Source organism: Saimiri boliviensis, chromosome 9 (genome assembly GCF_048565385.1).
Source record: "Saimiri boliviensis isolate mSaiBol1 chromosome 9, mSaiBol1.pri, whole genome shotgun sequence".
Lineage (NCBI taxonomy): Eukaryota > Metazoa > Chordata > Mammalia > Primates > Cebidae > Saimiri > Saimiri boliviensis.
The window spans coordinates 93,935,278-94,007,059 of NC_133457.1; the positions used below are offsets into that span (position 1 = coordinate 93,935,278).

Here is a 71,782-nt window from a genome sequence, read left to right on the forward strand (position 1 = left end):
AGAAAAACCTTTAGTCCTGTGAAGTGGCTATTTACTACTTCATTCCCAATCCAACCAGGATGGCCTGGCTTCATTGGATCCCTTGCTTTTCGGACGTGGATGTTACTAACCACAGGCCACTGAGCTGACCTCTGATGGAACCAACCTCTCTGCTGAGCTTTTCCAAAACTTGGTCCTTACACCCTTGCTGCTGTGGTATGGAGACCCACCCATTTTAGCTCTTCGTTAAAACTCTCTCAAAGTAGAACTGCAGAACCACAGGACTGGGGATTGAGGGGGCTCCTGGGATATGTGGAGGAGAGGCCCACAATGTCTGCTTAGGCCCTGGACCCCCTGGAAGGACAGACCAGGCTGTCTGGATCCAGGATTCCCAGTCGTGGCTGCACGATTTCAGAGAGCTTCTTCCACTTCCAAGTGCTGGTTTCTCAGGTGTAGAATGGGAAGGCCAGTCTAAGGCCACCAGGCAGCTTCCTCAAGCACAGGGACATGGAGGTGGCCAAGGATCCTTCTCTCACACCACCCACCAGCTGGGATGGGGGCTGCAGCATGGGCTGGCCTCCTCCTCCCAAACAGGGCACAAACAAAACACAAAACACTCTTTTTGTAAAATCACATATGGCTTCTTTGACCCCATCAAATAACTTTATTCACACAAACGTCCCTTAATTTACAAAGCCTCAGTCATTCATACACATTAGGGGGATCCACAGTGTTCAAGGAACTTAAATATAATGTATCATACCAACCCAAGTAAACCAAGTACAAAAAATATTCATATAAAGTTGTTCACACGTAGGTCCTAGATTACCAGCTTCTGTGCAAAAAAAGGAAATGAAGAAAAATAGATTCATTAACTAGTATTTGAAACTAACTTTGTGCCTGGCTTAAAACCTCCCTCATGCTCATGCCTATCCCACACCAATGTTTCAGAAGTCACTGAAATGTACTCCCTGGCTCTGATGAAAAGAAGCCCCTGGCACAAAAGATTCCAGTGCCCCTGAAGAGGCTCCCTTCCTCCTGTGGCCTGTCCTAGAGAACCACCAGGGTGGCCTCCTTGCTGATGCCCTCTGCAACCTTAGGCAGGCGACGGCAGCGGACTCCTCTCTCGGTGATGGCTGTAGATGCTAACACTGGCCAATTCTTTGCCACACCTAGTGGTTACCCTCTGAGGGCATTTCTCCAGACAGAAGCCCTCAAAGCCCAAGTAGGGCAGGATCAGAGATGCACCTGTGTTGTCTCGAAGGCTGTGCCACAGCCCAGTATGAGAGGCTGGCAGAGCCAGTTATCTCTGGATTTCTGCCTCCAAAACCCAGTGGCCTAAAGAGCTAAAAAATGCCAGCTTAGCTTTTCCAAGGTTGCCAGGGCCGAGAAGACTCCCAGGAGCTATGTCCTACAGGCCTAGGAGGGAAAACCAGTCGAGGGGAGGGACACTCTGAGACCCACCTAGCCTAAGAGCCACCAATGGCCCCAGATGTGGGAAGGAGGGGCGCATGGGCAGGATGGAGAGCGGGAGCTGCACTTGGTGGGCAGGACTGAAAGGAGCCATACGGATCCAGGGAAGGGCAGAAAGTTAGGGTCCCTCCTTAGGGGGTGGCAAGCTGACTTCTGCTTTTCTAAGTTTCCAAAAGATACCCCAAGGCTAAATCCCAGACATTCATGTATTAAGATGTCTTCTAAGAAGGTAAACAGCCAACGGCATAAAAAGAAAGAAAATTCCCACAGTGCCAGCTCTTTTCCTTCTCTTAGAAAAAGATTCAAGCAAAAACAATCATCTTATTGCTCCAAACACTGGTTTTCTAGGCTAGAAGACAACTGATATGTTAAGGAGCTGAGATCCTGGAGGAAGGGAATGTGGAGGCGGGGAATGTGCAGGGCGAGGAGGCCGTGAGGAAGGTGGGGAGTGGTCCTAGCACCACAGGGTCGGGAGCAGAGGGAGCGGAGGGTGTTCGCCCCTGCCCTGGGCATCTCTGCCCTCATTCGCTCTGGGGCCTCCCCCGGCAGTGCCACCAAGGAGGCCAGGCCCTGTCCAGAGTCAAATCTCCACCCAGTGCTGGGTGTGTTTGTCCTCTGGCTGTAAACAGGGTGTTTCTTAAGTAAACATTTAATATACTCCCTCAGAAAGGCTGCCATAGGGGCAAACTATGTCCAGGTGGGAGGAAAAAAAGTTCTCATTCTCCTGACCCAATGCCTCTGGGATGAGACGAGGCTAAGGCCTGCAACCTTAGTCCCCAGTGCCCAGAAAGGGTTCAGATGGGGCCAGTCTCGAATGAACAGACTGAAGCATCCTCCTGGCTAGAGGTAAGAGGCAGTGTGCGCACCTGTCCAAAGCACAGTTTTTCTGTCCTGGGCTGTAGCCGCAAGTGAGTGCCCTGGTGATGGTGGGGAGCTGCAGACCTGGCTAGAGCCCTCAGAAGGAGGGTGTGGGAGGTGAGGGGGTGATCCCTCCCCGATGGCTCACTGGGAATGAGAGCTGGTGAAAGAGCAAGTGACAGAGGACACAGACAGGGAGAAAGAAGCCACGCACTTCCAGCTGAGCCAGGAGCCTGGTCAGGAGAGGACAATGGAATAAGGCACTACAATCTGTCCTGCTGATTCTTCTGATGGGAAACCCAAGCTCAGATCCCTAACAGCCGAGGTCAAGAGCCCCCTCCAGTGGGCTATCCTTGCCACAGAGCCAAGGAGAACGAATGACTGCCGTTTTAAGGTTTGAAAACTCCTAGAACTTGGGCAGGTCCTATAAACTTGGTGGTGCTGAGATGATGCACCAGAGAGCTGCCAGCAGCCTGAGACCCAGTGAAGAGGCAGGAGGGGGGACGTGACAGTGAGAAGTTGATCCACACGGGGACAGTGGAGTGGCACTGAGACTACAGGTGCTACTCGGGGCTGAGCCACAGCCAGTTCTCACCATGGCAGGGCCCACATCTACTGAGAACTGTGTGCCTGAGGTGGGCAAGTGTTTGAGAAAGCAGGGGAGGGAGGGGGGGGCAGGCACTTGGGGCTAAAGAGCTGGCCTGCATTTGCACTACGGAAAGAGGTCGTGCCACTAAGCAAGAACTGGCTGGGAGTCCTGGAAGGTAAGGGGGCATGGAGGCTGGCGACTCCTACCAGGCTGCCCACTTGTCACCTACAGGGGATACTCTGAGAGCAAGAAAAATAACAATGGGGAAGCACGATGGCTCCAAGAACTTATTTAGTTGGAGCTCCGAGACCTGGGTAGGGAAGAAAAAGAAAGCAAGGGGCTCGTTAGGCTGGAGCTCATTAGGGATGTTACAGCATGGGCTGCAGCCAGGGAGAGGGGGGTGCTGGGTTTGGGGACTGTTTTTCCCATTTGCTCATGTACAGAGACAGCTGCCCCCAAGGGAGGGCAGGGTGGCGGGCAGAGAAGGTAGGTGCACTGCAATTAGGGGATGCCACTGTTCCCAACCTCTTGGCTACAACTCAGTGCACTCAGGAGACTGCCTGAGAAGTCGGAGACAGGAGAGACAGGCAGTCACAATGGGTTTCAGCCCGGGAAAGGAAGGGCCTGGTTATCACCATGGGATCCTGCTAACAGCAGCCAACTCTCCGTCCACAAGAAGGAAGAAAGCTTGGTGTTGAGGGGGTTGAGAGAAGGCTGAAAGAATGTGTGCAAACATATTGCCAAGCCTGGCCTGATGCACTGCTCTCTCCCAAATTCTCAGGGCCAAAAGATTGCTGCTTAGCAAGTAAAAGCCCCTGCCTTGGTCACACAGAAACTGAAATGCCCTCCAACCCTCTCCCCTATCCATCCAATGCTGGTTAAGGTAAAACAAAATACAAAAACGAACACAAAGGGATTCCCTTGCTCCTCCCCAGGGACCCTATACTACTTGGCCATAATGGGGTGAAAAGTCTTCGGAGTGGCCAGTCCCGTCCAGTCCAGAGGGACAACACGGGGCCCCTTCTTGCAGCGGGAGAACAGATGGGTTCAGAGAAGCAGCCCAGGGGCGGGGAGGCTTCCCTAGGGAGGTGTGAGAGGGTTGCTGGAGAGAGTGCAAGCATGGCTGCGACAGGCAGCGGCGGCGGTGGCAGTGGCAGCTGCAGGTGGTGAGCCCACAAATGGGACCGTAACGCTGCAGCGGGTCTACCCAGCCCCACACTTCCTGCTCTGGGCAGGTCTGCTATTTTCACATCAGATATGTCTACGCTGAGGACAGGCACCTAACAGTCTCTGGGGGTGAGGGGAATGGCGCTTGATACGACACCATGGACCCCAGCACACAGGGCACGCCCTGCACTGTGAGGACACCACAATGGCAGCCAGTTCAGGACACCCTGTTATCATGACAAAGTCGCAACCAGATCTAATGGCCTCAGGCCGTCTCTGTGACACGTGGACACTACGGGACACATCTAGGGAGATGGCGATCCAGGAGGCAGTTAGGTGAGGGGTGCTGACCTCACAGCAGTGACAGAAGCCTGCTGAAGACCCAGCTGTGTCCCAGAGTTTGGCACAACAGTTTTTCCCAACAGAAAGGCAGGTTTACAGAGTGGGGGGATGGCCGCTCGACCACCAGCAAGTGCGAGACGGTCACTCTCCACCCTTCCCTCCCAGTTCCCTGCAACACAGGGTGGAAGAGAAATGGATTCCCACCGCTCTAAGTCCTGGTGTGGCCTGGGGCTCCCAATAGCTTAAAGAGAACAAAGCCCAGAGTTGAGACCTTTTTAGTTCTGGCCAAACCCTGGTCTTCCTCTTCCAGGTGGTTCTTCGCTTTTGATTCTCTCTCAGGCCCAAGGCTAGCAAGGGCTAGCCCACCAAGGAGTCCAGGAGTTCCTGCATCTGGTAGGGAGGTGTGGCCCAGAGGCCTCCTTATGTCCTCATGCCCCGTTCCAGGAGAAATCCCCAGATTCCCTGTGGGGAGGCAGGCCTTCCCTGGGGAAGTGAGGTGTCATAAGTAGAACTGAGAGAAACATAAAGAAGGAAGACAGAGGGAAAGTGAAGGACAAAACTGAAAATAGCTCCCTAACCCCTTATACAAATTAAAAGTGAAATTTATGCATATGCCTTATCCATACTGAATTTCTTCAAAGAAACTGGTGCCTGTCCACACCACAGCATTGCTTCCTGTTCTTCTGAAGTCTCAATGGTTTAAATTAAAAAGAAAAGACCAAAAAAAAGAAGGAGAAGAAAAATTAAGCAAAACTAAAAGGAAAAGGGGGTAAGCCAAACAAAAGCTTCACATTGCCGGAGATCCAGCTGTCAGGAGAGCGCCAACCGGCCAAGCCACCACCTGTACCCTCTGCCGTCCTCTGTAGGAGACGTGGTGAGACTGTGGGTCCCGAGGGATCGACCTGGAAGACAGAAGGCATGTAAGGAGTAGATATTGGTCAGCAGGCCTGGGCACCAGCTCCCAACCCAGAGGAATGCTGAAGCTGTGTGTGCTGGGGATTGCGGGGGAGCACTCTAAATAGACGGGGTAAATCTAGTCTCAACCTCCCAGGTGTAGACACACATGCTTATTTTTCAGATGGGAAACTGAGGCTCAGGCTAAGTAAATTATGCAAGGTCACAATAACTAAGGGGCAGACACTGGCTGGGAACCCAAGCATGCTGGCTCCAGCTGCCAAACCGATCGTGAATCCTGACTTCCCCGTACTATCAGGAAAAGACACAGCAGGGCCCACCCTGGATTTTCTGTCCCCATGGACCTTGCCAGCATTGGTTCCACCCATACTTTCTTCCCCACTCTCTGTGGCTAACTGTGCAGTTTGTTAGAAACACCACAGCAACCCTCTCTCGGTTTAGTTATCTTATTTTAAAGAGAAGAATGAAACTCAGGCCTCTGAGAACCTGAAGCAGGCTATCTGCTAAGGTCTTAAGAAAGGCCAGAGTCCCACAGCCAGGAGCACTGCTAGACTGGGCCTGCACTGTCTGCTGCCGTGCAGTGGGGGGATTTAAGTCCTCTGTTCCCTGGTCTCATCACCTGTACCTGCGTCACAGACTATTATGAAGATTAGATGAACATTAAATGAATGTAAAACCGAGAAGAGGGCCTGATCCTATTAGTATTCGCTATTATTTGAAAACTGCCTTAGTCCCAGTCCTCAGGAATAAGACAAGCCCGTCCTTCAGGGGCTTTTTCTATTGGAGGCCTAGAATCCAAGGGCCCACAGAGATTAGTCTTGGGCAGCCCCCGCTCTGAGCTATCGGATCAGTGCTAAGTATAGTGCTGTCCTGGGCAGGGCGGGCCATCTAGGGCAACAGTGCTCCAGTCTCATTGCACATGGAATCATCGAGGCTTTTGGAGACAGGGTCTTGCTCTGTCGCCCAGGCTGGAGTGCAGTGCCTTGATCACAGCTCACTGCAGCCTTGAAGTCCTGCGCTCAAGTGATCCTCCTACCTCAGCTGGGTAGCCGTGACTACAGGGCACACACGACCATGCCAGGCCAATTTTTGCACTTTTAGTAGAGACGGTTTTTTGTCAGGTTGTCCAGGCCAGTCTTGAACTCCTGGGCTCAAGTGATCCGCCCGCCGTGGCGCATCTAAGGAGGTTCTAAAGTGCCTGTTCTCAGCCTGAATGACCAAAGCAGACAAGTCTTTCACTGTGTGTGAACAATCCCCTAGCAGCTTCCTTTCTTTGTGAGGAAGAGCCAGCACTGTGGCTGCCATGACTTGCCACCTGCGCAGTCTGACAACACCAGCTCATTGTCCTCAGCTCCTGGCGAGTGACCTGGGTAGTCCTCTCAAGAGGCAGCAGGACAGGACAGTATCGGATAATGTACTTCCTGTTGGCCTCAGTTTCTTCCTCTGAACACTGGGGGCTCTTTGTTGAGGTCTGAGGGGGATGACTATCAGGTTCTTGGCCCACAGAAGGTATAAGCATACTCAATGAGTCCTCCCCTTCCTAGCCAACTGTCCCCAGCCGGAGACTATAAATGTGTTAAATCTGAAACAGGCCGTGGTTCTCAGCCACGCAACCACCAAAAGTGCTTCTGCTGGTGAGGGTACCACGAGAAGGGTCCTCCCCACACTGCTGGAGGAAGGGAAGTCTGGTGCTATTTTTAGGGCTTCAAAGGTGTTTAGATTGGTGGCTCCCTAAAATTCCACTCTTGAAAGTCAAGCTTAACAGATAAACCTAAATATGAAAAGAACTTTATGGATAAAGAAGTTCGCTGAAGTATTATTTAAATTATAAGGCACTAACTCACTAGTCCAAAAATAAAGATTAAGCAAATGATCCTTTACCTTACTGATATACTACAGAGAAAATGAGATTGTTGCGTGGCATTTTGAAGATGATGGCAAAACCATTTCCCTTGGGTAGGTGGAAGAGAGTAGGGTACAAAATGGTGTAGCACACAGCATGACCATAACTACGAAAAACACAAACACTCCAGGGTAGGAACATCTGACAAGAAATACAACAAAATGTTGTGCTTGTTGTGACCGGATTTTCTTCTTCCCCTACTTCTGATTTTTATTATTCAACACACACCAATGTCTCATTTTACTTTTTAATAGGAAAAATGGGTACTTTAATGAACAAGAAAAGCTGGCAGCTCCAACAGAAAGGTCCAGATGTGGGGTCTTGTCTTGACTCTTCCACGCCCAGTGGACAAGGGAGAGCTTCTACACTGCCAAACGGGAGGTTAGACTGTGCGATTCCCTGCTCCACTGCCCAGGGAGCGGGTGACCCAGCGTCTATTTGGAAGGAAGTGGGTGTGGCTTATCTGGAAAGAAAACATAGGATTTCTCAGGCCCAGCCTTTTACTCTGCTGCTTCTGTTCCTCAGCCTGTTAATTCCTCTCGAAAAAAATCCACTTGAAGGTCTTGTATCCAGTTTTTGACACGGAAAAAGAAAATCATCATAAACATATTCCCTGATGATTCAGCAGCCATCTCCAACTCCAGCTCTATTTAGCATGCCTACTGCTTTCTCTTTGTGCTTTCCGTAGACACAGCAGATCAACCCGAAGATGGGGGAAGAGGGTATTTAGGGTGGGCCCTCACCATCGAGGCATTAAGACCTTGTGAAATACGACGAGAAATTATACGGTCACGTGTGATGTGCTAAAATAATCTTTGGGACCAGTTATGACTTTCCAGCATTCTTTTCTTCCCTCCCTGCATAGGGCCCTAGCTGAGGACAAACTCCTGAAAAGGATGCCCATCAGCAGGAAGGTAGCACATGGCAGCTGAAAAGCAGTGTTGGCAAAGAGGCGGCTTCAGAAGCCAGAGGTTCCTTTTTACATAAAAACTAGCAGAACATCGTGTGATGACTGCAGAAGGTCAGACCAACAGCACAGCACTCTGCAAGAACTCCTGAGACACCAGCTTGTAATGACCGCTGTAATCACTGGGTCCTATGCCAGGAAGTGAGGCTGACATTTCCCAAAGGCTCCTCCACCCTCCCTCTAGCTCTGGCACTGGCTCCGGCCCTCCTGTTGGAAGCCTCAGAACAGCCCACAGGTCTGAGTCTGGTTCTCTCTTGTGAGCGCAAGGAAGGAAAATAAGAGAGCTCTCTATTGCGGAGAGGATCTTGGCTGGTGGTTCTTTTCCCATCTGCCATCGGAGAAGGAGCACTTTTCCCAGGGAGCCAACAGCACAGTAAGCTCGCCGAAGGTAATGGAAGCACTTTCTGCAGCTATGAAGAGGAATAGCTCAGACCACACGGTTGTGGGTTTGAGCAGCAGACCTATAAAGGGTATAGGTTCCAGCCCCAGTGGGTCCCGGGGGAGGCCCTAGGCTTGTGGCACTTCATCCTAGCAAATGCCACATCTCAGCTCTCTGATCGCTCAGGCTGTGCCTGACTGCCTGGCTATCAGCTTCGACTGAGGGTTTTCTCATCCCGCTCTGTGGAAGCCCTACCCCTGACCACAGAGCCCACCCCCTGAGGGCAAAAATCACACCTGCTAAGCATAATGAAAAAAGGGGATGTAATGAACCTGCCATGATTCCTGTGAGGATGGATTTGGCCAGTTTTAACAAGAAAACAGGCCCAGAGAGATGGAGCAACTTGCCCCACACCAGAGTTGCTGAGCAGAGTAGAACCAGCACTTAATCCCAAGTTTTCCAGCTTCACCGCCCAAAGTCTCTGCACTATGTCAGTCTTCGTTCAGTGCTTTCAAAGCTGGCTCAGCAATGGTTCCGATAGCTTGCATCTCAGATGATCTTGGGGGTGGCAGGTGTCAATGATCTGGGAAAATCTGCTATGAATCCTTACCTTTCTCATTTCAGCTCTTGGGCCAAGTTCTCTCAGTGCATCCCACCTTCGTATTTCTCTATAACTGGCATAACAGCAACCACTTATGGAGCAGTTTGTATGTGCCAGGCAAGTTCTAAGTGCTTTGGAGGTAACAACCTAGTAAAGCAGCACTGCTTTCCAATCACGGTTAAAGGATCAAGTCTTTTACATCCATTGCCTTACTTCACCCCAGTAACCCTAAGAGATAGGGGTTACTGCCCCCCTAGTCTTAGAGATGAGAAACTGAAGCTCAGAGAGAACAGCCCCGCAGCCAGTAAGTGATAAAGAAAAGGGTTTAACTCAGGGCAGTCTCATTCCAAAGCCCTTGCTTTTGACATGTAACTATGTAATGTAAAATCCCTTCCTAGAGAAGACAAGACGAGCTTAAGTGGAGTTTAAAACCCATCTAATCCCTTCATTTATAAATAGCCTCACTCAGAAAAAGGCTCATGGAAGGCTTACGTGCCTGTGTACAGGTCTAGTGCTTGGGGAACAGAGGGGGACATGGTGCCAACTAGGCAGTGAATGGTCTGCCAGTCAGGCAGGTGTCTGGTCTGTTTAAGGAGACCGAGAAACTGAAGCACTCTCATTAAGGCCATCAGCAGCTTGGAGAACAGAAGCCTGGGAGATCTGAGGGGAACATGCAGAGGAGGATGGTGCTAAGGACAAGGATGGCTCATGTGTTCACCTCCTTCCCTACTCCTCAGCCTGCAGGCCCAGAATACCTTGGGATTATCTCTTACTCTAAAAGGATGGCCTTCCTACTTTGTTGATGTCAAAATGTCATTACCTTTTTATTTCTTTTCTAAGAGACAGGGTCTCACTCTGTCACCCAAGCTGGAGTACAGTGGTGTAATCATAGCTCACTGCAGCATTAAATTCCTGGGTTCAAGCAACCCTCCTGCCTCAGCCTCCTGAGCAGCTGGGATCATAGGCACATGCCACTACACCTGGCTAAATTTTTTTTTTTTTTTTTTTTTTTTGAGACAGGGTCTAGCTCTGTCACCCAGGCTGGAGTGCAGTGGCACGATCTCTGCTCACTGCAACCTATGCCTCCTAGGTTCAAGTGATTTTCCTGCCTCAGCCTCTCAAGTAGCTGGGAGATGGGGTTCTTGCTATGTGGCCAAGGCTAGTCTTGAACGCTTGGCTTTGTTCATGCAATCCTCCTGCCTTGGCCTCCCAAAGTGCTGTGGTTATTATAGGCATGAGCCACCATGCCTGGTCTAAGCATAATTTCTTTGATGGAATGATGTGAAAGTAAGTAGGAATGGTTTTAAAAATTGCTTCCCTCCCAGACCTGCCTCCCCAGCTTTTAAAATTACACTGTCTTAGGAAATGTGGAAGTCTGCTAACCACAAGGTTTATCCTCACTTCAGTGCTCTCTCAGGGAAGTGCACAGGCTCTATGGCAGACAGTCCTGGTTCAAACACAAGCTCTGCCACTTACTATTTCCATGATCTGAGTCTCCTTCTCTTAAACTAGAAAATGGGCAGGCAACTCTTTTCCCTTTGGGGGCCTGCTGTGAAGAGTGAAGAATTCTTCAAGTAAATTGCCTGTCATGGCACCTGACACAGGATGGGCACTCAGTAAGATCGATCTTGCTGTCATTCACATCATTCATTTTGGTTGTTAGGGTATCACAGACTAAGACTTCAAACCCAAAGCCCAGTTTCCTCTTTCTATCCTGCCTCTCAGATCTGGTTAATAGAAAAGAAAGCCATCTCATTGGCACATTCATAGACTAAGGCACAGTATGAACTCAAAGTGGGGTATTATTGGGTGGGAAGCCAAGAATTCACTCTTACTTAAATTCACCCACAGTCCTGTGTAGTGGTATTATCACTGTAGCTAATGATACCTATGACATGCTAGCAGCTGTGCAAGATTATGCAACACCTCATCTGTGCAAAGGACCATGTAGGAATTATCCTCATTTTACAGATGAGTAAACTGAGGCTCAGGTCATTAATTTTCAGCATACCATGCTGTGGAGCAAGCAGGCTCACAGGAGCACAGAGGAAAAGTCATCTGTCAGGGTCACAGAGGGCAGTCCTCCTCTTCTCTAAGCAGGGTTAGCTTCCAAATGAGTCATTCTTTACTTTTTAATACACTAAAGCATCTGGCTTTTCACACTCAGACATTAACGTGCCAGCCCCAGAGGGTTCGGTGGCCCCAGCACGAATGTCTCTTCCCATCAGTCAGAGGCAGCGAGGCCAGGAAGTCACGCTTCCTGATGCATCATTCCTCTAAGGTTGAGCTCCCAACCATGGTACCTAAAGTAGGTCAAAAACAGGGATGTCTGTGCTGTGAACATGCCTGTTGTCAGGGTCGAAGGATGGGAATACAGACAAATGGATAACACTGTTTTCAATCTTCCGGTATACAGAAGGGGCATGATGTTAGGAAAAAGAGGAGCAAGAGGGCAGAGATCAATATATACAACAGAAGCTTTGCAGTGCTCCATGACAACCCAGAAGACCACAGGTCCACGCCTTACAATATCTGAGCCCTGACTAGGAGACCAAACCAAGGCAGCTCCCCGACAGGCAGACATCCAGGAGCAGGCCCCAAATGCAGAGAAGCATGGCTCGCAGATGGTGTTCTCTCAAGCCATAGGCTTTGGAGTAGGAAAATTCAACATTTACGGCCCAGCTCTGACCTTCACCAAGTCAGGGTCCCCTGAGCCTCAGTTTGCTCAGCCTAAAATGAGGAAATGTCTTCTCTGCTGGGTACGAAGACCAGTAATAGTCTACACAGTAGGTAGAGTGAGATGCACAGGAGGTACCTTAATAAGCTACGACAGCGGCTGCAAATCACATCCAAGAAACACAAAACCAAACCCTGTTCCTGGGGCAAAAATTCCAAACAAGATGCCTTGGCCTCAAGTTGATCTTCTCTTGAGGTGACAGCCTCCCTCCTGCTTTGGGTCTTCAGCTCCTGCTTGTCTAGCTACCCCAACTCCCACCCACTATCTGTCACTCAGATCTCACTCACCCTTTGGGTTCCCCTCCACATGCCTTCCCCAGAAAACACTCCAAGAGGGCCCAGTCTCTACGGTCACTCTTCTGTCCCCTGCCTAGTGAACAGGCATGGATGTCTTCAGACTCCACTAGCCATGTCATGTGCTCCAACCTTACTATCTTAGACCCTGAGCTTCCTGAAGAACAGGGAGAGTCTGCTGCTTCTCTTAAGCCTCTCAGGTGACCAAGCAGCAGTGCTGGGTTTTTAGGAAGAGCTCAAATACCAGTTGATTATTAGAAACTGGGAATTAGTACACAGCAGTAAAACTTCACAGAATCATTCATTCCACGATAGGGTTTTAACATAAACACATGGTTATAAAAAAAATCTCTGCCTTTGGTTGAGTTCCTGCGTCACTGCCAAGTGCTCTGCACATGTTCCCACTGAAAATCCCGGCAAGCCAGGTGCGGACAGTGATGCTCAGAGAGCTGGACCACTTATCCAAACTCCAGCAGCTGGTAAGGGACAGAGCTGGGAATGTGTCCAAGTCGGAAGCCCATGCTATTTTTCTACCATGCTATAGGGTGCTGTTCCCCTCTTTCCCACCTTCAGAGCTGGGTGGGAGAAATGAGGTATGCAGGGATTATAGATTTTCCTGACATTACAGAGCCTATCAGTTACACAACCGGGGGGCTCCTGTTGACTTCTGAACAGGGGCCATCTTTCCAGGGGAAGAAGATGACCAACTTCAGCAAATACATCTGTTTTATGTGAAGGGGGTCCTTGAGATCCAAGTGTGGCTATTTGGAGCAGGCCTGACCTCAGAATGTGTCCCCCCAGTCCAAGTTAGTTACAATAAAAGGTTAATGAGAAGAACAGACTTCGGACTGGAACACTGTGGTTTAGTCCAAAACCGTGGACTTCCCAAGATGTCTTTTTTTTTTTTTTTTTTTTTGAGATAGGGCCTTGCTTTGTCACTCAGGCTGGAGTGCAAAGGCATGATCCTGGCTCACTACAGCCTTGAGTTCCCCGGCTTAAGGGATCCTCCCACCTCAGTCTTCTCAGTAGGGACCACAGGTGCATGCCACCATGCCCGGTTAAGTCTTGCTCTGTCACCCAAGCTGGAGTGCAGTGGTGCAATCTCAGCTCAATGCAATCTCTGCTTCCCGGATTCAAGTGATTTTCATGAGTAGCCGGGACTACAGGCACGCAACACCACAGCTGGCTCATCTTTTTTTTGAGACGGAGTCTCACTCTGTCGCCCAGGCTGGAGTGCGATGACATGATCTTGGCTAACTGCAACTTCCACCTCCCAGGTTCAAGTGATTGACCTGCCTCAGCCTCGTGAGTAGCTGGAATTACAGGCGTGTGCCACGACGCCCAGCTAATTTTTGTATTTTTGGTAGAGATGGGGTTTCACCATGTTGGCCAGGCTAGTCTTGAATTCCTTAACTCAGGTGATTTGCCTGCTGTGAAAGTGCTGGGATTATAGGCGTGAGCCACTGCACCTGGCCCCAGGCATTTTTTTTCTGGTAGAATAACACATCATTCAGAGTCTGAGAAAGGCACATGGCACAAAGAATACTGAGAACCAAGAGGACCTTTGTAGTAGGTGCCTTATTTATTAAGGCAAAAACTCACCGGACGGCGGCACAGGAGAGCTCTAAGCAGGGCGCCCCCAGCACAGGTGAGCAGTACAACTTGTGTGGCTGGGGCTGAGGGAAATTAGTGTTTGGGGGGAGGCAGACTTTAGTCCAATGCACCAGAGCCCTTTCTAATAGGGCAACAGTGAGGGCCCCCTCCTCCTTGAAAGTTTCAAGCAGAACCTGAGACTCCCTCTTTGTCTTTTTTTTTTTTTTTTGAGATGGAGTCTCGCTCTGTCGCCTGGGCTGGAGTGCAGTGTCACCATCTCAGCTCACTGCAACCTCTGCCTCCCGGGTTCAAGCGATTCTCCTGCCTCAACCTTCTCAAAATAGCTGGGATTGCAGGCGCACGCTACTGTGTCTGGCCTGAGACTCCCCTTTAAAGTGGATGAATGTTATCAGGAGGAGACAGGCTCTATGCTGCGTCCCTGAAGCTCAACCCATGTCCCACTTATACAAGGAAGACACACGCACTCTCACGGCAACAAGTGGCAAGCCCAGAGTACAGCAGGATATGATTTACTGAGGCAAACGGTCTGAGCAAAGCTTAAAGCCGAGACAGCCGGCTGCTGCAAAGAGATGTCAGCTGTATCTTATGTGTGCCAGACAGTCAGCCAGGGCAATGGAGCAGGCAGTTACTGTGAAAGCTCTCAGACATGAAAACTTGCTTAATATTGTTTTAAACGATTTGATTCCTTGGAGTACACTGCCAAAAGTGCTAGTATTAAAAAGTTCGCCAAATGCACACAGAAAAACAGTAGGCAAGACTGCAGACTCTGAGATTTGGAGGTCTCCGTGGTGACCAGTAGGCAGGGCTGCACATTGAGTCATCTTGTCTGCGTCTGAGAATCCAGGCTCACTTAAACCACGTCTTTCTGGCCTTGGGAAATCAAGAGGCAACTGCGTTGGTAGCTCCCCTAAGCACTTCAGCTACTACACAGGCACCGGGTAGAACTCAACACCAACTAAGGGGAACAAACTACTGTCTCTATAAACAGCCCAGGCAATTAGCAGTTAGCTACATGGACACCCTAATTCCCTTCCTCAACTTATTAACTGTGGGGTTGAGAATAAAATCTGCCAACTGCCTCATTTGGTCCCCAGAGAGACAGGTTCAGCTGTGGCTGCTGTGATTAGCAAAGAGCGGGCCAAGGAAAAGGCTGAGGTCCTCAGGGCCCTTGCCAGGAGGAAGATGCCAAGGTGCTGTTACTAGCTAAAGGGAAGAGGTCACTCTTCCATATGGGGACAAAACAATTTGTGGTTATAAAAAGAAAGATTCCAACAAGGTCGTACCCACAGAGAGATCCATATGGACTTTTGGTTACAACAAGTTAAAGCCCACTAAGCCAAGGGGAACTCACTGGAGGCACTTGCTAAGGGGCCTGGAGATCTCTTTGGGGGAAAGAATGCTATCACAAATTGTTAGCGAGAACCAAAGTGAAAACGTATGATTAACCTACAAGGATTTGGCAAAAAACAAAACAGCAGGAGGAGGGCAGTATGTAGAGCCACCACTGACTGAACTCTCATTAGGAGCTAGGAACTGCGCTGGACACAGCCTACAGCGAGCAACACTTACTGTGCTGACCAGACGAGGAAAGGGGGCCCAGGGAAGGTAGATCACTTGCCCAAAGCCACCCAGCAAGTAAGTAGGAGAGCTGCAGTTTAAACCCTGATTGACCAGTCTAACAGCTTCAATAGCAAGTCTCTTGACGTCCTGACACCAGGGAAGCGCAGGCTTCTCACCATCCTCTTCAGATGTTGCCCTTTCTGCCTTCCGGTGCTCTGGAAGGTGCCTGTGCAGTCTCACACTTTCTGGAGACATGTATCGCCAGTGTGGCATCTCATCGTCCTCCCCGGGGGGACTGACAGTTCTTCCCTCATTGTTACTGACTCACCTGCCTAAAATACAGCTTTCTCACCACCACCCACTCTCCCTCGCCTTTTTTTGTAGGATGAAGTTCCTCCTCAGGCTGGCATTCAAGGCTCTTGGCAACCTAGCCCTATTTAGCTTTCTACTCTGGCCTGTGTGTGAACCCACCCAGGGATACGTACTCTTCACAAGCTCCTGTGTTCTGTCTTTGGATGTGCTATGTCCCCTGCTTAAAATATCCTCGTCTGCTCTCCTTTCCTCAAGGCCCATCTTAAGTCATGTGTCCTCTACTTTGCCATCACTTACTTCTTCAGCAAAAGCCAGCTCCCGCTCTGAGCTCCTGGTGGCCCCGAGACAGGGCGGTGCCACGTGGACTTGCTCCGATGACCTCTCTGGGGTAGCTCGATGGAAAAGAGCGGGAGCACTGGAGCTCTGGCTCTTGAGCTGGCACGAGTTAGCCTCGTGGCCAGTGCAAATCACTTCCTTTCTCTGGAGTGAGAGTTGGGGGAAAAAACAATACCCAGGACACAGATGAGGATTTCACAACATAAAAAAGAGTGGGGAGTGCCGACCCAGCCTGCACCGGCCCAGGCTCATGTGTGGGATTTAGTTTTTAAGCAAAAAAGTTTAAAAAGTAAAAAAATAGCAATTTTTTTTTAAAACAGGAGGAAGCTTATAGAATAAGGTTATAAAGAAAAAGGGGCCAGCCATGGTGGCTCAGGCTTGTAAGCCCAGCACTTTGGGAGACTGAGGCAAGAGGATAGCTTGAGCCCGAAAGGTCGAGGCTACAGTGAGCCAAGATCGTGCCACTGTGCCACTGTACTCCAGCCTGGGTGACAGAGTGCAACCTTGTCTCGTGTTTGTGTTTTAAGCTAAATGTTAATGAATCAAGAAATTAAAAAAAATTTTAAGTTTAGAAAGCAAAAAAGTTACAGTAAGCTAAGGTTAATCTATTTTTTAAAAAAGAAATTCTACAGTGGTGTACAGTAATGTCCTAGGCCTTCACACTGATTCACTACTCACTCACTGGCTCACCCAGAGCAACTTCTAGTCCTGCAAGCTCTATTCACAGTAAGTGCCCTATACAGGTATACCATTTTTCATACAAAGAAAAAAACCACAAACTTTAATTTTGTAGAGATGGGGGTCTCCCTATGTGGTGCAGGCTGGTCTCAAACTTCTGAGCTCAACTGATCTTCTCGTCTCAGCCTCCCATAGTGCTGGGAATACAGGTATAAGCTAGCAAGCCCAGCCATTTTTTATCTTTTATGCCATATGTTTTACTGTACCTTTTCTATGTTTACATGTTTAGACACACAAACACCATTGTGTTACAACTGCCTATAGTAATCAATACCACAGCATGCTATGAGGTTTGCAGCCTAGGAGCAATAGGCTCTATCTACCATATTTATCCAAGGTGTGTAGGAGGCTATACCATCTAGGATTGTATAAGAACACTACATGATGTGTGCACAAAAACAAAATCGTTCCACAATGGATTTCTCAGAATATGTCCCTGTCATTAAGTGACACATGACTATATAGTGAATGCAGGATGATCAGCAAGCTCCTAATTCTCAGTGACCATTTGCTGAATTTGTGTAAAGACCAAGGGTCCCCAGGGTTCCAGGGAAAAGGGTCTGGTGAACAGGCAGATGGGGCAGCCTCTACCCATGCCCTATATTGTCATTCAAACTACAGTTACACCAGGATGGCCAAGGGAGTGACTCCAAAGCCCCTTCCCCACTGGCTGAATGGCCATGTAAGGCTGGAGGGCCGCCCCTCTGCTCCTGGCGCTTGCACTTCGAAAGCTGAAGAATACTGAAACCAGGGACTACGGACCTTCTTCCCCCACCTCCTTCCCCTGTATGTCTTTCCCTAACCCAAAATAGAAAGTATTCCCCAATTTACAAATTAAAGTGGTTCTCAAAATCAATTTTACAGCCAGCAATCATGACTCTGATGTTATATAACTAGTAAAAATAAATAAATAAAGAGAGTGAGATGCCCACACTGGAGAGCTGCCCCGTGACAGGATCACCAGGCTGCCCATGTGACAGGACCCACACAGGTTTTCAGCTCTAAAAAGCAAAACAGTACAAAAACAACGAAACACCATGTTCTTGAGACACAATTATGGCAGGGTGCAGATGCAAATAAGGACAGAAGAGCAACATATCATCACCTAATGAGAAGCTGATTAACAAGAAGAGAACAAAATGCAGCAAGAGTCAGCCATGAGTCCAAGAGGCCATTCTGTGCCTGTGAGGGTGCTCTTTGTTCAGCACCAAAACAGATCCAACAGTCCTCTGAGAGGACCCAGATAAAAGATAAATGGGCTTGCACCAAAATCTTACAAAAAAAAAAAAAAAAAAGAAAAAGAAAAGAAATGGGTGCCACTTACCACAAACACCCATGCAGAAGAGAGAATACAGTTTTACGTCCGTACACCCAAGACACATTTACTTCTCTCTCTACTCCCCACAAACCCTTTCCTGCTGCAACGTTCACTCTCTCTTACATGGCACTGTCCCTACCATGCAGTCACTCAAGTCACAGATGATGGAGTCACCCCTGAGCCACTCTGTCCTACCTTCCTAATTCAGTCCATCTGAGAGCTCTTTTGAATCTCCAGAATTCACTCCCACTTCACCATCTCCCCTAACCTGGACAGCTACAGCCCTACCTGGGCTCCCTACTTCTACAGTTCTACTGGCCGCACAGCAGCCAGTGACCTCCTCCTGGCCTCCCAGGCCTTGACCACCGCATCCAGCCAACTCCCTCTTCCTTTTGCTTGGCAGAGGCCTCATCCTTCAGGTCTCAGCTTCAATGCCACCTCCTTAGAGAGCCCTTCTCTGATCTCCTTGGGCAGGTCTCCATTTTCTGCTATTTTCTTCATTTACACACAGATGAAACTATACCTCTGTACTCCCACATGACATGTCTCTCCAACTCAGTGCCTCAAGGGTGGGGACCATGTCTGTTTTCTTCACCCGTGCATTATTAACAGAGGCACCCACCACAGTGCCTGAAACACAGTTAACCAAAAAATTAACAGGACCTCTGGGAATGCATGTTTTCCTTTTTATTGGTGGGGAAGGGGAAAGCACAAGAGCCTGCACACATTCTGACAGGCTAATTCTCGCTCTGCCACCAGTGTGCCCGAGAACTGGCATGAAAGGGCAGCAAGACCCAATGCTTGTGTGGTAGCTGCTGCACACCTGGCAGGCATGTACCAGCTTTCATTCACGTTCCATTTGATCCCTACGACAATCCCTCCAGGTATTAGCAAGCCCCTTTTATGGAGCAGACTCAGAGGCTCAGAGATGCCCAGGGTTTATGTGGACTGAGGCTGGGAATTCTTCTCCACTCCACAGCCCAAACCTGGCTTTCAGTGGGTGCTCGAAATATGTCTGTGGAACAGATACAGAAGTTTGCTAGTCACGATTCAAAGTCATGTTTAAGATTCCACTTAGAGGCCAGACATGGTGGCTCATGCCTATAATCCCAGCACTTTGGGAGGTAGAGGTGGGCAGATCATGAGGTCAGGAGATAGAGACCACCCTGGCCAACGTGGTAAAATCCCGTCTCTACTAAAAATGCAAAAATTAGCTGGGTGTCGTGGCACACACCTGTAATCCCAGCTACTCAGAGGCTGAGGCAGGAGAACGGTTTGAACCCAGGAGGCGGAGACTTCAGTGAGCCAAGATCGCACCACTATACTCCAGCCTGATAACACAGCAAGACTCCATCTCAAAAAAAAAAAAAAAAAGCTTCCACTTAGAGACCTCAGTTCTACCTGTGCTTCGGGATGCTTCCCTATTCCCTATGCCCTGTTCCTTCTCAATTTCTCCTTTCTCTAGGGGTGATCTCCTTACCATTCAGACTTCACAGAGATCCTGCGGTTGCCCTAACGGTACTCATCTTAAGTCACCTTAAGACATTCATCACTATTATGGCTCCGAAGTTCTCTTCCCCAGGGAAGTCCATGGAGAAGTAAAAGGAGCAGGAGTCAGTTGTCCCCGGGTGCCAGAACCATATCCACCATGGAAGTAGGAACATGCCAGGGCAGATGGAATGGGAGAAAGGGTACAAAAGTGCTCCTTCGGGTACCCTGGTTCTCTAGAGGAGTGACTTGCCCAAGTGCTAGGTAATTATAAAATTACTTACGGAATTATAGAAGCCAGGACCTTACAGGCCCTCCTGATTCTTAGGCTAAGGTCCAAGCTCTTTGAAGATAAATGAGTAAAAGGTGAGGGCAATGGACTGCATGTGGTAGCTGATTACACATTCACCCTCTTCCGCCAGAGCAGTTCTGAAGCTTGTGTGTTCATCAGCACCACCTGGAGGGCTGATACAATTACCACTCCCCAGTTTCCAACTCAGTAGGTTTGAGGTGGAGCCAGAAATATGCGTTTCTAGCAAGTTCCCAGGTGATGCTGCTGGTCTGGGAACCATATCCTGAGAACCACTGGTGCTAGGGTTTCTCACTGACACTGTGTGCTTGGGGGTGGGACTGAGTGAGACAAGGGCTTGAAGATATCTTCACTAATGCTCCTTACTCACGACATCCTGTTTCTGCTGCAGATAAAATAAAAGCAATCTTTTAACCATGGTTACACTTCACCCAGGTTCATAGAATTAGGCTGAAGATTCACATCTGGGTCACCCTATGGCATCCCAACTCAGTTCTAAGAGCAGGAGGGAGTCTGGCATTATCACGACAGCTCTTGTCCTGCTTACAGGACTCCAAAGCAGCAGGATGGAGCTATGTGCTCTGAAGGCTTTTCCTGCTGTACTTGTTGGGACCCTAGCCCTAAGATGCTCAGGCCAGAAGAGGGAGAAGGACCTCTGGACCATGTCAGTGGTGACATCTGGATTTCACTTTAGGCACTTGCTGTACTCCAAAACACATATTTTTTTAAAAGTTAAAGTTTGCCTGTTTGTCTGGGGTGTGGTATCATTTATTTCTGCTGCTCTATGCAAACCAAGGGTTCCTTCCAAACATCATCGGATCCAAGATGCAATCTGGTTACTAACAACAGAGTCTTTACTTCTGACTTCCAGTTCTCTTTATGTCTGGTGCAAGGCTGTGCTGTGCTGGTAATGCCCATACAATGTGCCAAGATCTGATGACACTATACTCCCAACTCCATGCCTTAGATTTGCCCTAGGCATGCCTAGCTTTCTGAGAGGGCATGTCTTAAGCACATCCAAAAAAAGTAGAAAAGAAAAAACAAAGGGGTGCAGCACATGGCTATTAAGGGTTTTCTTTCCCCGCAAAAGATGGAAGTAAATGCAGAATGAGTCATCTGGTTCACATCATCTTTGTGATTTTTCCCATTAAAATAGATAATCAATACTACAACCCAACGCCATATACCAAAGCCAGCCTGCCTTCCATTACTGCTACACTACCATGCCTCTGAGTTCAGGAAAAAAAAAAAAAAAAAAAAAAAAAAAGTGACTATTCATAAGGTTACTTCCCTAGGCCCCACATCAAGACGCTTTTGCAGCCTGGGAAAATGAAAGCATTTTCATCTTCCTCACTATGGCCTATGGAGTGCCAGGGTGGCCCTAATCCATTCCTCCCATGTCCCTAGACATCACTTTCTTTAATAAAGAAGCAAAATAAGTCCTGACCTGTGTACGATGCAGGCTGAGTTATGGCTTTCCCCTGGCACCTCTAACTGAAAGTGAAATTCCTTTAAAGTTGGGAAATCACTGCAGTGTTTTATGGTACTGATTTATTTTAAACTTGGTTGGCAGTTTTAAGGCCTGCTATGCCTCTGAATCCTAGAAACGCTGGAGATCTCCAATTCCTCTGATTTTGTAATACCACGGCAGACTCACTAGCGGAAATGAAAAGAGGGGTGAACACAGCTGCCCTAGTTATCAAGACAGAACCTTGACCACAAGGTCCTTGACCACAATGTATCCCCAGTTAGGTACTTCACCACCTGAACAGTACGTTTTCCTCCCACAGCTAAGAGTACTGTAATCAAACAAAACCCGAGTACGTACCCCGAGATGTGGCCCCTTCACATCTCACCTGGCTTACAAGGTACCCCTAAACCTACCTTCTAGAACCAGCCTGAAATATCAGGCTGTCTTCCTACTGAGCCATACATAACCCACTACAACCAAGTGTCTGTGTCTTATCTGCATTATTACACTAGGTTCCTAGGAGACCATATTCAGGTCTAAACAATCAATGCCTCCACTGGGCAAGTGCCTACCGTATGCCAGAAGGGCTCTTGCCTACCAAATCTGATTTGGCTCTAGAATCTTTCAACACAGGGCTATGGGCAGCCACAACAATCAGAGTAGGCATGAGTGATGGAATCCCTTGTTTAAGTCAGGATTCAGTAAGCGAGCTAGATGATTTCTTAGAAAGAAACAGAGCAACCACTACCATTCTGCTGGGTCCTCATCAACCTTAAATCCCTGGGTTCACTCAGAATGGGCTTCTGCCAGGGCACCAGGAACACAGACACGTACGATGCCTTTGGCTCCTATTGGAGCCCTTTCCTTGTAACTGGTGCCAGACGCTGGCCCACTGACAGCACTCCCTCAGTGCTGGTGCTTTCCTAGCTGCTGGGGAGTGGAAGTGTGCTTTGGATCTCCTACTTTCCAACCTTTTGGCAATTGTGACCTGGCTGCATATGTGGCTCCTGCCTTACTCTGCTGCCAGACTTTGGTTATTTGGCTACCTCACACTATCCCAGCCTTGCCTCCTCTGCCACTGTTTGGGGCAGTATCACTGTGACCCAGGAGAAATCCACGTGCAGGCTGACCTCACCTGAAGGGAAGGCTGGTGGCCTGGCTGCAGTGTGCCAGTGCTAAAGCCAGCTGTCAGAGTGCAAAGGACACCCTTGGCAGCCCAGGATGCTTTACTGTGTGATGCTATTGGAGGGGAATCCACCATCTGCTTCAGAATAGAAACCCATTAAAAGTGGCTTTAAGAGGCTGCAGAATATAGCATGAAGTAGTAGAATTTCTAGCCAGATACACCTTGTCTCAAATCCTGGCTCTCAAAACCTTAGGGAAGGGATTCTCCGCTTCCTTATGTACAGAAAAGAAAGCACATCAAAGAATAGCTAAGCAGATGATGTATGATAATGATATGGTGAAATGCTTAATTCAGGGCTCAGAATAAAAAGGGAGGGTCTCTGCCCTGCGTAAGTCAAGGGGTCCCTCAAAGCAGGTTTTGATAACCAGGAGTTATTATTGTTGGTGAGAGTGTCTTTGAGTCCCTGGGGTAAGAGGAAATGGGAATTGGAAGCACCCCTGAACCATGAGGCAGCTTTGCACACAGCTGGACAATTACAAGAGCCACTTTGATTTGCCAAAAGGGATGCTATCTAGGTTAGGTGGAGCCAAGGATGCCACGGAGGAAGAACATGTGAGCAGCAAGGGGGCCTTGACGTCAACAGCCCCGGGCCAGGCCTGTCCCCTCATGGATGCTTTCATGTCCTGCAGAGCTGCAAGGGACAGATTATCCCTGGGGGGGCCATCAGTCCCATTACATAACTGACAGCTCAGCTTCCTGCTGTTGATGCGGCAGAAACAATCTAGAGATGGCAACAGCAGGCCATGGGAGAGCTTGTAGGGACTTACAAAAAATAAAATAAAATAACAGCCTTCCCACCTGGGGAGGAAAATTCTTCAGAAAATACCAGCAGAGAGACCAGGCACCAAGGGACACCTCTCTTTGTATACAGGTACCCAGAGCCACCAGGGTCTTCACAGTTGAAGACTGAGCTTCCATATCCTGAGAGAAAAGAGAAACAAACACTCCGACTCTTCACTCACAGTCCACACCCCATGCCTTCTGAAGCTGTTTAGTGCTAGTGAGAGGCGGTGTGGAAATGCCATGACTGCCCACTATATGAGCAGGGACTCGAAGAGGCTCAGGGGTTCTGGATCTGCCTGGATCAAAGAACTGATCATCAAGAGACACCACTACCCCATGATCTCTCTGTTCTTAATAAAACCTCCGTTCTTACCCACTTTAGGGCACAGCCTAGCATTTCCCTTCTCCCATTCTCCCTTTGGGATATTCAAGGCTCCTCCAAAGCCTAAGGAGGGATCAGCTTCTGGGGTGCAAAACCAAACCACTGACTTCGGCCCCTTGGCAGTCACACCTTCCCATGAAGGAAGAACCTTCCTTGCTTCTACTTTCCTTTGGGTTATCTGGCTGCTTACTGCCACACTCTGAACCTTTTCAGAGAGGACAGGAATGCTCCTACGAAGCGTTTCGTACCATGCATCTCATAATGTGCTGGGCTTGGTGGGCAGGAAATTCCATGTAGTTTGATGCTCAGTTATTTGTTGAATGCAATTAGGAAAACATTTTAAATTTAAAGATGATTCAATGAGCCAATACACCAAACTGGCTTAAGTCATGGACTGAGTCCTGGGTTCACAGCTAGGCTTTGCCCCTTAGCTCTGTAACCTTCAGGAATTTACTTGAAAATAAAGGAAGTATCGGTCATAAAGCACTCAGCTCAGGGATGACTATGAATTGTTGTTCTGGTCATCTTTGTCATTGCTGCCCTTTCTTCACAGTCCAACCCCTTAGGCTGCCACGTTCCTTGGCCTGTGAGGCAGGAGCTAGTTCCTGGCCATCTGATAGCTGGGCCAGGAAGTCACACTCAGAGTGGACCTATTTAGTACGGGGCAGGGGTCCCAACTTCTCCCCTAAAACCATTTTTAAGTTTATCTTCCAGAAACTCTGTTTTGAATACTTTGCTGTTTAAAACAAACCATGTTAATTAAGCATTTCTTTTCCATTTTTTAGCATCACTGCTGATTAACTTGATGGCTACAGCGTAACAAGTTTGGGTATAACTCTAACCCAAAGAAAGCAAATTGGTCACTGAACTGGGCTTCCATGGCTTCAGCAGGCAAATATGCTCATGCCTGTCAGATAAGCGGAAAGGACTTGTGAATTCCTATCTTAGGATTAGGGTTGTACTAGAAGTCTGGGGACTCCCAGGTTACAGCCTGAGATCTTGCAAACAGAAGGTCAAAGGGCCAACACAGGTCATCCAGTACGTTAGCCAAAAGCCACATCTTTGGACCCCAGGCCAAGGATAAATAGATCATCTACTACTTCAACAAGAAATTAGGCCTGATTCCCTTCTCTGATGTTAGGCAGCTACCAAGATAGCATATGGAACAAGGAATATTTTCTGTGACCCCTCAGGTCACACCAACATCTGACTTCCTTCAGCAGGCCTTAGCTGCCCACTCCAAAAAGACGTCATTTGAGGGCTTTGGCTTCAAAAGGCCCTAGTAACGGAGGTTTGTATATCAGACAGCAGACTTGGCCATGAATGCAGATTCCCTCATCCCACAACACTCTCCCTGGTAACAATGTGGGCGGAGGCACCTGGAACATCAGTTTGGCTGGCTTCCTGCTTGGGGTAAAAGGCTGTGGCTAGCTGGTAGGAACCATTAGGAATTATTAAATACCTTTCAAATGTGACAAATAAGACCAATCACTGAGTGAGCTTTAAAAACAGATACACTTTTCTGGAACAAGTGATTGGACAGGGTGGCCTTGACTACAGCTTTGTTTCAAAGGAAAAACTATTTGGCAATCCACAAAAGTGAGGCACCAAAGACGACTATCTTCAGAGGGAAATGGAAGGCAATTGTCCACCTAGGCCACAGTGTGCATCTAAACAATTCCACCTTATTGTCAAGTTCAGACTGTTTACATAGGGCATTTTCACAACCTCTTGTGATTCCCCCAACAACCTCAATAAGATATATAGGATCAACTCCATTTGTAGATAATAAAATTGAGGCCCTGATAGGTGGAATAATTTGCCTAAGGCCACACAGTCAGGAAAACACAGAAATGAGACTCAATCCCTGCACTGTCACTAGACAACACTTCTTTCAGGGGAATCCCAGGTTTCCAACCCCAAGTGCATTTCCTTTTGTTTTTGCAAAAAACTAAAACTAGTTGACCCTGACTTAAAAATGACTCTGAAATCTACAATCCTAAAACACCGAGGTGTTTTTTCATCATGGTGGTATAGGGGTTAAGTGTGTTTACTGATGCAACTAGAGGGGTTTTTTTTTGTTTGTTTTTCCTCTAAAGACAGGGTCCCTCTCTGTCACCAGGCTAGAGGGCAGTGGTGTGATCTTGGTTCACTGCAACCTCTGCCTCCCTGGTTCAAGCGATTCCTGGGCCTCAGCCTCCCGAGTACTAAACCTATGGCACATGCCACCACATCTAGCTAATTTTTGTATTTTTAGCAGAGACCAAGTTTCACCATGTTGCCCAGGTTGGTTCCAAACTCCTGAGCTCAAACGATCTGCCCGCCCTCGGCTTCCCAAAGTGCTAGGATTACAAGGCATGAGCCACCACACCTGGCCTATTTTAATTTTCAATATTACAAACATTCACAGGTATACCCCAAAACAAAAGCTCTTTGGAGTCCATAAATTCAAGAACACAAAGAGGCTTTCAGACCAAAAACTTTGAGAACCCCTGATGTATTCCGTCACTGTCTCCAATTCCTCTCCTCTTCTATCAAATCCACCCTAGTTACAGGTTCCCCCATTACTCCACCACAGTTGTTCATGAATACTGACGCTTTCCCATTTACCAAATCCAATGGCCAATTCCTCTCACTCGATCAACTAGCATATGATGCCACAGCAGGCTCCCCCCTCATCTTGCTGTCCTTTCCCGTCTCTGGCTCCTTTCTTTCTTCCCACCCTCAGCGTGGCACCACCTGGAGCTCGGTCCTCTGACCTCTTGTCTACACCCACTCCAGGACTGTGGCAATCAATACATTTGTATCTCTAGGCTGGACTCCTCCCTTGAACTCCAGACTCATCCAACTGCCTACTCTACATCTGTAGCTGGATTCTAAACGGGCACACCAAACTTTCAGATAACTAAAACCTAACTTTCTCCTGCCAAACCTATTCCTCCCAATGACTTTCCCATCTTATTTCATGGCAACTCTATTCTTCCAATCACTTAGGCTGAAACCTTGGAGTGATGCTTAATTCCTTTCTCTCATACCTCACATATGATCTAGCTGGAAATCCTGCTGGCTCTGACTTCAAAAAACACCCAAAATCCAATAATCACTTCTCTGCTGCATTGTTTCAAGCCATCATCATCTCTCACCTGGATTACAACGACAGTCTCCCATCTTATCCCCCACTGTTTATTTCAAGATGCAAAGTGATCTTTTCAAAAGTGCAGCTACCAGACAGTTGAAAACATACCCATGGCTTTCCACCACATCCAAAAACACAAGCCAAAATCTCCACAGAGGCTTATGGGGTCTACTCTCCTCGGCTCCTAGTTATCTATCTCTTCCTATACATCCCTTGTTCACTCTAGCCAACTTTCAGGACCTTCACAGTGGCCATTAGCTCTGCCTGAGATGCTCTTTCCCCAGAAATCCTTGGGACTCTCTCCCTCAAACTCCTCCTTACGTTTAGTCAAAGGTCACTGTCTCTGGGAGACCCACTCTGACCTCTTTTATTTAAAAGTGCAACCCCACTCCTCCCTGCCTCCTAACCTTCAGATCTCCCCTACCCTGCTCTACACTCTTCCCACCCTACCCTCTTCCCGCATCCAGCACTGGGCACTTTCTTGTACATTACCTATGGTTACTGCCTGTCTTCCCAACAGAACGTTAAGCTCCACACTGCAAAAATGTGTCTGTTTTGTTCACTGATATATTATCCGTGTCTAAAATGGTACTTGGAAATAGTTTCCAAAGAACATGTTGAACAAATAAATGAAATTAGCTTGTCCATCTACAAAACTTGGCAGGTGAAAGGCAGGTCGGACTCAATGTTCTTCCCAACTCAAGCAAGCCTCAGGGTCTCTGACCAGCTAGATATGGCTCATCCACTCATCCACACAACTGATTTGAAGCTTCTGGCAACACAGGGTTTGGTTCTAGTCACAGACCTGGGCCCAGGCCCACAGTTCTAAGTGCCCATCTAAGACAGGGCAGGATAGGCTACAGTCAAATTGGCACCACCAGTACTGTAAAGATTAGCTGAAAAGGCTGCAAAATGAATTAACAACACAGCCTGGGACGCTCACAAGTAACCATATTCCTAATCTTTTCTCCTCCTCTCAAGGTCACCTGTTTTTCCTAGATGAAGGAATCACTCCTGTTTAACCAAAACTTTGCCCTGAAAAACAGCACAAATCTCAAGTGTGGATATCCAAATGGAAGCCCTGATCTCAATTAGTTATGACAGCCCCATAATCCTAAACCAAATGCAGGTCCCTCTTCTAATGACAATCTTCCTCCGCCAGAGCAAATCTGAATTTTAAGAGATCTTTCAAAAGCAGAAAGAATGAGGTGGAAATGGGAAGTGACAGCACAAAATACATTTAAAACACTGTCTAGCCGACCCTTTTGGCTTCTAATATAGCCTTACGCTAAATTTAGCTTTGGGGAATGCTGTACTCCTACCCAGTGGGTGGTAGGACCAATTGGCCCAGCACCTGGAATACACGTTTGTGGAATGAAAGAATTCAACCTAAGTGACTGGCTCCAGAAATACATTCACTGAGAACACTATACAAGAAACCAAGCTCAACTTTGTATGAGCCGACTCCACCTAGAAACCAGAGGATAATGAGGGGAAAGGAAGGGAACTCACCCAAGTGAGGGAAAGCTCCGTGCCTTACGGCTCTGAGGCTCCTTGTGACGACTAAGATCAGCACTGACTCCATCACCTCATCAAGGCTTCAGCACAATATAAGAGCAGCTTACTTCCAGCTTTTGATATTAAGGGAGAAGGGGATGGGGTAGGGATGCTTGAATAAGATATACCCATCCTTAACTTAGGAGGATCTGGGGTAAGTTACTTAATCCTTTGCAAGATTGTAAAGGTGAAACAAAATGGTACATAAGAAACTACCTAGCATATATGCCAGTCAATTTTTTCATCTTATTTCTCTTACACACATATCAAACTTCAGTCCAACTGAACTATCCTGCTGTTCCTATAAATACACCTTTGGGTTTTCCAGCTCAATTTCTGTCTACACTGTTCCCTGTCCTCTCTCATTTCCACATCTCTACGTTTCTCATTAACCCAAATTGGTCTACTCTCTCAAATGTGCCAGGTTCCCTCTGGTTTCAGGTCCTTTGCAGAGGTTAGTCCGTATGTCTGGGATGTTCCCTCACCCACAATTCCCTCCTCTTGACTCTGTGCATCAATACCTGAAAGGCCAATTTCTCCGACTCCCTCTTCACTTTAAACAACTATACAATTATGATTCGAAGAATGTCCTAGTGACTCAGTACAGAAATACCACCAATTGAAAATACATACTACACATGAAACCAAGTTCAACTTGGAGTTTCTCTCCCTAATTAAGGTGCAGAATTCATGAAGATGGGGAAAGTTTCTGATTTTGTTCATCATGTCACCCCAGAGCCTAGCACAGTACAGTCATGGGTCGCTTAATCATGGGCTGCTTGATTTCTGAGAAATGAGTCATTAGGAGACTGCTGTATAATGTCAAGTGTACTCACACAAACCTAGGTGGTGTAGCCTGCTATACACTGAGATGACATGTATGGTCCACTGTTCCTGGGCTACAATTCTGTACAGCATGCTTCTGTACTGAATACTATAGGCAGCTGTAACACAATGGGAAGTTTCTGTGTGTCTAAACACAGAAAAGGTAACACACTGTGCCACAATATGCACTATAACATTACCACAGCTACATCACTAGGTAACAGGAATTTTTCAGTTCCATTATAATCTCATGGGACCACGTGACACATGCCATTCCTTCTTGACCAAAATGTTGTTCATACGGAGCATGACTATACTTGACAAAGGAAAGCTCACAATAAATTTTTTAAATAAGCAAAGATTTCTATATAAGTATTCACTAACACATTCTTTATAGTATCTAAAACGGAAAAAATCTGTTTTCTAGAGGAGAATGGTTAAATTATGGCACATATAATGGGAATGTCACACAGTCACTGAAAACCATACTTTTAAAGTGTGACATGGAGGAATGCTCCAATTTGTAATGAGTAAAAAGAAAAAGACCTCGACCGACTAGAGCAAGATCTAAACTAGGTAGAACGAGATGTGTGAGTAGGTGGGATACTACAATTAGACACAGTGTTTATTCTCTGAAAAACTGTCTACCTCTTGTGCACCTTTTCTACTGTGAGCATTTATAATGATGAGAAAAAGCATTTCTAAAAAAAAAGGAGATACAGCTTAAATGCAATCTCAGAAGACTTCTTTAAGCTTTCCAACTTGCACTCAGATAATTTCACATTTCTCCTCATCGAGATATGGGCAGGGAGGGCTGATCTTTGATAAGCAGCACTTGGTTTTCTTTAAACTTGTATTCCCCCCGCAACTCCACAGGGCCTACCCCGGGGTCCAGGATGAAGAACCTAGTCCAGGAAGCGTGCACACAGAACATAAAGAGAGGCTGGGCATGGTAGCTCACACTTGTAATTCCAGCACTTTGGGAAGCTGAGACTGGCAGATTACTTGAGGTCAGAAGTTCGAGACCAACCTGGCCAGCAAGGTGAAACCCGTCTCTACTAAAAATATAAAAATTAGCTGGGCATGATGGCGCACACCTGTAATCCCAGCTACCCAGGTGGCTGAGGCACGAGAATCATTTGAATCCGGAAGGCAGAGGTTGCAGTGAGCTGAGATTGTGCCACTGCGCTCCAGCCTGGGCAACAGAGAGAGATCATGTCTTCAAAAAACAAAAAACAACAACAAAGAGCACTCACCTTGTTTAAAATCACCCAAAATGCTTAGCCCTGAATTTTAAGCAGCACATGTGACCTGGTCCATTCTGGTTTCAAGTTCAAAGGCATCAGGCCGGTCCTGTGGGTTAGCAGCTAACATATCTTTCAAGAGCTGCTTGATCCCCTCAGACATGGAAGTCCTGCGTTTCTGGGGGATGTGCAACTCCATCTTTGGGTTTTCTAGCAGCGCCTCACCAACAGGGACGATCTCAGTCCCCTGTTTAATGTAGGTCCCCAGGAGCTCCTTCTTGGTCTCAGAGTCAATAAAAGTGATTCTTTCTATCATTGCCCAGATGATAATGCCCAGGGCGAAGATGTCCGCCTTGGCTGTGTAGTGTCCCTCCCAGACTTCAGGAGCCATGTAGAAGTCTGAGCCGCAGGCTGAGGACAGCCAGTACTTATTCACATTCACATTTTTGTTGTCTTGATTGCCCTCTTTGCCTCGGGGTGCCAGACCAGCGCAGACCTTGCTTAGTCCAAAGTCGGCCACCTTGAGGATGGGGGTGCCAGACCGCTCTGTGATGAGGATGTTGTCCGGCTTTAGGTCCCTGTGCACAATATGGTTTTTGTGCAAGAAGGCAATGGCGCTTGTGAGCTGTAGCATGAAACTTTTGTTGGTGGCTGGGTCTGGCCTCCGGGACAAGACATACTGATTCAGGTCTCCACCTTCACAGAACTCCATGACAAACCAGAGATAGCAGGGCTCCTCAGCATAACCCAGGATCCTTTCCCCTAAATCAAAGAAGACAGGAAGGAACTTGAGTGAGATGGACACAGTCATGCTTCTTTTGAACTAAAGGATGCAGTGTATTCGAGAGTTGACACTGGTGACAAACAACTGCTCCCAGAGGACCTGCACAACTGGCACTGAGTCCCTTACTACTCACAGATAGTGCCACACCACCCACCCCTCCCAGGACTGCTGGGCAGACGGGACAAGGGAAAGCAGGCAAGAAGGCTGTCACGGGTCTGCTGTTTCTAGTATCATTGTTACTCCACACTGAACAAAAGACCGTCCCTCTCTTTTTTCCTGACTTGTTTAAGGATTCTTGTAAGTATACCTAGAACGGAACTACAATTTCCTTTATTTCAGAGGCACACTCCAATCCATCAATATCTTCCGCAAGCCCAACATATGCCTAGCACAGGTTAGGTACATAACATGCTCCCATCTCTATGAAGTTTAGTTTCAAAGAGATGACAGGTATCCACAGCAGCAACCATCAAAGCTGTACATCTGCATAAGGATCAACTCCTACAAACAGAGAAGGGGGTCAGGAGCCACCAGATCTGGAAGCACGTGTCAAAGTGGGCAGGACTGAACTTACCCTGTAAAAGGCAGGCAACAGATAAGTGGGGGAGCAGGAAGGTAATTCTAGGCTGAAAGATAGAATGGATGATGAACACAGGACAAAAACACCAGAAAGGTGTAAACAGGAAGTCTTGTTGGAACAGTGGAGTCTGAAGTAGATGTACAAGATAGAATTAAATTGTGTGGGCTTGAAACTCCAGGAAAGCTGGTGACCAACATCTCCAAGCAAATCTCAATATTCTTCATAAAGCAACTGACGGTTCAGTGAACCTTTACGTGGAAGTTATTCGAAGACTACAATTGTCCCTGAAGCTTAAGTCTAAGAAGGGAGATGTTTTATCTTACTGATGAGGAGAGGCTGGGCCTGCAAACATGCTGGCTTGCTCTGGGTAGTCAGTCACAAGGTCAACTGTAACTGAGCCAGGACCTGAAGAGAAGTCCTCTCTCTGGCCCCAGTATGGAGTATCCAACCTACCAAAAGTGACTGTACTTCCTCAGACAGCTTCTGGTGAAGGGCTCCTTTTACTAGTCATTGACTCTATTATAAAGAAAACCAGTGATCTGGGTGAGACTCTGCTAACCCAAACAGCCCTGAAATTAACAGGCACACAGTCTACAAAAGCCAGTGGTCTGAGAGTTCTAGGTTCAGCCAAGATGATGGGATGTTCAAAACAAAAGCTTTAGGTATTTGATCACAATGGGATAGACCTCACTTCCCTTGTAATTATGTAATTTATTTGCTTCTGTTACTCACAATCAAAGTAATACAGGTAGAACCAGTTTAGGGCAGATGTTTTTTGTTCTTTTCAAATCAGTTGTTTCCCCTCTCATAATCCTCTATCTAGGTCATGGGCAGGGGCCCTCTATGTAAAAACACTGCAAAATGAAGCATCAATCCGAAGCCCAAGTCAATCCAGATGCCAGCGTAAAGACAGAGAAAAAGGAGAGTGAGAAATGTGCACTAGAGGTAGGACCAGAAAGGAAAAGATGAAAAAGCCATCCAATTCCATTTGCAAAGGCCACATCAGAAAACAATGAAATTTCTGGTGGGAGAATAAAGGAGGAGGAATGATGATTATTTTATATACAAAGTTAGTAACTATGGCAACTCAAGGAAAAAGAAATCAAGTCTGCAAAACAGACTATAATCTAAGTCCAGGTTATGAGAATCAAGGGAAAGAAAAAAGGGTAAAAAAAAAGAACTCAAGGTTTGTGAGTGGTTGAGGGAGATGGGACCCCTGCACTGAGGAGCTGCTCTGAGGAAGGAGCTGGACTGGAGATGCTGCAGCAGTGGCTGTTTGTTGAGAGGCAAATTCTGGACAGGAAGAAGTATTCTCAGAATCACACCCAGCATCAGTGGGTATGACAGAATGGAAAACTGGGAGCACAGCTATTTGTCCCAGATAACAAACGTGTTATTATTATTTTTACAAGTTATGGTCTCGCTGTCACCCAGGCCGGAGTGCTGGTGCAACCATAGCTCACCGTAGCCTCCAACTCCTGGGCTCAAGTGGTCCTCCCGCCTTGGCTTCCCAAAGTCCTTTCAAAATAAGTACGTTTGAGGCCAGGTGCAGTGGCCTCAGGAGTCCCAGCTTCTCAATAGCACCTGGCCTCAAAAGTACTTCTTTGGCCAGGTGTGGTGGCTCATGCCTGTTATCCCAGCACTGTGCGAGGTCAGGAGATCGAGACCATCATGGCCAACATGGTGAAACCCTGTCTCTAATAAACACACAAAAAAATAGCCGGGCATGGCAGCACGTGCCTGTAGTCCCAGCTACTAGGGAGGCCGAGACAAGAGAATTGCTTGAACTTGGGAGGCGGAGGTTCCAGTGAGCAGAGATCGTGCCACTGCACTCCGGCCTGGCGACAGAGCAAGATTCTGTCTCAAAAGTAATTCTTTGCACAGGAAGAGCCCCTGGACTTACTTCATGAGAAGCTGCAGCGTCTGCTTTCACACACAAACTCCTAGCTGCCCGGGAGAAAACAGACATGTCAGAATTCTAGTCCTGTACTCCAAGCAGACTGTCTAATGGGGTCTCAGCTACCTACGACCAGATGGAAGGAGAGGACGTGGACGATGCCAGGCACTTGGAGGCACTTGGTGAAGTAACGGAAAAAACACAGACCAGGAAACAAGGAGTTTGGGTTTAGACCCCAACTCTGCCTACTGCTTCACTGGGTGGATTCTTTGTTCCACAGAAAATACAGGGAGATAGAGGTGTGATGAAAAGACAGGCAGGGCCCTGGGCAAGTCTCTGATCCTCTCTGAGCTTCAGTCTTTTCGGTGTTTCAGTCTTTAGATCTATCAAATGACAGAATGACACCTATACCACATGAGTACTGTGAATTAAGTCAGGTATGAACTACATTTTGCAGAATGTACGATCTTTTTGGGGAAATGACCCACTGACCAGCACTAGCATCATCATTTCCACCCAACCATAACCAAATACTTGGAAGTCACCGATTTCAATAATCCCAGTGCCATAGGACATACAAGTAAGTTTTTACATGTTAGGCAAAAGATGAAATTTAGAGAATGAAAAGAGATGATTCTATCTAAGACATCATACTTCCTAGGCTGTAACAGCTGAAACCCATGTTCTAGGTAGACCGGGCTACTCCCATTTAAAGTCACCCCTCCACCTAGGCCCTTTGCCCCCACAATCTCTGCAGGTACAACTGAAATGTGCACCTTAAGGCTAGCTGCAATGCCAATCTTATACTCTCTTGATTTCCCAGTAACCTCCCTCTTCTGACCAGCCAAGGCACTAGTTTCATGTTTTTATTAATTATACCAGCATAGCCAGTTAGCAATCTATGGTTTAACTTTTCCACTTAACCCTAAGAAATACTGGCACATTCTGCAGATGTTTTGAGGTCTGGGGACTACATTTCTTACTCAGTCTTCCAGACTCCCCAGATTCACCTGCAGTCATTTTCCAGGATGACTGTGCATTGAAGAAGGAAAAGTAATCAAACTTTAGGGGATTACAGAACACTCGTTCCACAAAGACACTAATTCCCAAAGAACCAAAGTGTCACTGTGGCCCACCAGTCAGAACAGGACTGATGCAGGGCAGGTGATCCATGGAGTTTTAGCTCAGGTCTAACTCACAGTGGGCCCCCAACCCCACCCACAACCGCAGGTATTTCCCCAGTTTCAGGACATATAACTGGAATAGACACAAGCAGCCACCACTAAAATCCCCACATGAAATTCAGTTTTTTTGAACTGTCAGAAACAACATTTACTAATTCCCTTGTCTAGTATAATCTGACAGTTGTATGAGATTAATAAGAGTCACAAATTTAGCTGTCTTCCCGGAGAGGGAGGAAACAGGCAGGTTGTTTGGAGACAGTAAAAGGATCTGAGGTAAATTAGCCTTTGAAAGCCTACTGGGTTCCATGTACTATTTTAAAAGTTTATCACGTGAACGGTTCTCAATTTACTAGACATCATTTTACAGGTGGGCAACTAAGGCTGCGAAAGGCTTCAGAGCCTGCCCAAGGGCCCTGCCATGAGTAACCGGGGAGGACAGGCGAGAGCTCCCATAGCAAGCCCTCCCCACAGACCATGCTGTCTCCCAGTTCACAGAGGGCTAAAAAGTGCACTTCCAAGAGAGGCAGGCCTGCCTGTGGGTCAGTTTTACTACCTTTCCCTCAGGTCTGACAGTCAGGTGACCAAAATACAAATTTTGTATCTCAAAACATATCCTATGCCACAGTTCACAGGAAGAGAAAATGCTTAAAAAAGTAAACCCAAGAACAAAACTAAGCAGGTATCTCGCATCTCATTAGCCATGGAAATTGATCGGTTGTGCTGAAATTCCCAATAAAACATGGCTGGCTTCACTGAGAAATGGGAGGCCAGCAGGCTCAGCATAAGGACAAGGCAGTAGGAACTCTGGAAAGACAGGCACTTCCTGGAAAGAAATACAAAATGCCCTGGATTTTACAAGCCTATTCTTAAGCATGCGCCAGAAGTTAGATTTCCAGGTTTCAGTCAACGCCACTTAAACAATTTCTGAGCCCATAGTGCTCTGAGACAGTGGTGTGGTGAGATGAGGGGGACTCCTGCCCTTACAGAGGCTTCTGGTTAGAAGCAGAATGATTACAGCTGTGAGAACTAGGAAGCGGGCCCAGATCTGCTGGAGGAGTTGGGGGAGAAGCTGGGATGAGAAGAAGGCAGGCTGAGAATAGCAGCAAGAGCCCCTGCAGCTGCGTCTTCCAGGATGAGGGGAGTGGGCACAGGAGCACGGGGGTGTGTGCCAGGAACACAAGTAGTCTGGGTAATAACAGAAGGGTTCCAATGGATGTGTTGAAACGAGGCTGGAGCTATTCTTAAGGCGGATTTAGACTCTAAGAAATGGGAAGTGACTAAAAGTTCTTGATATATTTTATTTATTTACTTATTCTGAAACAGTCTAGCTCTGTTGCCCAGGCCGGAGTGCAGTCAATCACAGCTCACTGCTGCCTCTACCTTCTGAGCTCAACAGAGCCTCCTGCCTCAGCCTCTGGAGTAGCGGAGATACAGGCATGCGCCACCATGCCCAGCTATTTTTTTCCCCATTATCTGTAGAGATCGGGTCTCCTTATATTGCCCAGGCTGGTCTTGAACTCCTGGGCTCAGGCATTCCTTCCACCTCAGCCTCCTTAAATACTGAGATTATAAGCATGAGATACCACACCTAGCCACTGACGTATTGTATTTCAGAGATACGTTGCTTACAGAATCTACAAGTCGCCAATTTTAAGCCATACCATTTAGGTAAGCCATATAGGCTGCTGAAAACACTATGGACACACCAATGACTAAGTCCACTTCTGATTTCAGAGATGTTAACGTGTGAGGGTGTATCTTGGACAATGAAACAAGTTCCGTATGGAGGCATGAGGGGTTGGTGATGGAAGATATAGTGGCAGAATGACTTATCAAGAGTCTCTGAAACCTGGCGAAGTGAGGGCTGGCAAGGGAGGAGGTAAGAAGACGATGTGAAAGGTCTTAAAAGTTCAGGATAAATAAAATTTGTAACTTGTTACAGAAGACGGAAAGGAGGAATTCAGAGAGTGCTCTGCCCAGTCTTCTGTTACTCTAAACTGCTATCTATTCAGATGATAATTACACTTCCTCTCACAGGTGAGGAGACTGAGGAACAAAAGATCAAGTAACTTGCCTAGTTGAGGGCTGGACCTCTAGTTTCTATAGCCTAGATTCTCAGCAGAAGCACCTCGACTGCCTTAGTGCCAGCGGCACCCAGATGTGCTAGCTCCCACAGTGGACTATGACGCATGCCCCAAAGAGCTTAACGTTCATCCAGTCCATCGTGATGGTTCAACCACACAACATGCAGATTTGTCTTTCTGCAGAGGACTAATTAGGACTAGGATGACAGCAATTCAGCAATACTTACATAAGTCTTTAAAATGCTCAATCCATTTGAAAGAAAAATCCCACTTGAATTTATTTCAAAAGTGCCAGAAAGACACAAAGCGAACAAGCTCCCCGCCGCAACCCACCCAACAACAAAACACACACCAAACACCAGAAATACCCAGAACTGGTATTCCATACAGAATAAGTGAAAGTGAAGGACTGGAAAACTGTCAAGAATGAGAATGAGGAACAGTTAACTACGGCATTGCCAACTGGCTGAAAGTTAAAGGACCGTATTATACTTCAACAAAAGTTTACTTAAAAAGCCAAAAAAGAAAGTCACATAGCATATAATAAGTAAGTTTTAATGTGAGGCGGGGGGAAAGGCAAAGTATAAAAATTACAATGTCTAAGAAAAAGGATTAGAGAGAACCCAGAAAAATGGAGTTTGAATAAATAATTACTGTAGCCATCCCTGTTTAATTAGGAGTTGTACATTAAAATACTTTAGTTAAAGAGCTGGCTCAGCTAAAGATCTGTTCTGAGAAGCTGAAGACATGGACCCATCCTGGCACATCTTCCCAAAACAATACAAGCATATGGACCAAGTGTTGGTCCCATTCACAATGACTTTGGGCTGTGATGTCATTATAAAGAGGCCGGGTACCATAGCAACACCACAGGGTGTGTCCAAAGTACTTCCTAAGATTAACAGACTTGTTACGATGGCTGCCCAGGCAAAAACAGTGTCCAAAACAGGACAAGGAAGAACCCACTGGCAGGACAGGGGCTGTAAAGTCAGTCAGGCCTGGGGTCAACATTTCCTCTACTACCCGTCCCCGACCTCCCAATTACATAGCTATATGCTCCTAGGCAAACTTCTTAAGACATCAAGAATCTGTTTAATTTTCTATAAATTGAGAAGAAACACGCACATCACTGTACTGCTATAAGGCTTCATTGTGACATACAAAGCACCTTGAATGGTGCCTGGACACCAGAGCAGACTGCTACTGCGTGTGAATTATGCCAATGTCTCTGGACACCACTGGCAGCTGTCCAAAACAGTCATAAGGCAGCCTGTCAAGAACATGGACACTGGAAAGAGCATCTGGATGTAAACCTAGGCCCTGACCTTTCTCTAGTGTTAGCTGGACAAGTTACCTGACCTTGATGGATATTAATTTTCTTGTAAGAACAGGTTACAGAAACACCAACTTTACGGTGGAGATGATTACATGAAAAAGGAATATGAAAATACTATGAAACGCTAGCTATTACTACTTGGAACATTATAGGGGTTGGTTAAAATGTAGAATCCACCAGCCAGGCAGACAGTTGGAGTACCCCTAATCCATGGCTCAAGTATCTCTCTCCATATGCATGGGCCTTGCCACACACCTAAGCCTCAGCTCTTGTCAGGGTTACTGACTTACCCTTTTACAACTCATCCTTCCTTTCCCCAGATTTAGCCCACATTCCTGGCAGCTGATTCCCCCAGAGAACCTCTCACAGGCTGCAGTGAAGTAACATCTGTTATACTGTAACCATCTCTTCCATTAGATGAGGCACTCACGGTGGAATGAGATGAAGTCTCTGGGTTCCCCACAGTATACCACACACACACTTAGGTGGACATTAAGAGCATGAAATAAATCAAGATAAACGCCATGAGCTGGAGAGGTGTAAAAGAGAAAGAACACAGATAGTAGTAGTAGAGTACGTAGAATACGGAAGTTAAAGACAACTAGGTCAGGATCCAGAATTTATAAGTCACTAAGAGGGTTCCTAGCCCTAAAGATACCAGCAACGGCCAAATTTGAGGTGAAAATGAGCAACTACTTCAAGTTCTACTTAGGAAGCACTCCCCAAGAGTTTACAGGGCCGGGCGCGGTGGCTCAAGCCTGTAATCCCAGCACTTTGGGAGGCCGAGGCGGGTGGATCACGAGGTCGAGAGATCGAGACCATCCTGGTCAACATGGTGAAACCCCGTCTCCACTAAAAAATACAAAAAACTAGCTGGGCGTGGTGGCGCGTGCCTGTAATCCCAGCGACTCAGGAGGCTGAGACAGGAGAATTGCCTGAGCCCAGGAGGCGGAGGTTGCGGTGAGCCGAGATCGCGCCATTGCACTCCAGCCTGGGTAACAAGAGCGAAACTCCGTCTCAAAAAAAAAAAAAAAAAAAAAAAAGAGTTTACAATATAAAAAGCCTTACCCAATGCAACCCCCAATTAACCAAAGCTCTCAGTTAAGGAAGGCTTGCTTCTATCTCCTGGGAGTACCTAAAATCCCCAATGCATATAAAAAGCTGTTGGTCAGGAGCAAAGAGGGAAGTCTGTGTGGTTGCCCCAAATCATTCAAGAGTAGACCAGAGAGAGCAGGTGGGGTCCCTGGCAGCTGAGACACAGAAGGAACCAACAGAAATCAGCAGTGGCACAAACACTGATCAATCTACAACTAAAAACAAGGAGGAGTGATTGGCTTTTGTTTTTTTTGAGACAGAGTTGCTCTGTCACCCAGGCTGGAGTACACTGATTCGATCTTGGCTCATCGCCTCCTAGGTTCAAGCCATTCTCCTGCTTCAGTCTCCTGAGTAGCTGAGACTACAGGTAGGTGCCTGTCACCATGCCTGGCTAATTTTTTGTATTTTAGTAAGACAAGGTTTCACCACTTTGGCCAGGCTGGTCTCGAACTCCTGAACTCAGGTGATCTGCCCACCTCGGCCTCCCAAAGTGCTGTGATTATAGGCATGAGCCACCGTGTCCGGCCTGAGCCATCAGTTTCTGAGTAAAATATGACTATGCCCATTTTACAACCAAGAAAAACAGAAAAACCTAGAACTTAAGTCACCTGTCCCAGGAGTATCCCACAGCAGTTAAGGAAGCATACTCAAGTTTGAATGTCTAGGCTTGAATCCTGACTTTACTTGCCTAGCTGTTTTACACTGGGCAATTTCATTAACCTCGGGGCTTCAGTTGTCTCAACTGTACAATGAAGATAATCACAGTACTGACTTCACCTGATACATAGCAACTTGCAAGTTTCAGCTCTTATTTACAGGGTGAAATTGGGACTAAAACCTTCTGACTCGGAGTCTAGCATTCTATTGTATCCCATTAACTTACGTTTCCCCAATGCCAGCCAGCTCTCTGCCTCTTGACCTGGGGGCTCTGTAAACTCTGAGGCCCAAGCCACAGAAGAGGATTCAGAGTTGCTTTCTAAGGGCCAGGGAAGGAATGGCCTTGCTCTGCTCTGAGCTTTTGTAGCCACTTGACAACCTGTCTACTGCTAAGACCCTGGTCTCTCCTATACTATTATAGTTCCCCCTCAGCTACTTCCTTTCCCTGCTTCCCCAATGCCCACAACTAAACTCCCAGAGAACTGTTACCATTTGCTAGGATGCTACCACTTGTGACCCTGCATTATGTTCCTGTGGGCATGAGTCCTCTCTCTGCATGCCTCACGGAGAAAACTCTGTGTAGCCTCTTCTAATATAGTAGTAGCCTGGCTCGAAGCCACCTAGTGTGCAGGCAAGATCACCTTCCAAGGCCTTGGTTCCCAGTCACCTAGAGGCATGAATATCAATCAATTGGTAAAGCAGAATTGGTAAAGAACAATTAGTATTTATCAAGTTGAGTATAAGCTAGGCGCCAGCTCTTCCAAACTTCTAACTATTCTGTTGTATGAGTCTTGAGTTTGTCCGGGGTTTGTGTGTGTATCCTCACTTGCTATTTGTTACAAGAAGCAATGTGTGCCTTAAGGCAACAGAATTTCTGAGATTGACAGGGACTCTGGCTTGCCTGCTAAGTAATCTTGAACTTTGTTTTAGGCGCATACAGCACGGGCCCTCTAGCAATGGAAAACAAGGGGTAAAAGCAAACTGTTGTTGCCTTCACTCCTCTCTTTATAAGACATAGGTACCCACCCATCAAACAAATAATTTACAGGATTGTTAATACGGTTTTTAAAAGCTGGGAGGCCGGTTTGAGTGCTGTCACTAACTCACTGCGGATAAAGTTTTGTCCCTTTTCTGGGTTTGTTTTTTTCCTGTGAATCAGACAGCCAGGTCACACATCTAAGACCTCTTTCTATTCCTCCAAAACTTCTGCTGTCTGAATTTTTCTGGGCAGGACTTGTTTGGTCTGTGCACAGAACGGAAGGAGACAATGCATTTAAGTTTATCAAACCAAACAAACGGAGTAAGACCAAGAACGGCATTTCAAGGCATTTCTCTTTTTGATACTAGATTATTTTACTGTCCAAATAGTGAAACAGATTCACTTTGTTTCTTGTCTATCCACAATCCTAGGCACCCTACTTTCAAGCCCATCTTCTCCCAATCCTCTTAGTTCTGCACAAAGCCCTTGCTAATGAGTTGACTGGTCATTTCCTCCAGTGATCCTGAATAGCATTTAAGTCTTCTTCTAGTTCTCAAACTTTTCAAATCTAAGTTCCTTTGGGGGAAGGAGTGGTGTGTTTTGCTTTGCCTTTTCTTTCCCTAAAAATAGCACAGCAGGGACCCAGCATTTGGTTTAGTTGAGACTTTAAGACAGATTCCCACTTTTTGGCCTGTTTCAAAATCATTCTGAGTTGCAGGAGGCAGGGCCATGGGCGGCTGCAAAGGACTTTTCTGTCTAATGAGGCAGAACCAGGTTATCTCTAGGATTCCTTCCAGTTCTAACATTACTGGATGGTATCTGCATGCTGTAAACCCAGGGCCCCAGGACAGATCAAGATCGCTTTGGAATCTCAAGTAAGGAAAATTTAACTTGGAGTAATTTCGGTCTTTCCTATTTTAATATTAACAAGCAAAAACGATTACCGATTTACTACTTGAAAAATCAACGCATGGCAAGTGTCATTTTCATAAGCAGAAACAATGCACATTTTCTTCACTACTCTGTCTCTGAGCCCTGAACACCAGTGGTTCAAATATTTTGAAAACGCCAAACAACCGAAAGGGGCATATCCAGTACGCCGCCAAAGCAAATGATTTCCTTCTTCTAGGTCTCAGTTTTAGTACAAACAGAGGACGAACACGCCAGTGTTTCTGTCAACTTGGTGTGCCTGACAAGACAGAAAATAACGTGTGTTCGTGGTGAAACAAGTTTGGGAAACTTGAAGGGGGTGAGGGTAGAAGAGTACAGAACATGGTGCAAACTGATCTGAGGCAGCGAATTCCTCCCCATGTGAGCACTTGCTGACATTAGTCGTTTGTACAGTGACCCTATGTACCTAATGTCATAGGTACACACCCACTATCTTACAGTAAAGGAACGCTCCTCATAGGGTTTGAACAATTTGCTCCATGTTTTGTGTGGTCAGTCCTGGGATGAAACAGAGGGTCTAACCCCAAAGTCCATGGTACCAACCACTATGCAAGGCTGCCATGAGTCACTGTGGAATTCTGACAAATCCTTCGGGTGAGGAAAGTCTACACAGTATTTATATGTTGAGAGAGTAAGCAAGAGCATCAAACTGAGGTTGAAGGTTCGAGACGGGCATCAATGAACTGAGGACACAAGAAGTAAACATTTGGCAAAGGAAATTCCCACATCAAGCAATCTTACGGTAGGAAGTCCAGACCGTTCATTGGCAGTAGAGAAGACAGTCTGAGAATGGAAGGACTTGGAAATAAGTGATGCACTCCTAGAATATAAGTAAGAAAAGAATCCCCCGGGGAGCCTTTTTTTTTTTTGGAAACAGGTCTTGCTCTGTAGCCCAGGTTGTAGTGCCGCTGCAGGATCATGGCTCACTGTAGCCTCAACCTCCCAGATTCAAGCGATCCTCCTGCCTCTGCCTCTTGAGTAGCTGGGACTATAAGCCTGTGCCACCATGTCTGGCTAGTTTTTTTTTTTTTATTTTTTGTGGAGACCAGGGTCTCCCTTTGTTGCCCAGGCTGGTCTCAAACTCCTGGGCTCAAGCCATCCTCCTGCCTCCCAAAGTGCTGGGATTAGTTGTGAGCCACTGTGCCCTGCTGGACGTCTTTTCAAAACAAAATCACTCACGCTGCGGAGAGGGTGGGCTTCTCAGAATGGATGGGGCAGGGATGGACATAAAGGTAGACATCTGTTTAAAGGAATCTAGGTGCTACTGATTCATGCTTCCAATTCCACTGTCAAACAACTGACTTGCAACGGGACAAAAAGTATTCTCTTGGGAAAGGCTTGTGGGATCTTTCAGTTGGGCAAAAGCTCCAAAGAAGATTTTAGGAGACCACTCCCTCCAAACTCACTCCAAATCCTACCCATTCTTAAAAGTTCATCCTCAGGGTAGGGAGAACAGCATTACACCTTTGAAAGGACCCAGGCCTTGAATCAAGACAGATCTGGGTTCCCCATCACTAAAGCTCTGAGAAACCTAAGGAAACAGGAGCACAGTCTAACTTCCCTTTCAAGAGGATTAACCCTGATCAAGTTATTTGTTCACTTCTAAGCCTAGTTTCTCTATTTATAGAAAGAGGACAGAATTTACTTTTGAAGTTATTACCTAAAAATTACTTCAGCGCTAAGACCACAGCTGGGACTCAGATTAGTCAACTTTCTTCCCCTGGATCCTCCTGCCTCAGAGACTCCTCAAACTTCCCACTGCCCCTTTCCTCTCCCTGCAGACATCTAGCTAATAGTAGTAGTATGAACAAGGCTTGTGGGTACTGAGTAGTTAGAATGAACACGTTCCCTAAATGCAGTGAAAACCGAGAAATTAAGGCGATTAGTTCTTTCAGGACTGGAAGACCTCTTGCCTCAATGAACCCCATTTTCCTTCTAAGTAAAACCATTTCCCAGCCAGCCTCTGAGGTTAAGAAAAAGATTAAGATTGTAAAACAAAGGGAATAGATGTTGGATGCTTTGTTATGTGATGGCTCTCAGGCCACCTGTGAGGGCTGTCAGCCTGCATGCCTCGGAGGACCAAGCTAGAAAACCGCCAGTTTGGTTGGCTGCCTGGGATGAAGGGCTGGGGGCCTCAGAGGAAAAGGCAGACTAGGAGGCCACAAGAGTTTGGGGGTGGGAGCTGGAGGGTGTTAGGAAACTTGGAACCAGAGAGGGAGAGGGTGTGGGTGGGTCCAGTGAAGTTTTTTCTTTTTGTTCGTTTTGGGGGGGGGGGAGAGAGAGACCCTAGAGGGTGACTGGGCTCCGCAGTTCTGCTACTAACTGAACCCAACCCCTCTTCCACTCCCTGACCGATCTAAAAAGGTAGCAGACATTTAATAACCATAGCTCACAATTATTGAGCACCCATTAAGTTAATGGTTAGCACTTAAGCTCTTGTTATTAAAATACCAGCCAACGTTAGGCCCAGAAACTGATCCTGAGACCTGAAAAGAGGGCCGAGTTCCTGCGCCTAGGAAAGGAGGGTGTGTCCGGGCACAGGGTGACAGGAACCAGGTCTGAGGCCTAGGGGGGCCGGGAACAATGTGGGCCAAACCGTCCGGAGAGCAGAGGATCCAGGCCTTGCAAGTGTGCAAAGGCCCGCGGTGCTCCTACCTTTCAGTGAGGTCTCCACCAGGCGCAGGTAAAGCTGCGAGCTCTTATTGCCGTGACTCATGCGCTGGGCTAGCCCGTTGCGCTGCAGGACGCACTCCTCAAACTGCACGACGTTTTGATGCCGCCGCTTGAGGCTGGTGAGGGCCCAGAATTCAGCCAGCGCTAGCTCCACGTTCTCGGGGGCGTCGCAGCGGATCTTCTTGACCGCCACTCGGGCCCCGCTGCGCCCTGCCACTGCCTCGTAAACCACGCCGTAGCTGCCGCGCCCGATCTCCGCCAACAGACTGTAGCGCGGCCGCGCGGACCCGCCGCCGCCCTCCGGCCGTCGCCGCGCTAGGTAGGCCTCGGTCGCCACCGGATCCATGGCCTGGGCCGCCGCCACCGGCCTCAGCTTCGTGCTGGGCGCCCGCGGCACTGGGCTTCGCCTTTTCCGCTCCGGGCTTTGTGTACCTCTACGGGCGCCGTCCTTCCCCGTTTCCATGGCTGCGGGCGGCGGGGGGAGCAGCAACGGCGCTGCCCGGGCCCCCCCTGCCTCATCCCTCCGTCCGGCCCCGGGACGCGGAGGAGCGGGACCTTGGATTGTGACCTGCGGGCCAAAGAATCGGTTAAACGACCAGGCCGAGACGGGGAGGCCAGGAGAGTAGGCCGCGGAGCGTCCCACCTCCTCCTCCCCCGGCCGCCGCGGCCCCTTTAAGACGGAAGCCACCGCCGCTGATTGAACGGGGGAGGAGAGGGGAAAGCGGGAAAGACGGAACCACTGGGCCGCGGCTCAGAGGGAGAACCGGAAAGAAAAGCACAAACTCTCCTCTTTCTGTGAGTTCGTCGTGTAACGATAAGAAAAAGAAGACCCAGCAAGCTTAACGCCTTCTGAAAACCGCCTTAAGGTGCGATTAGGCCAGCGGAAAACTTTTTCTTTGCCCGGGCCCCACCGTGACGCCCCTCCCCGCGCCCCGCCTTGTGTTCGCCCGGGTGTAAACAGTCCATTGAATTAAGCCCTAGCGGAGCCCCGCGGACCGACCCAAGTCCCCGAGGGCGGCGGGTAGAAGAGATAGGCTAAAAAGTTCGGTTTCTCGGAGCGCTACCGGCCGAGGAACCCGACTGCCCTCCTCGAGCGCGGAGGCAGTGGCAGTAACTCCAGCCTCGGTGCTGGCCCTTCAGTCCTCGAACGGCACCCTTACCTGGCCCGCGCACCTCCACTTCCGGGCAGTCCGTTTCACCCCCGGAGCCCCTGCCTGGGGATGGTCCGCTCCGCGCCGGGGCTGCCTCCGGGACCGAGCTGCGCGGGAGGCGGTGACCCGAGTCCGACGTGCGGCCGGTGCTTCTGCTGCTGCCGCGGCGCTCGCTGGGGAGGCCTGGGCTCCTAGGCTCCCTTGGCTTTCCACGTGTTCGCGCCAGCTGAGCCCTTTACATAACCTCTTTATATAAGCTGCACCTCCCGCCGGCGCCCGGGCCAGCGGAGACTCCTGGTGGCCCATCCCCTGGGAGGCCAGCCGAGTGAGTCCTGCGCCGCCCGGGTCTGCCAAGGTCGACGGAGCAGCCGCAGCCGAGCGCACCAGCACGCCTCGCCGGGGCCCAATCACCGGCGAGAACACCCAGCCAACAAAAAATAGGCGCCAAATTCCCGTGATCCGCGGCGGCCTCCCGGTCTCCGCAGCGGCCCGCGCACCACGACCCCTTCTTCTCGCCTGCCCTGCGTGAAGACCAACCGTCCGCAGTAGGCGCCTAATAAATACTGATAGGGTGATTGTCTTGGTCGTTTGATTCATAGCTCGGGTCTGAGAACGTTAGGGAGTGGGTTGGAATCCTGACCAACCCTCTTACCGCCCAATGATCTTATGCAAATCATTGCCACACCCTGAGCATCCTTTATCTGATGATTCTCTGAAAAATAGATTAAATGGGTCTTAATTCTCAAGAATGATAGAACCAAATGAAATACATAGGTAGAGGCTAATTGGGTGTGGGGCTGAGTTAATACTCAAAGCTCCATTTAGGCACCGATTTTTGAGTATTTTGTTCTGTACTTTGTATTACAATGTAGGCCTAGTGGGTGCCCAGTGTTTGTTAACTTGATCTACCGGTATCTATTGAACACCTGTAATGTGCTAGGCACTGTTCTAAGTCGCTGGGGAAAGAGCAGTAGACAAGGCAGTTTCAGGCTTGGTTGAGGTTCTGTGTCACTGCAGGAGACGAACCACGTGGGTGGCCTTGGGCAAGTTGATCAACCTTGTGTTTTTTTTCTCACCTGTAAGAAGATTCACAGAGATTATACAGATAAAGCACTTGGGACAGCCTTACACACAGTAATGTTAAGTATTAAAGGATAATTTTTGCCGGGCGCGGTGGCTCAAGCCTGTAATCCCAGCACTTTGGGAGGCCGAGGCGGGTGGATCACGAGGTCGAGAGATCGAGACCATCCTGGTCAACATGGTGAAACCCCGTCTCTACTAAAAATACAAAAAATTAGCTGGGCATGATGGTGCGTGCCTGTAATCCCAGCTACTCAGGAGGCTGAGGCAGGAGAATTGCCTGAACCCAGGAGGCGGAGGTTGCGGTGAGCCGAGATCGCGCCATTGCACTCCAGCCTGGGTAACAAGAGCAAAACTCCGTCTCAAAAAAAAAAAAAAAAAAAGGATAATTTTTGCTAGTGATAAGTGTGATGGAGAAAAAGAATGCGCTGAAGAGTGCTCGTTGGGGACAGGCTGTTTCTGATAGCGTGGTCGCTGAAAGCCTCTAATTTTTTTTGTGATTAAATTTCAAATTTACACACAAATTTCAACAATCATAAAGATCATATACTTTTTCACCAGAATAGCAAATTACTATATTTTGCTGCATTTCCATCTCTCTCTCTCTCTCTCTCTCTCTCGCTCTCTCTCTCTCTCTCTCTCTCTCACACACACACACACACACACACACACATATTGTGTGTGGATATCCATATGGTTTATACCTGAAAAGACAGGGAATCAGTATATGGTATATATTCACGCGCACAGGCGCGCGCGCACACACACACACACACACACACACACACACACACTTATATAATGTATGTATTCTTTTTTTACGACATCATTTTAGAGTTTCCAACAAGCTTCTTTATTCCAAATATTTATGTGTGTTTTCTTTTAAAAAGGCATTATCTTGCATAATCTCAGTACAGTGACCAAAAGTCAGGAATTTTAACAATGATACAATTGTTTTATTTAATACACTCCATGTATATTTAAATTTTGCTGATTGTTTCAATCATGTTCTTTATAGCTATTCCCCAGGAACCAGTTCAGGATCACACGTTGCACTGAGTTGTCATGCCTCTTTAGTTTCCTTTAATCTGGAAGGGCAGTTATCCAGCCTTCGTCTTTCATGACCTTGACATTTTGGAAGAGTACTGGTGAGTTATGTTATAGAATGTCCCTAAATTTTGATTCTGATGTTTTCTTACGATCACATTCAGAGTATGCATCCCCCCCTCCCCCAACACCTACCCATCCCTTGCTATTCTGAGAGGGTGAGGGTTTGCATTTTCTGGCAGAAATATTATTGAAAAGAGTTGCCTCCGCAGGGCCTTTCATCAGGAGGCACATGACGTTGCATTTGTCCCAGTGTTCATGGTGTTAACTTCTGTCATCTGGTTGAGGTTGTGTAGGGGGAGGTACACTCCACCATAAAGTGACGATTTTTCCTTTTGTAACTATTAAGTATCTTGTGGGAAGATATTTTGAGGCTATTTAAATATCCTGTTCTTCATCAGACTCTTACCCACTGGTTTTAGAATCCATGCTGATTCTTGCTTGAAACAATTATTACAGTTGCAAAATGGTGATCAGAAGGTCTTTTTAAACATGACTATTAACCATCTCTTCATTAACCATTCTTACCCTCTCCCATCCTCCGATTCCCCCTCCACCCTTCCCAGCCTCTGGTAACCATCATTCAACTGTCTCTCTCCATGGGTTCAATTGTTCTGATTTTTAGATCCCACAAATAGAACATGCAGTGTTTTTCTTTCTGTGCTTGGCTTATTTCACTTAACATAATGATCTCTAGTTCCATCCATGTTATTGCAAAAGACTGAATCTCATTATTTATTTATTTATTTATTTAGAAACGGAGTTTCGCTCTTGTTACCCAGGCTGGAGTGCAATGGCGTGATCTCGGCTCACCGCAACCTTCCCCTCCTGGGTTCAGGCAATTCTCATGCCTCAGCCTCCTGAGTAGCTGGGATTACAGGCACGCACCACCATGCCCAGCTAATTTTTTGTATTTTTTTTTTTAGTAGAGACGGGGTTTCACCATGTTGACCAGGAGGTCTCGATCTCTTGACCTCGTGATCCACCCGCCTCAGCCTCCCAAAGTGCTGGCATTACAGGCTTAAGCCACCGCACCCGGCCTTGAATCTCATTCTTTTTAATGGCGGAATAGTACTCCGTTGTGTATAAGAACCACATTTTCTTTATCCACTCATCTGTTGAGGGACACTTAGGTTGCTTCCAAATCTTGGCCATTGTGAACAGAGCTGCAACAAACACTGGAAAATTGAAATACTGATTTCCTTTCTTTTGGGTATATACCCAGCGGTGGGATGGCTGGATTATATGGTAGCTCTATTTTTAAGTGTTTTTTTTTTTTTGAGGAACTTTCCAACTGTTCTCCATATAGTGGTTGTACTAATTTACATTCCCACTGACAGTATGTGTTCTCCACATCCTTGCCAGAATTTGGATTGCCCGTCTTTTGGATATAAGCCATTTGAACTGGGATGAGATAATATCTCATTGTAGTTTTGATTTGCATTTCTCTGATAATTAACAGTGTCGAGCACCTTTTCATATTTCTGTTTGTCACTCGTATGTCTCTCTTTTTTTTTTTTTTGAGAAATGTCCATTCAAATGTTTTGCCCATTTTTAATTGGATTATTAAATTTTTTTCCTATAGAGTTGTTTGAGCTTTTGATGTATTCTGTTAATTCCTTGTCACATGGATAGTTTCAAATGTTTTCTCCCGTTCTGTGGGTTGTCTCTTTACTTCGTAGATCGTTTCCTTTGCTGAGCAGGTTTTTTAACTTGATGTGATCTCATTTTTCCATTTTTGCTTCGGTTCCCTGTGCTTATAGAGTATTAACTCAAGAACTCCTTGCCCAGACTGATGTCTTGGAGAGTTTCCCCAAAGTTTTCTTGTAGCAATTTCACAGTTGAAGGTCTTGGATTTAATTCTTTGATCCATTTTCAGCTGATTTTTGCATATGGCAAGAGAGAGGGTTCCAATGTCATTCTTCTGCATATGGATATCCAGTTTTCACAGCTCTGTTTATTGAAGAGATTGTCTTTTCCTCAGTATATGTTCTTGGTATCTTTGTTGAAAATGAAGTTCATTGTAGGTATGTGGATTTGTTTCTGGGTTCTCTATTCTGTTCCATTGGTTTGTGTGTCTGCTTTTATTCTGAAAACATGCTGCTTTGGTTACTGTAGTTCTGTTGTATAATTGGAAGATTTGAAGTCAGTTAATGTGATTTCTCCAGTTTTGTTGTTTTTGCTTAGGGTAGCTTTGGCTATTCTGGGTCTTTGATGGTTCCATTTAAATTTTAGGACAGTTTTTTCTATTTCTGTCAAGAATGTCGTTGACGTTTTGATAGGGTTTGCATCAAATCTGTAGATTGCTTTGGGTAGTATGGACATTTTAACCAATATTGATTCTTCCTATCCATGCACATGAAATATCTTTCCATTTTTTGGTGTCCTCTTCAATTTCTTTCAGTGTTTTATGGTTTTCATTATAGAGGTCTTTCATTCTTTAGTTAAATTAATTCCTAGGTATTTAATTTATTTGTGGCTATTATAAATGGGATTACTTTGTGTGTGTGTGTGTGTGACGGTGTGACGGAGTCGCACACTGTCACCCAGCTGTAGTGCAGTGATGCAATCGCGGCTCACTGCAGTCTCCACCTCCTGGGTTCAAGCAATTCTCCTGCCTCAGCCTCCTGAGTAGCTGGGACTACAGGTGTACACTAGCACACCCAGCTAATTTTTTTTTTTTTTTTTTTTTTTAAGTACAGATGGGATTTCACCATGTTGGCCAGGATGGTCTTGATCTCCTGACCTGGTGATCCGCCTGCCTTGGCCTCCCAAAGTGTTGGGATTACAGCCATGAGCCACCGTGCCTGACCACTATAAATGGGATTACTTCTTAAGTTTCTTTTTCAGATTGTTCACTGTTAACATATAGAAATGCTACTGATTTTGTATGTTGATTTTGCATCCTGGAACTTTACTGAATTGATCAGTTCTAATGGTTTTTTCCAGATATAAGATCAATAATATGCAAATAAGGATAATTTGACTTTTTCCTTTTCTATTTGGATAGCCCTTCTTTCTTTCTCTTGTCTGCTTGCTCTAGCTAGTGCTTCTAGTACTGTGTTGAATTACAGTGGTGAAAGTGGGCATCCTTGTTGTGTTCCAGATCTTAAAGGAAAGGCTTTCGGTTTTTCCCCATTCAGTATGGTACTAGCTGTGGGTTTATCATATATGGCTTTTTTTATGTTGGGGTATTTTCCTTCTACTCCTAGTTTTTTTTTTTTTAGGGTTTTTATCATGAAGCAATGTTGAATTTTATCAAATGCTGTTTCAACATCAATTGAAATGATCATATGGTTCTTGTCCTTCATTCTGACAGCCTTATTTTAACTTAATTACCTCTTTAAAGACCTTATCTTCGAATATAGTCACATTCTAAGGTACTGGGAATTATAACTTTAACATGAATTTGGGGTGAGGAGAGACAAAATTCAGTCCGTAATAGCCCCTTTGGCATTTGGCATTTGAATCGAAACCTGAATGTCAAGAACCCAGCTCTGAAAACTAATAGGAAGTTATTCCAAGAAGAAAGTAGAACAAGTACAAAAGCCATGAGATGGGAACAACCTTGTTGTTAAACAAGCCATTTGTTAAGATTTTAAAATGGTACAACCCATTTTGGGGAAAAAATAAAAACAGTTTGGCCGTTCTTTATAAAGTTAAATATATATTGACCCTGTGGCTCAGCAATTCCATGTCTAAGGTAAGTGAAAACTTCTGCCAGTAAAGTGACTTGTATAGGAATTCACAGTGGCTTTTCCCATAAGAATTCCAAACTGGAAAATGCTGCAATGTTCATCAATAAATGAATGGATAAACAAATTGTGGTATTTCTATACAATGAAATGTTGCTGAGGGTGTGTTGGTTAAGGGCGGAATAAAGTATTGATACAACAACATGGATGAATTAAAATAATTATGCTGAGTGAAAGAGGCCAGGCACAAGAGAGTACCTGCTAGATGATTCTATATACAATTCTTAACAATGCAAACTAATTTATAGTGACAGAAAGCAGGTCGGTAGTTGGGGTAGGAAGGATGACTGGAAAACAAAAGGACCTGAAACTTTTTGGGGTGTTGGGTTATCTGGACTGTAGTAATAGTTTCAAGGGAGGAATATATGAAAACGCTTCAAATTGTACCCTTTAAATTAGGTGTAGTTTTTATAAATCAATTTTACAACTTTAACTCAATAAAGCTACAAAAAAAATTGGGGGGAAAAGTATATACTGTAATTCCATTAATATAAAGTCAAGCAACAATGGTCTAGGGTGGCAGAAGTCATATCAGTGTTTGTCTTTCCTGTGGGAATTGACTGCTAAGGGCCACGGGAATTTACTGGGTGATGGAATTTTATTATATGTAAATTATACCATAATAAAGTTTAATTGAAATGTGAAAAAAACCCAAACCTTGTAGCCATGAACACTTGTGTCCTTACTTAGCAGTTTCTAAGGACAGAAGGCTGCACTGTGTGGCCCTGCCTCATCCCTGTATCACTGGCTTCATAGGTTGAGCACAGCCAGCAGTGTCTTTCCTCCTGGCTAGTTTTCCTACCTGACTTTCTTTCGTTTTGTTTTCTAATACACATACACATGTTTTTATTTAGGCGTCTCATCTGTTCATTCACCTGTCTGAGACAGGGTCTTGCCCTGTTGCCCAAGCTGGAGTGCAGTGGCATGATCGTGGCACACTGCAGCCTCGACCTCCTGGGCTCAAGTGATCCACCTCAGCCTCCTGAGTAGCTGGGACTGTGGGCTCATGCCACTAGGGCAGGTGTCCCCAAACTATGGCCCCGTGGGCCGCATGCGGCCCCCTGAGGCCATTTATCCGCCCCCCCCCCCTTCCGCCGCACTTCAGGAAGGGGCACCTCTTTCATTGGTGGTCAGTGAGAGGAGCACAGTATGTGGTGGTCCTCCAACGATCTGAGGGACAGTGAACTGGCCCCCTGTGTAAAAAGTTTGGGGACACCTGCACTAGGGTTTTACCATGTTGCCCAGGCTGGTCTCAAACCCCTGGCTCAGCTATCCTCCCACCTTGGCCTTCTAGAGAGCTGAGATTACAGGCATGAGCCACTGCACCCAGCCTTTTTACTTTTTATAATTCCAACTTTTATTTTAGATTTTGGGGTGCCTGTGCAGGTTGTTACGTGCATATATTGTGTGAAGCTGAGGTTTGGGATGCAATTGAGCCCATCACCCATGTACTGAGCATAGTAACCAGTGGTTTTTGCATCCTTGCCCCCTCCCTCCCTGCCCTAGTAGTACACAGTTTCTATTTCTGTATTTATGTCCATGAGCACCCATTTTTTACTCCCACATATAAGTGAGAACATGTGGTATTTGGCTTTTGATTTTCTGTTCCTGAGTTAATTTGCTTAGGATAATGGCCTCCAGCTGCATCCCCTACCTGAATTTCAAGAGATTGAATATGATGTTCTGGGAGGACCACAAGGAGTGCGAATCCTTTTATGTGCTATTAAGAGGGCCAAACTCCTTGATAAATTATTGATGGTTTGACAAAATTTTTAGTTTTTGTCTTGCTTAAATTATGGAAGTAACGTATACTTACTGTTGTAACTAGTAGCCAACATTTACTAAAATTTTCTACCTGCTAGGCATAGGGATTAACAAAAATTATGACAATTCCATGAGGTAGTGACTTTCATTAGCCCCATTTTACAGATGAAGAAACTGAGTATGAAGCTGGCACAGCTGGGTTTCAAACCGAAACCCCAGACACTCCACCCCTCTTTATTCCACTCAGCCCTCTCCAAGCTAAGCAGCGCCAAACACCTGAGCTCACTATTTAGTGATAGAAGAAATAAAGGAAGAAGAGAAGAACAGCAGTGGAGTCTCACTCTGTCGCCCAGACTGGAGTGCAGTGGCATGCACAATCTTGGCTCACTGCAAGCTCCACCTCCTGGATTCAAACAGTTCTCCTGCCTCAGCCTCCTGAGTGGCTGGGATTACAGGCACCTGTCACCACACCTGGCTAATTTTGTGTGTCTGTGTGTGTGTGTGTAATAGCAATGGGGTTTCATCATATTGGCCAGGCTGGTCTCGAACTCCTGACCTCAAGTGATCCATCCATCTTTGCTCTCTGCACACAAGGAATCACTAACACTGGCTGAATAAAGCAGTGGCTACACTTTTACTGTAAGAAAAATCATTCATTTAATTAACATTTTTTGAGCCCTTAATCCTCTATGTACAAGGCAGTTTTGGAGCGGATGTATCAGGATGAGCAGGAGAAAACTCAGCGTCTGCCTTTGGGGGCGCTGACATAGACAATAAGACTTGCAGTTACGCAATCCCACATCACAATAGTCCCATGAGGGACCAGAAAGTAAGCAAAAGATAGCAAGGGAGGGGGTAGATGGTATTTTAGAATGGATGGTTTGGGGAAAGCTTTCTAAGAAAGTGACCATTGAGCAAGGAACTAATTTAAGTAAAAGAGCAGATCAGTTGCATCTCTACTGGAAGAGCTTTTCAGATCAGAGGGAAGAGCAAATGTGAAGGCCCTCGGTGAGAGGGAGCAGACAAGGAGGCCAATGTGGCCTGAGCTGAGTGAATGGGGGAAGAGTGGTGGGAAACACAGGAAGAGGGATGTATGGGATCCCATAACGAGGCTGAGACTTGGGGGCCGTGATAAGAATGGTGGACTTACTGAGCACTTGTTCTATGCCAGGCATTATGGCTGGTGATGTGGCTGGACAACATCGCACCTCCTTTCACACGAGAGTGCTGAGGCTCAGATAGGTAAGAGCTGTCCCAAGTGAGAGGGCAGAACAATAAGGCTGAGGTGGCTGATTCATTTCTGTACTTTAGGGGACTGAGGACACCCAGGGGGCAGCCAGCCCTGAGGGTGGTCCCTTGGGAAAGCAGGGAGCTTTGTTCTTGGAGGGAAGGGTAGATGAAGTGAGGTAGTGTGGAGGAATGGAAGGTAGAGGACAGGGGGCTGAGACTGCTCCAGGTAGCTGGGAGTCGGGTTATGGGGAGTGGGGAGGAAGGATTGGGGCTGAGGATTAAGGCTGGAGGTGGCATGGGGGTAGGGGCTGGGAATCAGATGGTATGGTGGTTGTAGAAGGGAGAACTGAGGGTGGGAGAAGGTTAAAGGCAGAGAGGCTGGCACACGGGTATAGGAGGAGGATCTGAGGAGCAGGAGGTGCTGAAGACAGAAGCTTGAGATGGCTGCCTCAGTGAAGGAGGTCCCCTGAGCAGGGAGTATTAGGAATCCCTGGGGGAGAGTGTGCAGCTGCCTTGGAGAGCTCCCCTCTCATAATGGCTCTGGATTTCAGAGGGCTCCAAGAAGGCTGTTTCCAGGAAAACTCGAGCTTGTCATGATGGCTAACACCATGCAACTCACAATAACTCTCTACATGGGAGAGGCTGTTTTAGTCCCCATTTCATAGATGGGAAGACTGGCTGGGTGCAGTAGCTCACACCTGTAAGCCCAGTACTTCAGGAGACTGAGGCAAGTGGATCACTTGAGGCCAGGAGTTGGAGACCAGCCTGGCCAACATGGTGAGACCCTGTCTCTACTAGAAACACAAAAATTAGCCAGACATGGTGGCGCATGCCTGTACTTTCAGCCACTTGCGAGGCTGAGGTGGGACAATTGCTTGAACCCAGGAAGTGGATGTTGCAGTGAGCTGAGATTGCACCACTGCATTCCAGTCTGGGCAACAGAGTGAGACCCTGTCTCAAAAGAAAAAAGAAAGACAAATGGGAAGACTGAGGCTTGGAAGTTGTTGCATCACCAGTGACTGGAATACCTGGTATTGGAACCTCAGCAGACTTAGGTTTGAGTAGCCATGTTTTCAACCATTGGACCTATGGCTCTCAAGCTTGAGTGCCCAATCCACTGGCATCACCTGGAGAGCTGATTAAAACCCAGATAGCTGGAGCCACCCACAGTGTGACTAATTCTGTAAGTCTTGGGTAGAGCTTGCTAATTTGCATTTCTGACAAGGTCATAGGTGATGCTGATGTTGATGCTGCTGTCCCAGAACCATGACATCACACTGTAATGTTTCTAGACTGAGCACAAAGCAGAGGGAATTGGAGAGGATTTGAGTTCTGGTAAGAATTCGAGGATGAATAGGAGCTGTATGAATAGGAGCTGAATCAATTACCTAGGAAACTAAGCAAATAAAACATGAAGTGATTATTAAAGCCAAGAAAACAAAAACGATTGATAAGAAAAACATTGTAATCATCATAAACTACAACACTCAGCTGGAAATAATATTACATTGTCATTGTCATGTAAAAACGTTGATTTAACAAAAAATTATGATATATTAGGAGACTTGGAGAGGGAAAGCGTGTCTTTGTATATGGTGGAGGGGGAAGAAAAAGAGATAACTAAATCCTTATCTTCCATGGCTGTGAGTTAATAAAAAAACATTTTAAATCAAGGAGTGATACCATAATCAATTATGGAAAAATAACTACAGAATTAAAGTTACTGCTTCTGGGATGGGATCAGAGGTGAAATGGGATTTTTGTGATAAGTTTTGTGGTAGTATTTAACTTGTAATGGTATCTAACTCTTAAACATTATGTCTATTTATTATTTGGATTAAACTTGAAATTAAAAATAAAAGTGGGACTGCATTCATGCTCTCCCCTGGTAAAATAAAAAAAAATTAATTAATTAAATTAAAATTAAAAAAATAATAATAATAAAAGTGGGCATGAGCTTTAGCCACCACTGAAGCAGCCTGTCAGCTTGGTGGCGCTGTTCAGCTTCTGGCCAGGGTTTCACCTGTCCTTGTATTACCTAAACACATATGGAGGGCTAATAGTAGTACCTTTATCACACTGGAGGAATACTGGATTAGAGACACTGCATCCAGTAAGAATCAACAGAGAGGCTTCTTGTCTATTAAATGAGGGTCTCAGTTACAGAAAATAAAGATGGGTGCAGATAACAGCCACCCTGTCTCCAAAACTTAATGGATAGGTCTAATTTCAAGTGCTCTTCCTATCGGCCACTGAAAAGGCTAAGAAATGTCCAAAATTTCTTCCTCTCCTACTTGGGAATGGCATAAAAATCTTTGTCAGGCTATGTATCTGAATATTTGCTGCAGGAAATTGGTTGCTAAGTTCTTAGGAGTTGTTTATGATTTTTGGAAAGATAAAGGGCTACATTGCCAAACGAGTGGGACAAAGTCCTTAATTCTGCAACTACTGGGACATTCAAAATAAATTGCTGGGGAGTCTGGTTAAAATGGACACAGCCATAAGGCAACAAAGTATACTCATTAATCAAAATGTAAAGTGATAAAGCCTTTTAGACAGGAAAATTGATAATTCATTGTTTATTATAATTAAAAACTCATATAGTTTGATCAGCAATTCCGTTTCTAGGAATTTATCCTATAGAAATACTCACCAAAGTGTGGAGAAGTATGTATGCAATAAAGATTTTATTGTGGTGATGTATATCTAATAATAAAATATTAGAAACAATACTAAAAGCAGAGGATTGGTTACACAGATATGTATATTTAAATACAATATGCCCATCAAAAGAAGGAATTAGCTCTATATGCACTGCCATACAATACATGTACACAATATTTTGTTACATAAAAAAGCAAATGCAGTGGGCCGGGCGCGGTGGCTCAAGCCTGTAATCCCAGCACTTTGGGAGGCCGAGGCGGGTGGATCACGAGATCGAGAGATCGAGACCATCCTGGTCAACATGGTGAAACCCCGTCTCTACTAAAGGTGCAAAAAATTAGCTGGGCATGGTGGCGTGTGCCTGTAATCCCAGCTACTTAGGAGGCTGAGGCAGGAGAATTGCCTGAGCCCAGGAGGCGGAGGTTGCGGTGAGCCGAGATCGCGCCATTGCACTCCAGCCTGGGTAACAAGAGCGAAACTCCGTCTCAAAAAAAAAAAAAAAAAAAAGCAAATGCAAACAAGCATCTATAATATGACCTCATTTTGCTTAAACGTGTATACTAATTGCTAACCTTCACTGAGTTACTTCCCTGTATTCGGATGATTCTAAGTGTTCATATGTAATAACTAATTAATCCAGTAAACCTTAGGGTGTATTTTATTTTTTTCTCCACTTTCCATAGAAACTGAAGCACAAATAGGTTATATTACTTTCTCAAGCCTGTACCACTAAAAAGTAATGGAACTTGGATTCCAACCCTGATATATCTGATTTCAAAGCTCTTGATCTTGAACTAGCACATGATATCGCTTTTATACTTATATGTCAATTTTTGTATACATAATGGAAACATTTGTGTAAATAATACTGTAGATGCCAAGAATTCTTCCTAGAAGAATTCTTTCACTTTTAGCATTATTTTATTTATTTTACTTTATTTTTGAGATAAAGTCTTGCTCTGTTGCCCAGGCTGGAGTGCAGTGGCATGGTCTTGGCTCACTGCAACCTCTGCTTCCCAGTTTAATCAATTCCCTGCCTCAGACTCCTGAGTAGCTGAGATTACAGGAACACGCCACCATGCCCAGCTAATTTTTGTATTTTTGGTAGAGACAGGGTTTCACCATCTTGGCCAGGCTGGTCTTGAACTCCTGACCTTGTGATCCACCTGCCTTAGCCTCCCAAAGTGCTGGGATTACAGGCGTGAGCCACCATGCGTGGCCTCAGCATAATTTTATATGATTTATACTTTTTATGTGTCTATTTGGGTATTAATTTGGGTTCTTTTTTGTAGGTATTAAAAAAATAAAATTCAGTTTAAAAAGCAAGTAATGTACAATAATATAGAATGTACTTCATCACTCATTTGTTCAATGAGTACTTGTTAAGCCACTACTGTTTGCCAGATTGGGGACTGAGATTAATGGAACTCAGTTCCTATTGCAGAATAACTCATGGTCTGGTGAAGACACAAAGAAACATCCAGGCTTGAGCCTTTTCCAGCTCTGTCACACTGTGATGCTGTTTTAGAGTTTGGTTAGTCAGTGAGAAATGAGGCTGAGCCAATTATCAGCACTCACGGTGTGCCTCTTTCAACTAATGGGAACCAGGATCTGTGCTGGGCCCCGTACTTCATATACTACCTTTCTTTCTCAATAGAAATTGTTATTTGTTCAACAAACATTCACTCTATGTTAGGCCCCATGTGTGAGTTGGGGATCCCAGGATGAATAAGGCAGGATCCCTGGTGGTAAAATCTCACCATATGGTGAAGAAAACTGATTACAATTCTCCCTTGGTGAAAATAATAACTAACATTTAAGAAGCATTTACCAGACACTGTTATAAAAACTTCTCGATATAATAATTTATTGAATTCTCAATCCTGTTATTATCCTATTATTATATCTATTTGACAGACGAGGAAACAGAGACTCGGAGAAGTTCTGCAGCTTGCTTGAGATCACACAGTTAGGAAATTGGCCAGGTGTGGTGGCTCATGTCTGTAATCCCAGCACTGTGGGAAGCTGAGGCAGGTGGATCACCTGAGGTCAGGAGTTTGAGACAAGCCTGGCCAACATGGTGATACCCCCCGTCTCTACTAAAAGTACAAAAATTAGCCGGGTGTGGTGGCAGGCGCCTGCAATCCCAGCTACTCAGGAGGCTGAAGCAGCAGAATCACTTGAACCCAGGAGGCAGAGGTTGCAGTGAGCCGAAATCGAGCCACTGCACCCCAGCCTGGGCAACAAGAGGGAGACAATGTCTCAAACAAAAAAAAATAAAAGTAAATTTAAAATGTTTAAAATTTAAGTATAAAAGCTTTAAGTTTCAATTTAAAACCTTTAAATTTAATTTTCCTTGATGGCAAATGGTGTTGAGCATCTTTTTATGTGCCGTTTGCCATGCTTATGGTCTCTAGTGACATGTATTCAAATATTTTGCCAGTTTGGTGGGGTGGGTAGGAGGTTGTTTGTTTTATTACAGGCTTTCACCTGTAATCCTAGCTACTTGGGAGGCTGAAGCAGGAGAATGGCTTGAACCCGGGAGGCAGAGGTTACAGTGAGCTGAGATCTCACCACTGCACTCCAGCCTGGGTGACAGAGAAAGATTCCATCTCAAAAAAAAAAAAAAAAAAAAAAAGAAAAAAAAGAAAAGAAAAGATCATACAGTTGGAAACTAGATCAGGGGAGTCTTACCTGGAGAAGTGCTTAGAAGAGCCAAAGAGCCCACCTTGTGGTAGAACAGTCATAATAAAATAGTATTAACCACTATAACAGCACTTGTCACAAATCATACAAAGCTTTGTGGGATTTAAAGGGCTTTCACCTATTAGACATGTCTCAATATTGGGTGACCCAAAATGCAAGCTGTCCCTCTCATTTGTCAGACTAAGAAGGTTGCAGAAGAGAAAATATATTTCTCATATATTCAATTCAAATAAGTAAATTCATAAGATGGTATAAATAATCAAATATCCAGGTATAATATTTAATTTATTATTCTAAGTACATACACACTTTCAAGATTACTTAAAAATACTGGATTCTCTCCCATTCTTCCATTTCACGAAACAATTTCTTCCATCTCTTTCTGAGCACCTTTGATCTCAGTCTCTTTGTTATCACTGGGGATGATTTCTGTGTCACTCAGCCCACTTTCTAGGTCACAGAATTCTCACTCCTATCTAAATTGTGATCCAGCACTTTTTGAGCCTTTGTATGTTGCTGTCTCTGAAATATTTTATCTTAGAAGTCCCAGTGCACTAAATCTTAGCACAGATTGTTTTTCCATTTCTCCCCTTGGTTTATATTTGTGATCACAACATCCAAACATTTAATGCATTGCTTTTCAAAGTGCTCTTTCTTAAGGGTTACATCTTTATAAAATGTGTGAAGTTAGCCCCTAGTGTAATGACTTACATCCATGTGAAAAATTGTTTGCTTTTATTTTTTTTAGCTACTTCCTTCAGATGACTTCTATAGATTGGTCTTCCTCCAACAGTTCTCTGTTGTTTAAAAGAAAGTAATTGAGAGAGTCTAGGGAATATAAGAGATTCTGGGGGCCTTTGTAAGAACCTGAATATATGCAACTCTTTCTTCCGAGAGATTTTTTTTTTTTGGGGGGGAATACCTTGTGTTATATCCAGGTATATACTGTATGTTAACTTCATTTCATTTCTTTTTGAGAGAGGGTCTCACTCTGTCACCCAGGCTCAGGCACAGTGCCGTGATCACAGCTTGCTGTAGCCTTGACCTCCCCAGGCTCAGGTGATCCTCCTGCCTCAGCTTCCCAAGTAGCTGGGACTATAGGTGCATACCACCATACCCAGCTAATTTTTGTAGAGACTGGGTTTTGCCATATTGCCCAGGCTGGTCTTGAACTCCTGGGCTCAAGCGATTCACCCACCTTGGCTTCCCAAAGTGCTAGGATTACAGATATGAGCCACCACTCCTGACCAGACTCCATTTCTTCAACATGCAAGCCAACCTGTAGAGGTCTGTATGGTGGGCACTATCACCATTTAACACATGAAGAAGTTGAGACTCAGAAGGTGAGGTGCTTTGTCCAAGGTACCTAGCAAGTTATAGAGCTGGGACACAAATCTAACCCTGTCTGATTCTCTTGACTCACCTCTCCCATTAAAGCACTGAGAATGTTTCTAAACCAGCTTCCTAATTTAGATTGCTGGCCCTCTATAAGTGTGTGAAGCTGTGTTGACAGAATGCTAACACTGATTAATATATTATTCTTTTATTGCCTTATGGTTGTATAACTGTGTGCAGTATTTCATAAAGAAAATGACAAAGCAATTTGCAAATATAAAACCCAGATGCTTAATTTTAATTTCTGGGTTTCTGTTTCAAATCCATTGCAAAACAATGTGGGTTGTTTACACTATAACTCAACTCTCCAGTACTTACAAAGATCCGGGAAAGCTGCTCCTAGGTCCTGAAGTGATGTATTGGCTTGCATTTCTTTTGTTCTTGAAAACCAACTCTTTCAGGAATGAAGTGGGAAGAGTCAGTGGTGCCTTACTTACGAGTGCAAGGTTCCCTACAGTGGTATGTGTACTGGAGTTGGTTCCTCTGGGCTTGCGAGAGCTGACTGTGTGCATCTCTTTCCGACTCTGTTCAGTGACATCATGCTGGGAGCTTGAAATCAGCCACAGTGGGAGTATTTACACTATGGAAATGGGCAGCAGCTCTACAAATCAAGTCTCCTTCCTTCCCCTCTCCCCTGCAGCCCCTCCCCAAAATGATTTAACCTCACTGTGCCTTGGGAATAATAAAGAGTGCTTCCCTTCTAAGTTATTCTGAGGATTTAGTGAGAAAAAGTATGAAAGGCGCCTGGCACTGCCTGTGTGTTTATGTGTTTCAGCAAGTAATGCATACTCGGAGTAGAAAAAATCAAACAAGTAAACAGAAGGTTCAACCTGGACCTCCATTCCAATTCCTATCCTCGAAGGCAAACTGTCTCTCTAAATCCTTCCAGAGATGTGCTCTGAGATGTATAGATGCTGAATGGGCTCATGTAGCTCTAACTGAATATTTTTAAGGCCTGGCCTATCACTCCATCTCGGTGCACCATGGTTTGTTTTAGCAGCCCTCTGTGGACGCCATTCAGGTTGTTTCCCATCTCCTGCCAGTAAAAACTATGGGCCTTGAACAACTTTGTCTTTTGTGCATAAACATGAATGTATCTGTAGGCTCAATTCCTGGAAATAGAACTATTAGGTCAAAGGATATGAGCATCTTAATTCCGGTTTGATTGTCAAATTGCCTTCTAGGGGCCATGCCAATTCACTCCCCAGCCCACAGTGTAGGCAAGTGCTGGAGTCTCCACAGTCTTGGAACATTGCCCAGCTTTTTGATCTGTGCCATCTGATCGTTTCTGGCACCTAACACAGGTAAATGGCCCTCATTATTCTTATTGATGGAGAAACTTGGTTGCAGGGAGGAAAGGGCGTTGCCCAACCCGCATCCAGGCTTCTGCACACAAAACAAAGAAGTGATGGTTGAGGCTGGTGCCTTTAGCCCTGCCAGGAAGTGGGGAGTAATCCTCCAGCCCTGGGCAGTTGGAAATTCTATGAACCTGCTTTGCAGGCTCTGTATCATCCCTGTTTTTCTTGAGTGCAGTTTCTCAGGAACCTGAAAGATCAAGAAGGTGTGAAGCTCTGGTGCTCTGAGAAGCTTCGGTACAGCTTGTTCTCTACTGTAACAATTACCTGGAGTACACATGCCATTTCTCGCCTCAGAACTTTCTGTGGCTCCACATTTCTCAAAGTTCCTGGACCAGCAGCACCTGGGAACTGGTTTGAAATATGTATTTTCAGGCCTGTCCTAAGACCTATGGAATCAGACGCTCTGGGGATGGGGCCTAGTAATGTGGGTTTTAACAAGTCCTCCAGGTGACGCTGATACATACTCAAGTTTACAACCACTGGCTTGCAGAATACAGTCTGTAGCCCCACAGTCTGGGGCAACTGTGACCCCAACCTACCTTTCTTACTATATTTCCTTCCTCCAACAATTTTTAAACATACTTAGCTACTGGCTCCTTCTAAAACCCCCTCCACTTCCTTATCCCTGTGTTTGGAGCAGAAACCTCTAGTTGTCTCCCAATGCTTTTCTGCAGGAACAGAAGCCCTCATTTAAAAGCTGTATTTCCCAGTCTCCCTTGTAACTGTGTTCTGACCAATGGGACAAGAGCAGGAGCTCACAGCTTCTGAATTGTGCTCTCAGGAGGGAAGAGCATGCCTGCTCTCCACTTTCCTGTTTCCACTGGCTGGAACACAGATGTGATGGCTTTGGACCACGCAAACAGACGAAGACTGGGTCTCAGGTATGGTGGAACATCGGGAAGGAAGGAGTCTGGGGTTCTTGATGCTGTGGGGTCATTGTGGGAGCCACAGAATATATAAGCCTGGACTGTTATTTAAAAAAAGAAACAGGCTGGGCATGGTGGCTCATGCCTATAATCCCAGCACTTTGGGAGGCTGAGGTAGGTGGATCATGAGATCAGGAGTTCAAGACCAGACTGGTCAGCATGGTGAAATCCCCATCTCTACTAAAAAACACAAAAATTAGCTGGGTATGGTGGCTCATGCCTGTAATACCAGCTACTTGGGAGGCTGAGGCAGGAGAATTGTTTGAACCGGGACCAGGGAGGTGGAGGTTGCGGTGAGCCGAGATCGCACCACTGCACTCCAGCCTGGGCTACAGAGCAAGACTCCATCTCAAAAAAAAAGAAAGAAAGAAAGAAAGAAAGAAAGAAGGCCGGGCGCAGTGGCTCAAGCCTGTTATCCCAGCACTTTGGGAGGCCGAGGCGGGTGGATCACGAGGTCAAGAGATTGAGACCATCCTGGTCAACATGGTGAAACCCCGTCTCTACTAAAAATACAAAAAATTAGCTGGGCATGGTGGCGCGTGCCTGTAATCCCAGCTACTCAGGAGGCTGAGGCAGGAGAATTGCCTGAACCCAGGAGGCGGAGGTTGCGGTGAGCCGGGATTGCGCCATTGCACTCCAGCCTGGGTAACAAGAGCGAAACTCCGTCTCAAAAAAAAAAGAAAGAAAACAATTTTATTTGACTTAAGATCTATGTCAAAGCAATTGAGAATCTTCCCTAATACAATACCTTCCAGTGTGCTGTCTTCCTTCTGCTGCACGCATCCCTCTCTTCCGTTCAAAAACAAAATCATATGCCCTTCCTTTCCCTGATCCTAGGAGAGTTGATTTCTCTTCACTGGTTGCTCATTCCACTTTAGAGTTCTTGTTGCCAGCCAGCCAGCTCAAGTCATTTCACCACGAGATCAGGAGCTCTTTGAGGCAGGGACCAAGCTTGGTCATCTTGTAATATTCCCACAGTTCTGACTCAGTGTCTGCCACACAGTAGATACCAACAAACATTTTTCAGGGACAATTTTAAGTTAGCATTTGCATTTTCTATGCTCCTGGCTAAATTGTGCTTTGATGAGAGTACTTTGGATGAGAACTGAGAATCAATTTATAATCTGAAATTGTGGCCTGAAATTCTTTTCCATTTCCCAGAGCAGCTGTGGACCAAGTGGACTGAAATTGGCCCCTAATGGGTGCTTTGGGGACAGACAGGATTCAGGAGTTACAAGAAAGGTAGTAAATCAGGAGGAAATCATTTATTATATGTCTGCATAACCCACTAAGCCTCTTGCTCTCTGTACTTGGTCTGAATGGTGTGTAGAGGACTCAAGGTCAAGACTTGTGAGAAACTGTGACCCAGTGTAACCTTTTTCAGAAGGCCAGTCCATTATTGCCTACCCATGTTTCATGCCCTAGGAGCATGAAACTGGTTTCTCAGAACAGTGTTTGTTCCACGAGACCAAGCTAGATCAGAACACTCTGACCTTTACTCTGACTCAGAACTAGAAATCTAAAGCAATATGCTGTCAACCAGATTGGTGCATGCTCTCTCTCTCTCTCTGCCTCTTTCTCTCTCTCTCCCCCTCTCTCTGGTGGCAAACAAGTTATTAATATCCCATTGTCAAATATTTATTGAATATCAGCTCTGTGCCAGGCACTGTGCAAGGCACTTGGAATACAAAGATGAAAAAGATGCTCTCCTTGCCACAACTCACTTGTAAGAGCCAGAGCATGCGTGGACAAATCATCATCAAATGTGATCAGGGGTTACCTGGGGGACCCTGAGACCCTTTGAAGGGATCTATGAGGTTTAATGACACTGAGACATTATTTGCCTTTTTCACTCTCATTCTTTCACAAGTATACGAGTACACAAGCCCCAGGATCGAGCCCAGATGCTTATACAGTCACCCTTCTGTATACAGAGGGGATTGGTTCCAGATCAATGCATGCATAATTCCCACAGTCAGCCCTGTGCAACCCCTGGAAACCAAAGCTCTCCATATGTGCTGTGTTCACATCCTGCGAATACTGTACTTTCAGTCTGCATTTGGTTGAAACAAATCAGTGTCTAAGTGGACCTGTGCAGTTCAAACTTGGGTTGGTCAAGGGTCAACCGCATACTTCCAGAAAACCCTTCAGAGGCTACATGATGAGTGGTCATCAACACATCATAATAGAGAAACAGATATTTGAATCCAGGCGTCCATGAAGGCAGGTATCACAGGGAGTTACAGAAATGTAAGGCAGTGCCACTCTTCACACTATTGGTTTTTAAAAATATACTTGATATTCCACAATTTTGTTTATATTAACATGTAATGGATTTATTATTGCATTAAAAATAAACTAATAAAGCCGGGAACGGTGGCTCAGGCCTGTAATCTCAGCACTTCGGGAGGTCAAGGTGGGCAGATCACCTGAGGTCAAGAGTTTGAGACTGGCTGGTCGCGATGGCTCATGCCTGTAATCCCAGCACTTTCGGAGGCCAAGGTGGGTGGATCACGAGGTCAGGAGATCGAGACCATCCTGGTTAACATGGTGAAACCCCATCTCTACTAAAAATACAAAACATTAGCCGGGCATGGTGGCATGCGCCCGTATTACCAGTTGCACGGAAGGCTGAGGCAGAAGAATCACTTGAATCCGGGAGGCGGAGGTTGCAAAGAGCCTAGATTATACCACTGCACTCCAGCCTGGGCAACAGAGCAAGATTCTGTCTCAAAAAAAAAAAAAAAAAAAAAAAAGGAGAGTTTGAGACCAGTCTGGCCAACATGGTGAAACCCGTCTCTACCTCAAGTACAAAAAAATTAGCCAGGCATGGTGGTATATGCCTATAGTCCCAGCTACTCAGGAGGCTGAGGCAAGAGAATCCCTTGAACCTGGGAGGCAGAGGTTGCAGAGACCCTAGATTGTGCCACTGCACTCCAGCCTGGGCAACAGACCAGACAGACCCTGTCTCAAAACAACAAAAACACACAAAAACTAATAAATACTTGTGATATGTCTCTTAATTTCTGGTACAGTAAATATTGACATAAAAATCTCTTTGGAGTCCTCGATACTTTAAAAAACTTTTAATTTTGAAATTATTGTAGATTCATGTGCAGTTGTAAGAAATAATACAGAGATCCTTTATACCCTTCACCCAAATACGGTGGCTGTACCATTTTACATTCCTACTGGCAATTTATGAGTGATCTGTTCTCTCCATTCGCATCATTCCCTGCATTCTTACCAGTGGTTGGTATTATTAAGTAAAATATTGCATAACTTTAGTGCAATATCACAACCGGAAAATTGGCATTGACGCGATCCATTTACCTTATCTAGCTGTCACGTGTGGCATGCACTTGCATGTGTGTGCATGTGTGTATTTAACTCGATGCCACTTGATTTCATGTAGATTTGTGGGACAACCACCACAGTCAAGATATAGAATAATTTCACCATGAGGATCCCTCATGCTCCCCTTTTTGTAGCCACAGCCACCTTCTTCCTTCCCTTATCCCTAATCTCTGTGTCAAGGGGGTCTCAGATCCCCTAAGAACCAATGATCCACTTATTGTCTGGGTCTCCAAGCTCTCTCCCTGGCTTTATTCCTTGAATATATCTTACCTTCACACATCTGCAGGCCTCTGCACATGCAGGTAATTTGACTGGATCATCTTTTTCCTATTAGGTGGAGTTAATTCCTACTCTTCCTTCCAGACTTATCCTAAATATCAGCTTTTCCAGGAAGTCTTTCCTGGCCCCCAACCTCCCTTCTGAGTTTAGGTGACCACTTGGTGTTTCCCCATCTGTTGACTTTCCCCATCTCCTTTAGAGAGATGTGCCTCCTGCCTCTGGGTGGAGAAGCCCAGCTTCTCCCAGCAGCACCTGCATCCCCAGTCTCAGGATGAAGCACTTGTTAATTGGGCTGAGAGCTGGTCTGGTTACAAGTAAATCAGCTCAGTCCTTTGAATTACATTTCAAAGCCCAGCAGAAAGCAGAACGTGTTGTCTGAAAAAAGAAAAAGGGGAAGGCAGGGCAATTATCACAACTCTTTGTGCCTCTGTCCTTAGGCTCCCTAGTAGGGCTGGGTTTACTGAAGCGCTTTTGAATACTGTAAAAGTGAATCTGAACTTGGTAAAGGAAAGTCAAGGTCAAGGCAACATCTCAACCATCTGATTCAGCACCAGATGACCAGTTCTCAGGACAGCAAAATGAAGTATCTAAGTGGGTCTAGCCCTAATCCATGTGATATGTGAGATGGATTTATTCATTTGGGGGCCACCCTGCCTCTATTTGCTATATTTGGAGAATTCCTCATGTTATGAGTCTTAATGGGAGGCACACACCACTTGAGATTTGAAAACCTCCAAGGAGACATATCAATTTTGCAGCTTCCCTTGCAGCTACAGGATGGTCACGTGAGCTAAGCTCAGACAGTCAGGTAAACTCACCCACACTTTGGAGAGAAAGCAAGTGACACAGGAAATGAGGATGGTGAGGAAGGCTTGCATGACAGAGGCAGCAGTCACAGGAAGTACGTGTTCCTGTAGCAGGGATGGCCGTGGTGCTGAGGCAGCATCCAAGCTCCCAGGTAGGAGGGGTCAGTGGTGCACTCCACCATGTCTAGTGCCTCCCCAGATGAGAAGTGTCCCTCCTGGACCAGTCAGTCCTTTACTTTGATTTTCAACATAGTTCCCTACTGCAGAGTCTCTGTCTTCCTTCAGGTTTTTTCAAAAGCAGAGCTTGAAACAAGAACCTCAGGTGGAGATGGTTTACTTCCTGGGAAGTGATCCCAGAAAGTAGGTATGAGGAAGTAAGGAGAATGATAGCAGGAAGGAGGAAAAGCCTAGAAAGGGTGCATTCTCAAGGTGGCTTTTAAAGGAAATGGGGCTCAAGTCCTCCAGTGACCTCTGAGAAGCAAAAAGAATAGTAGGCATTTATGCACCAGAGTCCTTCCCCATTGGATTGCCTCCAGGAGTGGTCATGTTATTGCACTTCTGAACTGAACCTATGCATGGGCTGAGCAGGCTCCTGAGATTTCAAGAGCATCCCAAGGCAGAAAAGCAGAGATGGAGTAGGCCCCTGAAGTAGAACATGATCAACATGACTAGAGCCGTCCATCACAGCTGGGACCAAGCATTTGTAACATGGGTCACCTGAAGTACCTGTTTCTGCCCTTAACCTGGTTAGTCAGTTTTGGCAATTTTCTGTACCACCCTGTATCTTCCTAGTTTATTTCTTTTCTGCTTAACGTTTGGTCAGAGTTGGTGTCTGTGGCTTGCAGTTAGGAACCCTCACTGATAAGGAGTGAACTGAGACGGGTGAGTATTGCCCAGACACTCTTCCTCTCGCCCCGGCAATGCACTTAGTCCTGGGCCAGGGGGAGTCTTCTTCCTAAATTCTCCACTCCTCCCCGGCATTGCCCAGGTTTAGGCCACCCCATCTCTCATCTGGATGCCTGCTCAGTTTCCTGGCTTGCTTCTCAAATGCCATTCTCCTCTTCTTCCATTCATCTCCTGTATTGCAGCCAGAGTAAACTCTCGAAAATCCAAATCTGGTTTTGGTGAGAGGCATGAAAATTCCTTCAATGATTTCTGCCTCATACTTCTGTCCTCCAGATGGGATAAACCATGGTCAATTCTAAGACTCCTGAGGTCTTTTGCAGGTCAGTTTTGGTACAGAATTTCATTTGAAGAAGTATATTCCAACCCAGTAATAAAACCATCTTATAGCAGTTTTATGAAGATTAATTCTGTGTACATGGGCAGGGCATGGAGGCTCATGCCTGTAATCCCAGCACTCTGGGAGGCTGAGGCGGGCAGATCACCTGAGGTCAGGAGTTCAAGGCCAGCCTGACCAACATGGTGAAACCCATCTCTACTAAAAATACAAAAATCGCATGGTCATGTGAGCTAGGCTCAGCAATAGAACCACCTTATAGCAGTGTTGTGAAGCATGGTGGTGGGTGCCTGTAATCCCAGCTACTCGAGAGGCTGAGGCAGGAGAGTGGCTTGAACCTAGGAGGCAGAAGTTGCAGTGAGCTGAGATCCTGCCATTGCACTCCAGCCTGGGCAACAAAGCAAGGCTCTGTCTCAAAAAATAAAAAAAATTATGTATACATAGTGCCTGGCACACATTAAATGCTAGCTTTTTAAAATTAAATTTTAAAATATACTTTCTTTTAAGATTACTTTTAAGTCCATAGCAAAACTGAGTGGAAGGTACAGAGATATCCCATATTTTCCCTGTTCCCACATACATGCAGCCTCCCGGACTACCAGTATCCCAAACCAGAGTGGTATGTTTGTTGTGATCAACAAACATACACTGACAGATCTTTATCACTCAGAGTCCATATAGTTTATCTTAGAGTTGTCTCTTGGTGTTGTACGTATCTTGGGCTTGGACAAATCTAGAATGACATGTATTCACCATTACATTATCACACAAAGTAGTCTCACTGCCCTGAAAATCCTCTGTGCTCTTCCTATTCATCCTTCCCCCTAACCCCTGACAACCACTGATTCTTTTACTGTTTCTGTAGTTTTGTTTTTTTCAGAATGTCATATAGTTAGAATAATACAGTATGTAGCTTTTTCAGATAGTCTTCATTCACTTAAAAATACACATCGGAGTTTCCTCCATCTATTTTCATGTCTCGAAAGCTCATTTTTTTCTTAGTATTAAATAATATGCTAGTGTCTGGATGTACCACAGTTTTTATCTATTCTACAACTGAAAAACATCTTGATTGCTTTCAAGGTTTGGCAATTATGAATCAAGCTGCTATAAACATCCATGTGCATGTTTTTACATGGACATAAGTTTTCAGTTCCTTTGGGTACATACCAAGGAGTGTGATTGCTACATCATATAATAAGAGTATGTTTAGTTTTATAAGAAACTGCCAAACTGTCTTTCAATGTGGCTGCACCATTTTGCATTCCCACCAGCAATGAATGAGAGATCCTGTTACTCAACATCCTCACTAGCATTTGGTGTCATCAGTGTTTTGGATTTTTACCATTCTAATGGGTATACAGTGGTATCTCATTGTTGTTTTAATTTGCAGTTCCCTGGTGACTATGATGTGAAGCATCTGCTTAGATGTGTATTTGCTATCCATATATCTTCTCAACACAACACACGAAGGTGTGTGTGCAGGTCCTTTGCCCATTTTTAAATCCGGTTGTTTGTTTCTGTTGAGTTTTTAATGGCTCTTTGTATATTTTAGATAACAGTCCTGTATCAGATGTGCCTTTTACAAATATTTTCTCTCAGTCTGTGGCTTATCTTTTCATTCTCTTGACATTCTCTTTACAAGAACAGCTTTTAATTTTAATGAAGGCTAGTTTATCAATTCTTTCTTTCATGTACCATGCCTTTGGTATTGTATCTAAAAAGTTATCGCCAAACACAAGGTCATTTAGATTTTATTTTACGTTACCTTCTAGGAGTCTTGTAGTTTTGTGTTTTATGTTTAGGTTTATGATCCATTTTTTGAGTTAATTTTTGTGAAAAGCGTGAGATCTGTGTCTAAATTCATTTTCTTTGCATGTGAATGACCAGTTGTTCCAGTACTATTTTTTGAAAGACTTATCTTTTCTCCATTGTTACTGCCTTTGCTCCTCTGTCAAAGATCAGTCAACTATTTTTATGTGGGTCTATTTCTAGGCTGTTTATTCTGGTCCATTGGTTTATTTGTCTATTCATTCACCAATACTACAGTCTTGATTACTATAATTACTGTAGCTTTGTGTGTGTGTATTTTTTTTTTTTTTCAATTTGAGAGCAGGGACTGTTTATTAACTGATCAAATTAGAAAAACAATTGTGGTAGACACCTTAGTTCATTCTTCTAATAAGCCTGTTGATCTGTTCCTCCCTGTTGCCAGCATCTTTACCTTCTATGAAATGGGTAGTCTTTTTCATTCCACCTTGTGGAGAGAATAATTTGAAGG

General features: G+C 45.9%; 1 protein-coding gene across 2 annotated transcripts; it reads right to left on the reverse strand.

The window, feature by feature from the left end:
• Positions 1–598: 598 nt before the first annotated feature.
• STK35 (serine/threonine kinase 35) lies at positions 599–46,208 on the reverse strand. 2 transcript variants are annotated; one of them, XM_003941040.4, is made up of 4 exons: positions 45,844–46,208; positions 44,666–45,251; positions 30,476–31,225; positions 599–5,310 (listed from the first exon to the last, which is right to left on the reverse strand). In XM_003941040.4, the coding sequence occupies exons 1-3, from the start codon at positions 46,138–46,140 to the stop codon at positions 30,513–30,515; spliced, it is 1,596 nt and encodes a 531-aa protein (XP_003941089.1). In that variant the 5' UTR covers positions 46,141–46,208; the 3' UTR covers positions 599–5,310; positions 30,476–30,512. The 2 variants fall into 2 exon arrangements, with proteins under 2 accessions (XP_003941089.1, XP_074262438.1); XM_074406337.1 differs by lacking the exon at positions 599–5,310 and adding an exon at positions 5,317–7,689.
• Positions 46,209–71,782: the final 25,574 nt, after the last annotated feature.

What these genes read in the sequence shown, in the direction of transcription:
- STK35 (XM_003941040.4), bottom strand. Translation starts at nt 46,140, where the DNA reads ATGGGCCACCAGGAGTCTCCGCTGGCCCGGGCGCCGGCGGGAGGTGCA. An exon ending in AGTGGAGGTGCGCGGGCCAG is followed by an intron (nt 45,252 to 45,843) that starts GTAAGGGTGCCG and finishes TTTGGCCCGCAG; the next exon opens with GTCACAATCCAAGGTCCCGC. An exon ending in GGTGGAGACCTCACTGAAAG is followed by an intron (nt 31,226 to 44,665) that starts GTAGGAGCACCG and finishes TCTTTGATTTAG; the next exon opens with GGGAAAGGATCCTGGGTTAT.